Here is a 72,089-nt window from a genome sequence, read left to right as displayed (position 1 = left end):
AGTGAAAAATCGAGAAATTCTCCCTAGAACTTCATTTTTCCTCCTTCATTGCTGTTGATATTCCTTTATCTTACAGCTGTGCAGAAGGCTTTAAGAGGAAACGTGAATCAGAGCTCTGCTTATGGTCTCACTGTCTTGTTCATCTCCTCAACTTGCTGAGCTGGGCTTCGGGGGGTGGGTGTGGAGTGGAAAAGATAGGAGAGGTGAGGAGAGACAGAGACAGAAACGGAAATAGAGAAGCACAGAGAGAAAGAAAGAGAAGACAGATGGAAAGGGAATAAATGAATAAAGGAGTAACATGGAAGCCAAAAGGGGCAGAAATCAGGCATTAAAACTTTTATTTCATCTTATATCTACTTACTAGAATATAAGCACAGAGATTAGGTGCTTTTAATGGGGATGTGAGCATGCTTTTTTCACCCAGGATAGAGAAGTCCTTGGAGCGCTTAGCAGCAGGCTAAACAAATTGTCTTAACTGCCTTGAATGCTCTGAGCAAACTTGCCATTTTTATTCATGGGCCTCTGATCCATGGCTCCCAATGGATCCATGAAGATTAAATAAATTATGTCTCCAATCATTAGTGAGCCCCCCCTCTCTTTTTCATGACAAAGGTGGAGCTTGCAGAAATGCTGCAGATGAAATATCAGCTTTATATTGGGCAAGAAAAGATTTTTGTCTTCACCTTTATTTTCATGCCAGGGGGCTATGCAGAGGATTGAAGACCGTGCCTGAGCCCAGCTCAGCCCATCCTGCGGATGGGGTTTGGCCAAGGCATGGAAAAGGGGTGAGGGGCCATCTTGCCAGCCGGGGCCCCATGCTGAAAGGGTGACGTCAAGCAGTAATGCTCATTCTCTCCCAGCAGTGAGGCTGTGCTTCACCTGCAGAAGGAGAGAGAGGTGGAGGGGAGCCCTTCTGTGTCCCTCATGGAACATGCTTTCCTATAAGATAAAAACAAAGCTTTGCTTAATGCCATCAGGAAAGATGTCCCTCCCCTGCGAGGACCCAAAGTGCCTTTCCTTGCAGGGACGTGCAGCTTCATTATATCACCCAGAGGAAGGTCCTCCATGCACCTGCCTCATCCCTGCAGTCTGGCGATGACCTCAAGCTGGACCAACAATCAGGGTCAGCGGGGAAATGGGAAATCTATCCTGAAAATTGCCGCTTTCCTTTGCTTTCTCCCCCCACCTCTGTCCTCCTCCCAAAGGTTGGTTCTCCTGTTAGATGTCAAGTTGATGATTTTAAATCCCAGATGTGTCATGCTCAGTTAGTGAATAACAGACTGTCAAATAGAGCAATAAATCTTGCTCAGTGACTGCTGTGCCGAGCGCTATGCCCTAGCACTCACATACCCACTAATTCTGTGTGATGAGTGAGGCTGGCGGCAGCCCCGTGTTCTCCAGAGACTGGTATCAAGGTGCAAACATATTGAGAGGGGATGATTGCTGGATCAGTCCCGCTTTCCTGGCCCCTCGGTTCATGACTAGAAATCCAAAGGCAATCTGCCATGGGAGCACCGCTAATTATGTTGGCTCAATGCCTCTTTGGAATCTCTCTCCTCCCTGAGCTTCTGACAACTTTTTTCAGAGAATACCACGGTCCTGGCAAACTGATGTTTGAATTGTGTGAGGTTGTTTCTTGATGCTGGATTCCTTCATTTTTTTTCATTAGGTGATAAGGGGTGGAGTTTTTCTATATCTCCTTCTCTAGGAATGTACCATCTGGAACCCCGGGAACTTCTCTTCTCCCGGGTTTGCTCTCTTAGCTATTCTTCTGGAGAAAAAGCACTGAGTTGGCTTTCGTGAGGACCAAGGAAAGAAATCGAAGGGTTTCATGGGATCCCGCCAAAAATGTTGCTAGCTTCATAGCCCTTCTAGACAATTGTATTTCTTCCTTATTCTAGGTTAGATTGTCTCCAGGGAAGAGAAAGAAAAGCCACCTATTGCCATATTTACCACTAAATAACTGTGACCCAAATTGGTTACAGGATGGGAATTCTGTGCCTGTCTGTGCTGTAAGAAATATTTAGAGCTCTTACTTTAATATCCCCAAGAGTATGATATCTTTCACTCAATAGCTAAGAGCAGAAATTCTAAACAAACTGCTAAGGTCTGAATCCCGCCTTTACTATCCGACCCTGAGTATGTTCCGTAAATACTCCATGCCTCGATTCGCACAGCACAATGTTGGCACTTCCTGTGCTGATCCAGCAGCACGCCAAATGACGAATGCCTGGGGGGCTTAGCGTTGTGTCTGTACCTCGCAAGTGTTTAGAATGTGATAGGAATTCTTAGTGTAATAACACAGGTGATCAGGATTTCAGCAATGTTCGTTGTTGTTCTCACTTATTATTTTACCTGTGACGATCCTTTACTAGCTCTCCCTGTGTGTTGTGTGATGTTTATAAAATCAGCATTTCTATCAGAGTTATGAGGTGTGAAACTGGGGTTTGACTCCGCTCACTTTTGGAAAAGTTCAATGACCTTAGACATTCTGTGTGTCTGGCATTGTTTCGTTGGAGGCAAATATGGAGAAATCCCTTTATATCCTCCTAGTCTCTTTGTCATTTTGTTTTTTCTCCAACACCTAGAATAAGAGACTTGTATCATGAGAAGGATGTAGAGGCAGAGATATTTAGAAGTAGCACTGATATTTATCTGCTCTGCTAAGGTGAAAGTTTTGGTGTAGATAGGGAAAGGAATACCCAAGTACAGGCTTTGCAAGTAATGAATCATGGAACTTTACATCAAAAACTAGGGATGTACTGTATGGTGACTAACATAATATAATAAAAAATATTATTATTTTTTAAAAAAAAGAACGTCATGGGTAACAAGCGTATCCTAAAAGTTTCCAGAGAAGGGGAAAAATCAGAAGTTCGGATGTCCTCTTGACTTCTCAGTAGTGGTGCTGGAATTAATAAAACAGTGGAGAAACGCTTTTAAAATGGGAGGGAAAACTATTTTTACCCAATTTTCTATACCCAGCTGAATTCTCAATCGAGTGTGAAAATAAAAAAGACAGTTTCAAATTTAAAAAAAACCTAATTTATTTGGGTTCCACAGAAACTACTGCCAATGAAGCTTTAACCTTCTCACTTTGACTTCCTGGCAAATCCTTGGTGATTCACCATGTAACTGGATCCGGAATTTGTCCTCTTTAGGTAAAAATCTTCAGTTTTCACACAAGATCTATTCGATTGCCAATGTATCCCCAGGTCCAGCGCAAGTATTACGTGTGATGCTTTTAAAACCAGAGACTATTTGCTCCATGCAAAATTTTATTTGTCCCCATTAACTCTTTCATAGTTAATAATTCAGAATATACCTTTTTAATATTTCAGGGTAAACTGATTACTGGAAGGAACTAGTTAAATGTAAAATATCAAAAATGTCATCTACTTTGTACTTTTTCTTGAAAGCCTAAATTCTCTCCTAGCTTTTGATTTTCTCTTATGACAGTTTATGGAAAAGCAGTTTTTTAAAAAGATGATTATCTCAGGCCACATCGTCTCTATCTGCCAAAAGGAATCCAATGCTGGTGCTTTTTGCATGGGTATCTTGTGATCACAGAATTAAATAATTCTTACACCAAAAGAGCTATCAGTGTGGCTTCTTTTAGAGAAGGTCTGAAGTAGTGACAGAAAAGGATTCTGACTCTTTCATTGTGTGACCCTGGGAAGTCACTTAAATTCTCTGAATCTGTTTCCTGAGCTAATGTGCATAACTTCTGGACACATAGTAGTAACTCAACATACAATTGCTATTATAAGGCTAATTGCTAATATTGCTATTATTCAGTGATCAAGTTACTTCAGGGACAGAGAAAAAGTTATGTCAAGACAATGCCCTAGTAATAACGAAACAATTTATTCATTTAGTTATTCAGTGTTCAGGTAAACATGTGTGGGCTGCTAATTTAATGAGCTTACAAGGTCTATATTGAATAGACCCTGGCTTGAACATACTTGATCAGAGTGAAAAGACATTAAAAAAATGTTTCACTTTGGGGGCACCTGGGTGGCTCAGTCAGTTAAGCAAACCAACTCTTGATTTTGGCTCGGGTCATAATCTCGGAGTCCTGAGATCGAGCCCAACTATTCTATTTGCTTTCATTCTTGTTCTTTCCTCCTGTCTTGATTCTGGCATGTTTTCAGGTTTGCCAGTTTCAGTGAAGACAGATTTGGGTTTTGCTTTTGACTGTGGGCGTCACTCATAGATGCGACCTGAGCCCTTACTCGTCATTGGAGACTTTTCTTTTCCTTGTCCCCCTAGGTCAGGGCTCTTGGCTGCCACCTCCAGGGCCATAGAAGTCAAAGATTCCCCAGGCTTCCCCACAGCCCTTGCCCACAGATCTCTACTAGACCAGTAACAATCCGTATCAAAGAAGTCTGTGAGTGGGATGTTTCCTGGAGAAGGATTCCAAAGAGAGAAGCTACTGATATGAGAGGGGAACACTGAGATCAACTTACGAGTTATTTGTAAAGAACACAAGTTAGAAAAAAAAAGATAATTGCTCCATGTCCTCACAGATCAGACCTGCTTAACTTCTACCTTCTGCTCTTAGGAGACGCTTGGGGATGAAAGGATAGAACTGACAAAGGAAAGTGGACCACCTTTGAATCAGAGAGACAATCAGAGGCTAGAGAAAAGTCCATTTCAAAGCCATTTAGTGCTAAGCTAACTGGAGCTCTGAGGCCAAAGATGAATCGTGAATATAAAATAAAGGTTTCACAGTGAATTATTGTTACAGATTATACTCAAGAAGGGATTTTTTTTTTAAAACCAAGATAAAATTGTACCTAGGAATCTTTACACACTGTAAATTCTACTCTCAATTGTGTTATCTTTTAGAACACTTTAATTGGTCATTAATACATCTTTATACACAGATGCTTAAATAAAAATTTCTATTGACCAGAACAAACTTCCCAACTCTATGTCTGACAATTAATTGCTACAGTAATGAATAATTTAGCTGTTCAGTCCATAAGGACATAATCAAGGTGCAATGTGTGCCTGGTAGTAGCTTGCCCAAATTATATACCAGCCTCATCAGCACTGCTACTCTTATAAATTAAAACCAGTAGAGAAATTATCAGAAACCTTCAATGACTCTCTTTAGAACAGAGGCTGAGGAGCAAATGCCAGCCATTGGGAGTCATGAAACTACCTTGACCCTCTCTGTCGTCTGGAGTTATGGCCTGGCTAGCCAGTCTTAAATTGTCTGTTCTTAACTAAAATAGTGTTTGCTTTATTTTGATATTTTCAGAAGACACAGCAAATGCTCAGTATATGTAGTTTGAAAAAAATTAAGCAACCTATTTTTAGCTTGATGCTCTCTCTCTTGGGCTCTGGCTTGACTCTTCCTCTTTTTACTAGCCCCAGCCCCTGTGATTCTCACCCATACGGCTTTCAGTCTTCACTGGGAGCCCCTCAGCATGTGCTGGCAGTTCTTTGCAGCCCATCTTTTTCATTCTTTTTTTTTCCTATTATTTGTTTGACAGAGAGAGCGCACATGCGCAAGCAGGGGGGAGTGGGAGAGGGAGAAGCAGGCTCCCTGCTGAGCAGGAAACCCAAGCCAGTGCTCGATCCCAGGACCCCGGGATCATAACCAGAGCCGAAGGCAGAGGCTTAACCAACTAAGCCACCCGGGAGCCCCTTTCATTCTACTTTTTAAAGAGTTAAATGTTTATGTGTCAGTATCTTCCTCTAGCCCTGGAATCCAGGACGCAGTGAGAATTCAGGGAGTGATGGACGAACTCAGACCCTGGTGAGCGTGAGCTGTGACCATCATCTTGACAACTTTATTTTTTTTTTTTTTAAGATTTTATTTATTTATTTGTCAGAGAGACAGGGCACAAGCAGGGGGAGCAGCAGGCAGAGAGAGAAGCAGGCTCCCCGCTAAGCAAGCAGGCTGACACAGGGCTCGATCCCAGAACCCTGGGATCATGACCCGAGCTGAAGGCAGACACTCAACCCACTGAGCCACCCAGGCACCCCCATCTCAACAACTTCAATTAATTTTTAAAGTGAGACCCATTTCTGAACCTTTGTTTTGTCATATATCTTAGAATAAGTTAGTTAAATTCCAGTTAAGGTTTTAAGCTCTCCTTTTTCTCTGGGCTGTGTATGAATCCCAGGTTACTTACGGGATGCTAAATTGGTAAGGGACAATCGATCCCTGGTATTATCGCTATTCACATCCTTCTTTGCATCTGCTGCAAAGGAATGGAGAGATTTCAGGGGGCAATGGGGGAGGGGAATAGATCAGGCTTGCTAATAGGTTTATATGAAGGGTTAAGAGGAAGAATACAGGATGATTCCTAGGTAGGTAGCGTAAACACCTGGGTGTGTGATGCTGTCATTTGTCGTGATGGGGAAAAAAGAAGAAAAGAAAAATAAGGCATTTAATTCTGGACCAGTTAAATGAGCAATGTTTATGTGACAGCCGGTGAAGCTATTCAGTAGGTGGCCCGAGCTACACAGCTGGAGTCTGGGACCAAAGAAGAGATACAGGTGGGAAAAGGAGGCGTGTACACGAGAGAATAAACAACGAAGTCAACAGTCACAAGTGCGATCGTTCGATGGATTTTAAAAAGAAATACTAGTGTGAGTTTTCAAATCATCTAATGCAAGAGACCCTATTAAGGTGTCGCTCTGATTTGTCTTACGCTGCTCGCTGGCAGCGCTCGGCCCAGTGTCTGATTTAGGCCTTTCGTTTGCTCCAAAGGTAAGGTGCGGCCACCATGGAGTGTGGCAGCGAGCCCCGCCTCCATTCATGTGGTTCCTGCCTCTCAACCCAAACTGCATCCTCACGTCAACGATACGCGCTGACAGGTGCTCTGACACCGACATCCAATAAAAGTATACATCAGTATGATTTCTAAATGCCAGATTACTAAAATCTGTTTTACCACGCCCACGGCAGTGATAAGCCAGGAAACATCTTCCACGCGTATTCTCTGAAGGGCAGGGCAAGACAAAAATGAAGGAATCTGTCTAACCCCCAAGGCCAGGATCCCCTCAAAATTACACTCGGAGAAGCCCGTCTGAGAGCCCATAGACGAAGGCAGAGAACTTTCCACCTCTCACTTCGGTGGCTCAGGAAAGTGGGCTGCTTGTGCACAAGCTGGGGAAGTTGGGGGTATTAGGGGTTGCCTAAGATTCTCTGCATTGTGAGACACCCAGTCTTCAAAGTCTTACGCCCTTTCGCAGGCCATGTGCCTCCCAGCATTGTTCTAAAAGAAGGGTTTTAATGGACATACTGGGGACAGGAGAGTAACCAAGTTTTGTCCCTGGAAAGTATTCTTACGAATGGAATCCTCCGGCCGAGAGTACACGAGTAGACACTTGTCTTCTATTTTTCTCCCACTCGATCAACTCAGGACGGGAATTATAATAAATGGAAGACAAAATACATCGGTTTACAGTCAATTCGGATGCAATCTGCTAGTATAAATAATGGCAAAAACGTGGTGGGAAAGCCATCTGTCATTTTAAGGCAAACATACAGTTACTTTTAAGAAAAGAAGTTCCAGAGGAATAAATATATCCCAAGGATCTGATGCTTAGAATGCGTTTAAAGAAGAGTGGTTGGGTTTTGCTTTCCCAGAGGATAAATCATGTTGTCATGATTCCAGGTTTTTGTTTCGTTTAGTTTTTCTATTGCTCAGGCTGGTTCTGTTTAGGGCTCGGACCCTTGTGAATCTTCCGACGCCACCCAGATGTATGAGCGAGTATCGTCCTTAGTGAGGCCGCACATGGCCGGGTGCTGTGTTTGCTGTTATATGCTGATGCACATGTGTGTTTGCCGTATGTAACACACACACACGCACACGCACACACAAGCACGCATGCACGCACATCTTTTTGGTTCTAAATCCAAACCCTCTTTGTCAATTAAGTGAGCCTAGAGAGCTGGAAACACAACAGCAGCAAAAGGCTGGAGCTCGCAGCCACTGCGTCAAGCTGCATATGACATAAAACTGGATTATAATGTCATTCGCTAACTGACAGATCATTTAGTGTCTTGGAAGAGGCTGTTTTCACACTGCTGAAGCTCTCACAGGGGAATTCCGTGTGGGTTCCTTATTGTCAGAGCTATTTTTCACCCAATTTGTTTCCAAATGATGTCTAACCTGAGGTCTTCCCACTGAGAGAGGTTTAAGCCATGATTAATGAGGAGCGTTTGGCCAGGCCCACCTGGGAGATGGCCCATCTGCAAACTCAGGTAAGACGGGGAGGCCTACAAGGCATCAGCTTGTGAGCGGCAGGCAGCTCCTGGCGGCTCGAGCTTTCTCGCAGCGGGGGCAAGGTGTTGGGTATGAGCCGCATCGTGTTTCAGGAGGCGCTGGAGAGAAGTGTCACTCTTGCTGGGTTTTTTTCCTGAGATGTTCATGGGGGAAGTGCTCTCAGTCTTGGTATTAAAAAAAAAAAATCCTGTCCCTCAAATTCATTTATTCTCCTCAAAGCTTTCACACATATGTATGGCACTAGAACCAAATAGCCATGTACACTGAGACGTGGCTTTGTCTCCAAGGTCGGGATGACTGAGCCAACGGGAGTTAGCTGTGTCATACGGTAGCCTCTTGGGATGTGGTCCATCTGATCTTTTTTTAATGTCCTGTGCCTAAAATAATCTGCTTTCTGTTATGTTCAGATGTACCTGGTGTTTCTTTTTAAATGAATCGCTTTCTCTGTGAATTAAATACTGGAACAGACTTGGTTTTCACCAGGTCACTGGGTGGTATCAATCCTCTAATAATTTGAATAATTTAGAATCTTCGGAAAGGGAGATCATTTCACTAAAGAAATAGAATGATAAAAATTTGCAGAATGTAAAACCACGTTTGTTCTAAGACAAAATCATACGAGCGCAAACTGCTAAGGCGTTCCAGGTCCTTTAAAAATAGCTAGCTGAAAAAATGCGTTGAGGGGGTCGGGACATAGTCATTCTTCATAACCAAGCTCATGCCTTCTGTCCTTTAACACCCACGTTCTAGGTGCTTCTCTCTAGGCTGTCATGAAATATGACATCCCACAATTCCGTCTGTCAGGACTAAAATCTAACAGATCCGACCGTCTCCAAGTAAAACAGATTGTTTGCTAGGACCATTTATGACCCATAAAGAGTGAGAGTTTACCCTGGCAAAACATTCCTTCTTGTAAACAACCAACATTCCCTGAATCTCACCAGCTGACTTGTATCCATGGATTTCGCACTTGGCGTTTGGCTTCCTCCACAGCCTTCTTTGATGGCATTTTGTCCCCAACTGTTGTGCAAGAGACACTTTCCGCTGAATTGGTTCTACATTCAGACACCAAAACAATCCCACCCTTTCTTTAACTACTTCTGTTGCCAGCAACATGTTTACCATGATTTAGATGTCTATTATACGCATGAATGACTTGTCTACTTAATTTCATCAAAAAAATGAACCCTCATAAGTGGCACAGATGCTGGTATGATGGTAATCAAATTAGTTTTTGGACAGGTTTATGACCACTTGCTGTCAGTGAAGCTCTCTTTGGCTATCTTCACTCCTAATACAGTTTTGATGGTGATTAATGGCTCCATTAATACACAGTTTGTGTTATGATAGACCTAACATTATGGTCTCATTTGCTGACCACAGATGACAATACATTTGGTAAGATTCAGGTCCACAACATATTAGCTATACAGTTAATGCCAGAGTCTTCCTTTCTTGGGCCTAGTGTATATATATTTAGGACCAAACAGTGTAGATAGCACTCTATTCGTGTCAAAACTTTTTTTTTAAGTTAATATTCCTTTCGATGGCCTTTCTCTTTCCCTGTCTTTGTTACAAGGATGTTGTTCCCCTAAATTATTCTCGCTAACCCCATGTTCCATCCATGTCTCTTTTACCCCTTGTCTTACTTGTTTCCACTTTTAAACTCTTTAGTCTTTCTGTATACAACCATTTTAATATTTTTACTTAAAAATTTTCACTTTTGCGACTGCTTGAACAATTTTCAAAAAACCTCTCATGGTATCTCCTGAGAATCATTGTCTGTAAATTTTTTTCCCAGATAGCGCACGTCATCCCATTCATGGCTTTTCCATCCTATTTCTTCTATTTTCCTAAGAGTAAATTTTAAATTGAAGTCTCTTGTGAGCAGCATGCGTTTATTTGCATTTGTTCAACTGGGCTGCTAATAGGATGAGGACAAAATGGGAGCCTTGTAGGCTAAACTACGGTAAACACATTAGGATTGTTTACACAGCTTTTTTATGTTTAAACAAACATGGTTTTTTATAATGAAATTGAGTTTCCTCCTGCCCATATTTGATTTTTATGTTCATCTGTGCACTTGCCTAAACTCCACCCACTTGCTGCTATGCAAATACAGATTATGCAAATTTTTGTTTTGAATTGGGTGAGCGGAGCAGATGCCCGTTTTAGCATAAACAGTCTTCAGAAAAACGGCTTGAATAGACGAGTATCATTGTAAAACTACCTAAACGGACATAAAGATTAATGTTTCTTTTCACACAGACAAAAATGTGAAGGGTGTCTCCTTTATTCTTATGAGGAAAATCTGAGGTCATTTTATAACAAGGCTCAAGGCTGGAATTCAACCCCTCATCCACTAGCAAGACTCCAGACCAGGCCCCATCTACTACGGTGGATCTTTGAACCTATTAATTTGTTGTGATCCGCCTTCACTTAAGTTAATATGATCCCAGCTGTCTAGTAAATTGCCTTTATCACTGGCATCTCTGCTGGCCGCTTGTTTGGACGGGTGGATTTTTGGTTGTCGCCACATAAATTTACCGGTACAAAATGGTTTCATCTGTGTTTATTGATTTATTTATCTATTTATTTTTTGAACCACTACGCTGAGGTACGATTGACAAAAAGCTGTACATATTTAATATAGACAAATCGATGGATTTGGAAATAGGTAAACACCTACAAAACCGTCACCTCAAACTAGGCCATCAACTTATCCACCAACCCTAAAAGTTTCCTCCTGCCCTTTTATTTATGATTATTCTTTTTGCATGAAAAGAAAATTTAATGCAGGATCTACCGTCTCAACAAGCGTTTTAAGTGCACAATACAGGATTGTTGACATCCGTCTTGTATAACTGCAATTCTGTCCCCTTTGACTACTGCTTCCCTACATTCTGTGCTTATTGAATATAAACCCTGAAAAAGGCTTTGAAAGATGAAATGTCTCATTTATTCTGTTTCAGACTAAAACTGATATCAATGGTAGTTATGGGTTCATTTGTATCCATCTGGTTGGAAACAACATTGAGACTTTTTCAAGTAAAAGAAAATGGATAAAGGAATAATGGGGCAAAGGGAAGCTTTGCAAATAGTTTAGGAGACCTAAGAAATACATAGGAGAGAAATACTCCCGCATGGAAATGAAACTCTACATTGAGTTACCATTTGTTCCAAATTTTGAGGAAGGCATCTGACTGAGGTCATGTCTTTGCAGACCACTGAGCCATCTCTCTGAGAAGCAGATTCAACATCGCCAGCTTGGTAGCTGCAAGAGGATTAAGACCAACAGCGCCCAGCCAGAGTAAGGAACAAACAGCAGATGCTGCCGATGGCGTTGGACTTTATAAGCAACCATGGCTCTTTTTTGCTTTTCCCATTTACTAAAGCCAGTAATAAATTTTGGAAAAACCCAGAACAGGGGTGCCTGGGTGGCTCAGTCAGTTAAGCATCTGACTCTTAATTTCAGCTCAGGTCATGATCTCAGGATTGTGAGATCGAGCCCTGAGTCAGGCACTATGCTGAGCGTGGAGCCTGCTTGAGATTCTCTCTCTCTCTTCCTCTCATGTGTGCTATGAGAGGAAGTCAGCTAGTCAGGCACTATGCTGAGCATGGAGCCTGCTTGAGATTCTCTCTCTCTCTTCCTCTCATGTGTGCTATCTCTCGCTTTTTAAAAATAAATAAGTAAATATATAAATAATAAAATTAAATTAAATTAAATTTTTGAAAAGTTTGAAAAATCCTAGAACAATGATGCTTTTGGAAACTCCCTGATATAGGTCCCTTTGGATGGCTCCGTGATAATGGATTAGTACGTCTTGTGTTTCCATACACAGTAATGGACCACAGTTAGATACTCAATGAATGTGCTGGAGGTAGTTCTCTAAAAGGACATTTCAGAAAACACATTTGGTGTACGAGACAGTCTTTAGTGGGTGTAGGGTCCAGGAGTCCATACCACTGGCAGCAATAAATGTTGGCAGGCCAAAGATCGTTAGGTTGTCAACGTCACAAATGGGGTGTGGCATCAGTCTTTGCTCACTGTCACTCAGGTGCCACTGAGATTTTCACGGCTGCCTCAGGGTAGTCAGTCAGCCACATACACTTTCGGGGCCCCTTTGGTCTGGAATCAATCTCTAAAAGTTCTTCTCCATGGTGACCTGGGCCTTGTTTAAGAGCTTAATCATTTACCAAGTGAATCCGAATCTGGTTTCCTGAAGATCCCGATAAACACAGCTTCAGTCTCTTGTTCATTCTTCCAATAAGTCATCCATTTGGGGCTCCTAGGTGGCTCAGTCATTAAGCATCTCCCTTCGACTCAGGGTGTGATCCTGGCGTTCTGGGATCGAGCCCCACATCGGGCTTCTCTGCTGGGAGACTGCTTCTTCCTCTCCCACTCCCCCTGCTTGGGTTCCGTCTCTGGCTGGCTGTCTCTCTCTCTCTCTGTCAAATAAATAAATAAATAAATAAATAAATAAATAAATAAATAAAATCTTTAAAAAAAAATCATCCATTTAACTAATAGTTAACTAAGTATCAGGGACTGAGTTATGGTCTGGGAATTTTAAAAGGAATAGAAAACTGTCCCTGTCCTACGATGATTCAGTATTGGGACAAGCAAGAAAACCCTCCCAGTAGGGTCAATGTGAGACTAGAATTGGGCTAGACCCAACTCTTCTTAGAGAATTTTTCCTGGTACTTTTCCTGGGTATGGTACCTTTGAAGGAGAGTGAGTAGGAGTTTCTCAGTGAGAAAGCCTAGAAAGGGTATACCCATTCCTCATCACCCCTTCCCACCCAAACACCTTTGAAAATTCCAGTTCATCCAGTAAAGAGTTGGAGGTCATTGGTAAGTGAAGTACTTGATCCAATATTATCATGCATTCTTTACATTATACAAAATGGCCAAACTGACTTTTTACAGACTTTGGGGGTATAAGCTGAGGCTTCCCACCGCGATAGCAGTGCAGGAAAATGGGCCAGGGAAGTGCTTGTCTTACTGGCTTACTGTCCTACCAAGAACCAGGTAACAACTTAAGGGTGGGGACTGCAGCCTCTATGTCTCATTTACTTTACAATGCCTTATAGGGACTGTTGATTTGATCTAGAATTTCCGGTGCTCCATGATGATAATAAACCTATTAAAAGAACTGAACAACAGTTTGCTAATTGATATTTTAGTGGCCTAAAATTGATATTGCATTTTTCCAATTTTTTTCTTTTAAATTGCACAGAAGGCAGAAGTAAATTAAGCCTAGTGAGAATATATTGAGAAGTGAAGTGAGAAGTTTCTTTCCATTTTAAAAGTCTATTTACCGAAAGCGCTATAGCTGCAAAAAAGTTAGGTTATAGATCATAAGGTTATGAAGAAAACTGCTGCTTCCTTTCTGAATAAAAGGAGAAAGGTCATAACTGGTCATTTATGTGTATGAACTCAGCATTTTCACCACAAGGTGCCATCTTGAGGATTACGATGATACACCGCATCTTCCCCCCCACCTCACTCTGCATGCACATACTGGGGGCATGATGACACCTATCTTCATGTCTACACTTCGTGCCCCTCTAAGAAGAAAATAGGTGTTCTGAAGTCTTATTAATAAGTATTTATTCATTGGTATACCATCAGGGCAACAAAAGGGTGTTTTCTGTGCTATTAATTATTTGCCATTTGAGCAATTGGTGGTTGTTTCTCAACTTAATTTTATCATGTTGTTGCTCCCTTCATTTGCCCTCCTGGGAGAATGATTTATTTATTTTTTAATTTAATTTAATTTTTTCTAGGTTCAAAACTTAATTTTTTTTATTATGTTATGTTAGTCACCATACGGTACATCATTAGTTTTTGATGGAGTGTTCCATGATTCATTGTTTGCGTATAACACCCAATGTTCCACGCAATACATGTCCTCCTTAATACCCATCACCTGGCTCTCCCATCCTCCCACCTCCCTCCCCTCTAAAACCCTCAGTCTGTTTGGGAGAATGATTTATATGTAGAGTAGTTGGAAGTTAGCCCGGGTACCACACTGAATTCTTGTTAAAATCTACAGTGCAGTGGGAGAACCTATCAAGAAGTCCATAATGGACTTTAAGTCAATTATTCTCAGGTAAGCTGAGCAAGGGTCAGTACCAAGTGAGAATAGGAAAATCTTGCCATCCTACGATAGACACGGTCACTGATTCCTAAAGCTCTGTTGAGATAGCTCCGCTATGAAGTGTTGAGGAGCTTCTGCTACTGGAGAGCAATCTAATGTCTCACTTTAGCTAAAAGGCAATGGTAAATAATAGACTAGATCATTAGAAGCACCATGCACAGTGCTCTTGTGTCTGGCTGACTGTGTCTACAGGCGCGGTGCAAATGGGATGAAACTGATCTCACGGTGACTTGAAAAGTGAACCAACTCAGCGAGTCTTCCAGGACTTCCTGTAAGAATAATAAGCAATCATCTAAAGATAGGTGTCCAGCCTTAAGGTAGACAAAAGCTACGAAGAAGTCCTCCAGCCCCTAAGAGAAACAAATAGCATTTCAATATCCCTCAAGTCCTGAGGGGCCCTGTGATGACAGAGCATTTGCGACATCATTATGATTTAAGATCATGGGACACTGATGAGGGGATTTGCTTATCATGGAGGAAGAGAGGGAGAGTGCATGAGGAGAGGAAGCCCCTCAGAGATGAAGCCCCTCAGAAGTTCCCTGTAGCTCTTCAGACCTGTGGTGGTGCACCCATATCTTAAAAACTATGGAACCACCCAATAAGGCAACCTAACTGGAGTCAGTTAAATGCTTAACTCATTATACTCCTTATGAGTTATATCAATGTCCCCTCCTTCACTATGGAGTAGTTCTAACATGCTTACAACGACTCCATTTTAAAGCTACCAGGATCATTATCTTTGCTAGAAGAGTAATAGAAGATTGGACATGGCCACCCCAAGATGGTCGTATTCCTGTACCATGAATGGCAGTTCAGCTCAGCCGAGAGTTTGCTCCTAAGTCACAAGACAAGAAAGAACGTGCAGACACAGGACTTACTATCCAGGGGCACCCAGACATCGCAGAGAAAGAACACTAATATCTTGACAGTTGAGAAGAATTTAGAATAAACAGCAGCAAAAGCTTTTCAATGAAAAGATTCATTTCTGCCACGTGGCACCACATGTCTCCTGGGAGCAGTGGGTCTACTTTAGTGTTAGTGAGTCCTGTGTCTTGATCCTTAGTCCTCTGCCCTTCTCCCTATGTCCACTCACCATCTCCGAACAGCCCTCTTCTTCCATCATTCTTCTTATTAGCGGGGCCCTCCACATTCCCCTGTCTATTAAATCGATCCCTCCATTCAAGACCAAATCAAAATCCCATCTATTCTATAAGGCCTCCCTTGGCCTCTCTCACCTGACCACTCATTTTTCAGAAATCCAATGGCAGGTTTTTTCTGTGTCTTCACTTGGCATTCATTATACATTCCTTGACCATTTTTATAATTTCTTGTTGTGTAAATTTTATGTTTAATCTCCCCAATGATATGGTGAATTATCTGAAGTCAAGACTAAGTCTTCTTTGGCACCCTTCCTCCCCTGAGCAATAATTAGCCCCCACTGAACTTCCATCCCTGGCCAAACTACATGTTGATTGGCATATACTGTGGCCACATGTGTATAGTTTAACTTCCAAAAGCATTTAATACCATTAGTACGTTGGTCTCTGGCAGCTTTTAAGGAAATTTGGCTACCCAGAGAGATTGACTCAGATCCTAAACGTGTTCCTCCACGATGTGCCAATTGTGTCAGAATTGATGTTCTCTCTAATTCATTCTCTGTCACCAAAAAATTACTTCTGGCCTATGGATTAGGTTTAGTTTTATTAAATTTACCTTACGAAGCCAGGCTCTAGGATGCAACAAGGGATCTGGAAACCATTGTTGAATTCCTCCAGGAAAATATTCCAATGTGACACTCTATGAATGTCATTCACGTCCCTGAAATAGGTGGGTTCCTGGATTCTTTAAAGATGCAGTCAAGAAATCACGTTAGAGATTGCAGGAAATTTTAGACCCATCACAGTTATGAGCTGGTGATCAACCTTAAGGAATCAGTCTGCAATCAGGGAAACCTTTATTCAGTAAAAGTTTTCCCTTGAAATACAAAAGCGAAACCTGTTACTTTGGCAGTACCCTACTAAACAATGGCAGTATTGATCAAGAAGTAAGAGATAAAATTCATAATCAGGTCATTCTGTCTGGTCAACTGTCATAGCAACAATGGAGCAGCCAGCAACAATGTGAACCAAAGGTATCTCAAGCTATGACTTCCGTCCTTTGTAGAGACCATGTCTTGGACCTACCAAAATGTCATGCACAACCAAAATTTGCAGTGTGAAGGTCCTACAATATGGTTAACTTGGACCAACAAGTGATGGCTATTGACATTCTCTGCTAACCTCAATGTGTCTAAGTAGTATCAGGGACCCCAAAGAACTACTTTCTGAGGCACTTGAATGAGAAGAGGACAAATAGGGAGAGTCCCTAAACAAGCACTGTTCCACCATCCCTACTGCAATTGATAAAATTTGCAATTGATAAGATTTTGATGATTACAAAAGATCTGAGTTTCCCTGGGAAAACAGGCTCCAGCCAAGCTTGAGTGTTAGTTGGAAAGACCATCTTCAAAAGAGAAGCCAAAGGTCAAACACCCAACAATCAAGGGAAAATGTCTTTCTGGAAGAGTCTTACAGAGAAAGATTAGGAACGAGGCCAACAGTATACCAAGCAGAAATATCAAGGAAAGCAAGGGCTAATGAGTGGATAGCCTGAGTCTCTAGAATGTAGACACAGCATATTTTTTTGTGGGAACCCAGTGATCACTTAGGGATGAGAAGAAAATTATTACAGGTGCTGAGTCAACATGGACAAAAGTATTGATTTTGCCTTTTGACCTGTTTTTAATTCTCTGCTCCTATCCCTTCTTTTTCTTCTGCAGAAAATTCAAGTTCAAAGACTCATTTGGACCCCAGTTCTTTCTGTCACCTTATTAAAAGTAAATCCTCCTTTATCTTCTTCTAGATGCTGCCAAGAAAATTCTCTCATTGTTTGGTCTTTGGAAAAAAGACGTTTTCTTCCAACTTACCAATTTTATTTATTTATTTTTTAAATACATGACTATTACTTCATTCATCCACTCTTTTCAAAGCACTTATTAAGTATTCTCTAGTCCCTGCATTTGCAGAGAAAAGCATTTTAGAAGATCTGAAATGGCCCTTTGACCTATTATAGTTTAGGATGTATACGCCTGTATTTTGCAGGACATTTTGTTAGTCTTAATCCTGAAATTTCCTCCTTTAAAATTAAAATTTAATTTAAAAATTAAAATTATGGTATATGCCACATGAAAAGTTACCCCTCACTTACTCGATTATAGTTTTCTTTACTATTGCTAAAATCTGTGTTCTTGATCATACAATTTAAACATGGCGCCCAATTATCATTGCATATAAATAACTCTTTAAAAACTTTTTAAAAAACTGTTTTTTTAGAACATGAATTATCTGAGTTTTCATGATCTAATCCATAACTCGTTCTAATTTTTTTGAAGTATCTTTTGCTTTTAAATTCCTCTTTTTATTCTTTCTTCAAATTAGAAATAATATTTAATTCTATGATCTGTCCATGGTAATTTGCCTCAAAAGCATTAGTAATAACATTATATATATATGTGTGTGCGTGTGTGTGTGTATACAGGACTACATTTAAAACAGGTAACTCATTTGAAAAGTGCTCTTATTTCAGATTTGCTTTTAATCAAAATATTAAACACTTTGCTGACATTATGTTTTAGATTGAGGACTTACCCATTTTTATTTACATTCATTAATCAGAAAAAAATTATGTTAATTTTAAACACTATTTGCTTAAAAGATTTTTTTCAAGCTTCATATTTCTTGAATTACTTGCTTTAACTTGAAGACACAAAAACTGTGCCATTTCTTTTCTAAATGATTTCAAAAGGTATCATTGGAACATCTATTGTCCTCAAAGAGACCATGGAAGTGCCTGCTGGCCTTTTAAATATGTTTTTGCTTTCCGTGGAGTACTGTAACCATCACCTGATTATTATTTGGGAATCTGAGTTCTTTCCAGGGTCAGAAAGAGTCATTATGCACTATTGTGAAATTCTGTGAGCACACGCATGTTCTGTCAAAGTAAATCTACTCACAGTGTAAGTGGTCCTCAGATCTTGATGTTGGTTCAGGAATGGGAGCTGGCTGCTGGCAGGGAATTCCTGAGCCAGGTGTGATGGAAAGGGGAGCAGCCTCCATTGCTCCGATCTCCCCCCACCCCGGACTAGCCACAAACCTCTAAAGCCAGGCTGCCAGGCTGGCTGGGGCTTGCTGGCTTAGAACAGGAGGGGAAGAAATGAGGAACATGGCAGGAGAAGAAAAGTCTTCCAAGGCTTTTGGTGCCTCTTTGTTTGACTGTTGGGGAGATCTATAAAAGACATTTTCATTCATCTTTGGCAAGGTTTGATGTGTCCTATGATCTCCATATTTAGGTTGCAGGTTTTAAATTTTGTCTTTTAACCAAGCATCCCTTCTAAATACTTGAATAATTATGATGTTAAAATAAAAAAAAAAAAAACTTTTCTGCATCCTCTACCTGGTTTCTTCTTAGTTTTAAAGTACGTGTCAAATAGTAAAGAAAGTTCTTCTTCAACTAGCTAACAAGGTCCCATGTCAATTACTATCCTTTATTTTTTTCTTGAAACTGTAGTTAAATATTATGTAAATCATGAGTGGCAGTTGAAATTATCCATTCATATTTTAAGAGGCTAATGGTAAGAGAAATTCATGTTTTCAGGCTTGGGTCCTTACCGGCTCCTAGAGTTGCCTCTTTGTCCTCACACGATGATTTGCGAGGAACCAGATTTTAAAGTATATTTTGACATCGCGTTAATGCCCAGATCTGTTTATAACCCTATGAAACAAAACATTTGGTAAAGTCCAGGAAAACCCCTCTCGAATTGCACTTGACAACAAAAGCTTTAACTTTTGGCACCCCAAAGATTACTTTTTGCCTCTTCCATTGTTGGCCCCAGTGATTTCATCTGTAATATGTATAGTGATTGTTTGCAGCCTGGCAACAGCTCGAAGGAGTGAGGGGGGCTGGAAAACTATAGCCCCTTGTTAGTTGCAGTCCAAACTTCAAAGGCTTTGGGAACATTGAACAGACAGGTTTCAGCAGCCGATAAAGCAGCCATGCAAACAAAAGGCAGCTTCCCTCTCACCGAGGTGTCTCCAGATCCAGGGTGATTTTCAACCCACTTTTTTCTTTTATTTGTAATGAAACTCCTGGCAATGAGAAAGACTCATTCTGCCCACGGTTGTGTGCCCCCTTGATTCAGCATCAGAGGGAGAGATGGGCATTTATGGCACCATAAATCAAGGGATAAACCATACATGAGCAGCTGGCACATGTGCTAATAACTATAATTATTAATCATGTCAATTTCACACCCTTCAAATTTATGCTATGTGCTTTCTGTAGGAAAGCCATCCCTGGCGCCTTGAGCTGTTTATGGTATGAAAATATGATGTGCTGATGGTCTTTGATAATTGTCTTATGACAGTATTGATCTGCCTACAATTGGGTTTGTGGGGCATCGAAGCCCTGCAAAGTGGTTGTCCTTGTCTCCTGGTATATATCATTGTCACACATCCCCCATTGTTAGTGAGTGGCGTGAATTACTTTCAGCATTTGGCCAAGTCTCTGGCTGCTAGGTCACCATTATTCTATCCTTATGTCACTGTGAGGACATTTACTTTGATGTTTCCTTTGTACCTCGTCGAAGGCAAAATCCTTTAACTTCAGAATGGTAGCCTGCCGCAGGGTTTCAAAGAGAAAACAACACTACAGGTTTGGGGCGGGTGGAGGCCAAAAATTATAGAAAAATGTGCTCCCCCAAAGAGCGGCCGTTTTTGCTTTCCTTTCCTTGCCCCTCTCAAGGCTTGTCTGCCACAGAGGAAGTGTGGCGAATGGGGAACGGGAGACTCCAATCAATCGCCAAGTCTTGTGCTCATTAAATAGACCCTTTCAGGACACCCCAAAGTTGCCGCCACACACGGAATTATGAATCTCCGCACAGATGGCCAAGCTAAGACATCAGGCTGGCCCTGAGTGAGCAGTTACCTGGGGCAAAAGTGGCCAGTTAACTCCAAGGGATTCATCCACTCTGAAACCATAACGTATCTTAAAAACAAACCCCTCCAAGACCAAGAGCAAAGCAGCACCTTGCTGGTTGGCCTGCATATTAATTTGACCTTGCAGCCAATCATCTCTGAGAGGCCGCCAAGAGTGCACAGAGCATGGGACTCTGCCCACTTGTCTGGAACTCTCCACGGCCCTCATTGGGCAGTGTCAAAATCACTCCTGCTGTCTCTACAGCTGCTCTGTTCCAATGACCCCCGGAAGGTTCTGGGGATTGTTAGAAGAGATTTCTATTAATCAACTACAAACCGACTGTTACAATTTCACACTTTTTTTCCCATCATTTCACACATTTAATGAATTTGGTGTCTTTTAAATTCAAAACATTTACAATTGGGCCAAAAAAAAAAAAAAAAAAAAACCCACAGCTCCCCTCCCCCCCAAAAAAACCTCTTTAACACAATAGGCAGCCACAAGACAGCAAAGGCCCCTTCCAGACCGAGTTGCTGAAACTGGCCATTTAACTAAGAGTGGCCGCCATTCTGTGAGGCTTTCTGAAATTGTTCCCAGGCAGGAGCAGCCCGGGCAGCCCTTGATGAAATCACCAGTGAGCAAACACTGAAGTCCTCTGAAGTTTCCGTTTGTTGTTCCCGGGATGATTTCAGGAAGTCCTTTTCGGGGCCAGGCTGGAGTTCAAAACTGTATCTTTCCTTTTTCAAAAACAGGCTCAAAGAAAACATGACATTCCCCCCTTCCCGGGCCCTCTGAGACTCCACGTCTCTTGCAGAGAAGGGCTTCAGGCTCCCTTAAGAGACCAGAGGCAGTCAAACCCCTCCTGCTCCCTCTCCTTCAGGGTCCCCAGGTCATGAAGAAATGCAGATTACTGGGGCTCTACAAACTAAAGTCCGTGGATGGCTCACAAAGATCCAGAACCTTCAAAACAAGAACCACCACTTACAATTGGTTTGCTTTTAAATTGCTAAGCCCGGCCTGGCTCATTTCTCCACCATGTACGAAACTTCTTGTGTTGTGTGGGGGGGGCTTCGGGGCCCTGGACTACCAACCGTGGCTTTAGTGTTCTCGAAGGCTTACCTCTCTCGGCTTGTTCATAACCTCTGCGTGGAGACATAGGGGCCTGGATTGTTCTCTAGCAACCCCTGCTGGTTAGCACTGAATGCCAGAGACTAATCCAGAGGTGTTCCTACGATTGCCCCCAGAAGGCAAATAAAGAATTCTAGGGTTGCTGGAGAGCCGGGAGCACAGGACAAGGTGGGTGATACAGCAGGGCAGGAGCATTTAGTTATTTTAAATTAAAAAAAAAGTCATGGTGAGCACTGAGCAATGTATAGAATTGTCGAATCAATATGTGGTACATCTGAAACTAATATGACATTATATGTCAATTATATTTCAATAAAAAAGCATCAAAGTTGATTAATGTCAATATTCGGCATGACGGGAATGATAGTCTACCAGTCCGGGGAAATCTAAGCATTTTTTCAGTAAAAGTTCATTAATTTCATTGTTGGGTATAAATTACTAAATACAATACTTTGTTTAAAAGTTCGCTAATTTTGTTTTCCTTCATTTGTACATTCTCTCTGTTTTTAAAGTCTGGCTCCTCTTCAGGGCCATATTATTACTTTCGTGGCCCCTGGGCCCTTACTTTTGTCTTTGTGAACTCCTCCCATGAAAATAATATCAATATTTTTTTCTGTTTTTAAAGATTTTATTTATTTATTCAACAGAGATAGAGACAGCCAGCGAGAGAAGGAACACAGGCAGGGGGAGTGGGAGAGGAAGAAGCAGGCTCATAGCAGAGGAGCCTGATGTGGGGCTCGATCCCATAATGCCGGGATCACGCCCTGAGCTGAAGGCAGACGCTTAACCGCTGTGCCACCCAGGCGCCCCAAAATAATATCAATATGTTATTACATTAATGTAAATATGTCAACTTTCTTTTTTCCTTTTCAAGTAAAATGAAATAGATTTTTGTAGGTCCCAAAAGTGGCGTGGACGCTGTGCGCTCTAACGGAGAAGACAGTTCTGCCTCTCTGGCAAACATCCCCCCAAGGGTGCTGGGGCACTTTTCTTCAAATTGCCTTTGTGTCTAAAGATGTTTTGGCTCTGCTTTACCTGTTAACGAGAATACCCGGTTCTTACTTATATCTTTATAACCATCTCCTCCAACACCACAGTGTATATTTTTAAGCAAACATTGGTTACGAGTCAGGAAACCACTGTAGGAGAGGAAAAAGTTTTCTTCCACCCTCTTAGGGTCCCTGGCTGGCTGTGAAAATTAAACTGGTGAAGATAGGATAACAGGAGAAATGCATCCAAATTTATTGAATGTAAGTTTTGTGTGACATGGGAGCTTTCATGAAGACCCAAAGAAACAGACCTGCGTATTTTTTTGCTCTGTCTGAAGAGTGGACAATCACAGAGCAACATGGTAGGTCAAGGAGTCTGAGGTAAGAGTAGTAAACTGGGAAAGACCTATTTGACTTCTTCCTTGTCTTTGGAGAGAAGGATGCTTTGTCCCTCTGGGTACTCAGAGAAGTCATGTCTCTCACATGAGCGTTTTGCGACCTGCTTCAGGGGAGAAGGGAGGCAGAAGATCCAGGGCACCTCCTCCTTCTGTTATTTTCTCAAACTCCTTCAGTTTAAACTACTCACTATGCCAGGGTGTCACATTTTGAGGATAGCATGAACCCCATAACCACCCAAACAGCTACGTTCACAGGCTCTGGATTTCGTCTGGCTCTGGGATCAAAGATCTAGCTGTAAGTCCCTGAGAGCATTTCACCTACCTGTAGACATGGGACAAAGGCACAAATGAGCGTACTTGTCCATACACACCCACTTGCACCCATAATTTGTTCTAGAAACACACACACACACACCCCTAGTTTCTATTCTTTTAATTAAATTGCCACATCCAGAATTTAAGGAATGAACCCAGGAATTTGCTTTCATAGGAAATTTTTCCAGAGGCAAATCAAAAAAACCTCATGTCAGTCATCTGAGCTGCTGATGTTCTATGATGAAGGCAAGCCTGTTGGGGAGAAATGTTGCCAAGGAACTGCATTCCCGGGAGTCCGGACTAGGTGTTTGCACAGCCATTCAGCAAAAGGCAGGCTAAGGAGATGTGAGGGCAGAACCATTTTGCCACTAGAAATGAGACATCCAAATTCAACAGGGACTTTCTTCTTTTTCTTCTTGTCCTTGTCCTTGTCGTTCTCCTTCTCCTTCTCCTTCTCCTTCTCCTTCTCCTTCTTCTTCTTCTTCTGCTTCTGCTTCTGCTTCTGCTTCTGCTTCTTCTGCTTCTTCTGCTTCTTCTTCTTTCCCCCTTCTCCTTTGGAGGGTGGTGCTCCCTAACAAGGAATATCAGAGAAAAGTACAGCCTCCTTCAGCTGTCACTTTCTGTGGGGTTTCCCATACAAAACCATGTCCAGGGTGCTGCTTTGCACTTTGTTATTATGACTGGAAAAAATGAATTTCTAATGTGCTACCTCTACCAGCTGCGAGAAGCTTGTGGATCTTGTCACAAGACACCCAGGGTCATGAGTCTGAGTTGGAGTGGACGGCCAGGGCACGTAACATCCTGGTAGGTTAAAAATTACATATATATATTTTGCAATCAACACGGAGATGTTCTTAAGAACAAAGGGAAATTTGCAAACACACATTGGATGGAAAGGTGTCTGTACCGAGGTCCCTTATTGAGGACCTAACTGTCACCCAGGTTATTTCATTAGTTCTCAGAACACTCTCAGATCGTGTTAGTCCCCTATTTACATACCAAGAAACTGTAGGTCAGAGAGACCAAGTATGCTGCCCAAGTTAGCAAGTTAGTAAGGACGGTTAGTAAGCAGCTGAGCTCCAGCATTTCCCACCCTGACACCCTGTATTTTAAACATGTGTTGCATTGTAATGAGCAGAAGTTGGTTGTTCTCTACCCGGCCGTGTTGCAGGAATGGGTCTGTCCGTGCTTCTGACAGCATTCGCTGTGTTACGAACACCCACTGAGCTCATGTGTGTGAGTCGGCTCGGGGTTTGAGTTTGTTTAGTCCTCTCCAGAATTTTCAAGCCATGCAGGCGAGCAGCTACTCATGTCACGGAAGACTGCCACAAGGAGCGCAGAGAGGTCTGCGAGGTCATGTGGGTCCAGTCTGAGTCTTATCTCTGGGACACCTTTGTGCAGACCTTCAGCTTTTCACCTTTGGATGGGTGTGACACTTCTCTGCTGGTGATTCAGTCTGACTCTGGGCTCCTGTGACACTCACGTGAAAAGTGTTAAACCTGATTCTGACCATCTCAGGCTCCTTGTTTGTTTACCAATAATTCTACCAGAGTGTTTAGCATCTGTGACAGCTTGCTCTTTGCCTCTCAATTCTGTCCTTTCCTTCCTCCTGGATACATCCGCTCTACTCCAATCTCAGTTGGAGATCACGTTTCTTAGCCTCCCTTGTGACCCAGTGGTCATGGGACTAAATTCTTACCAATGGAATAAGCTGGATTAATTAAGTGATAAATAAACTTAATGAAAAGAAAACTGCTCCTCTGGCTTTTCTCTCTTTCTGTGTCCCAATGAGCTGAAGCGTGGAGATGGCCAGGGCCCAGCTGAAAAAGTGCATGCCAAGTCAGTGCCCCCACGGTGGCAGAGCGACAAAAGAAAGCAACACCATCTCCGGCCTACTGCCGTTTTCCTCAAGGCTGTTCCCGAATTAGAAATAATTTCTGCCTTGGGGCACCTGGGGTGGCTCAGTCGGTTGAGCATCTGACTCTCGATTTCAGCTCAGGTCAAGATCTCAGGGTCGTGGAATCCAGTCCTGAGTCAGGCTCCGTGCTCAGCAGGGAGTCTGCTTGTCTCTCTCCCTCTGCCCCTCCCCCCACTTGTGTGCGTGAGCTCTCTCTCTCTCTCTCAAATAAATAAATAAATAAAATCTTAAAAAGAAATAATTTCTGCCTTATTTAATCCACTACAGCTTTGGGGCTGTTTGTTCCAGCAGCTTAGCGTTACCTTAACTAATGAAGCATGACCCTTCTCAATGGGCTTCCTGCCCCCCTTTAAATATCATCCGTGGCCAAACCTTCAAATGCTTTCTACACTCCAAATACAAATTATAAATATTCCAAGTATATGATAAAACCATACATAAAAACACTTTTCAGCACCTTTACAGAGGATGTTGTTAACTGCCTACCCATCCCACCTCCCCCTTTCCTGGCAATAATATTTTGATGTCACCTTTGAAAAAACTAACTCTCCCTCATTCTTAGCCATGTGATTAGGATAGGATTGGCCCACTTCCAGTTTTAAGGATGGTTCTTGATTGGCTGAAGCCATTGTTCCTTTCCGTCAGCTACATGGTAAATTAGGAGATGAGTATGTAACCCAGTCAGGTCTAATGAGCAAAAATGAATCTCAAGACTTTTGCCAGATTCTTCTAGATAATGGAGGGTGCAGATATACAGTCTGGAACTGTTTTGTCATTTTGCTTCCATGAGCAGACCCAGCCTGATGACAAAGAAATGCAGAGCTGAGAGAGTCACAGAAAGATGGAGCCAGAATCCTGATAACTGTCTTTGAGCCCTAGATCAAACTATACCTGAAGATAGACCTACTCATCATCTGATTCAAGCCAATTTGCATTGAGTAGTCTGTGACCTTTTAACATAATGTATTCTAATATACTTTGGCAATGACCTTCCTTTGGACCAGTTTGTTCTGAACACCCTTCCCTGTTGGCAAAACTCCTATTCATTCTTCAAGACTTAAGATCTCTTTCACTTTCTCTGTGAAAACTTCTTTGACTCTCCACCAACCCTATATCTTTTGACCAGAGTTAGTTGCTTCTCCCAAAACTCCTGAAATGTTTCACATCAATTTTGTTATTTTTATCATGTGTTGCAATTATTCACTGAAGAGTACATCTCCTCCAAAAGACCTAATGACTGTGAAGTCATGTCATTAGACATTGGGGTTGAAGATCATGTCTATTTTTGCTATAAATTCTAATCTAGAAGAATGCTTGGAATAAAGCACTCAACACATTTGTTATTCTTTATTATTGGGCGAAGGAAACAAAGTTTATTTTAAGTAGTGGCAAGAAAACAATGACTTGACAGATTTTTTTCACAATCAGAATTTGGTTGCTTTGTGAGGTAGTGAGCTGCCCAACATTGGAGGGGAGAAGCAGAACCCGAGTAATAGTAAGTAACTATAAGTCCTGCTTACTATTATAGAAAATTCAAGGCATGGGTATCCTTTCAGTTCTAAGATTTTCTGAGTGGTGTCTCATTTCAATCCACTCGATTTTGTCTGTATGGTGATTGGAATAAAGTCAGAGTGACCACAAAATAGGAAACCCAAAAGGTCAGATGAAAGTTTGGTTTAAGCCGTTACATGTTGAAAATGTTCCACATCACTTAGTTCTACCATAAAATCATACTCCTTCCCACTCATTTATTTTCTGCTTATGTGAAAGTATCTGGCTCTCTGCATAAACTTTGAAATTTTTACACATTTCCAAATAATTAATATCTCTCATCTAGGATCATTTAAGAACAGTGCATCTTGAAGATGGATGCTGGACACAATGACGTCAGAGGTTTTATTCCTTCAGTCCTGGGTTTCATGATTACATCACCAAAAGGTGTGGGATGTTGTAACACTTTGGTGCAATCAGTCTCAAAGCAGGCTGGCACTTTGTCAGTCTCAAGGCCTGGGAGCAGGTGGGGACAGATCAGAGCCTAGTCCTGGGAAGAACAGTTGGGTATGTCTAGGTGCAATTGCTCAAGAGGGTTCAGTCTCTACTGGGAGGTCCAATGCCTAACCCAGCACAGCAGAGGAAAACTAAGACAGGTGATGCATTCACAAGCCGAACCGCCCCCGCAGTTCCCTGGGAAGTGATGCATCTTCAGTGAGAAGACAAGATGCAGACACTGGGAAGACGGAGGCAAGAACTAGACCTCAACCAGGTGTGTTGGGGTTCAGGGTAGGGCATTCAGACCTGTGGCGAAGACTGGGGAGGTCATGGAGTGAGACCCCCACAGGGAAGCCCAAGAATGAAGGTTGGACCAACCTGAAAATTGAGTGATGCAACTTGGGAACAATTGGGCCTCACCTCCAGGAAACTGGATTGCCCAGTTGGTGCCGAAAAAGTCTCAGACCTAGGCAGATCAGTAAACTTGGGTCTAGTGAATATAACTTCGGATTCCTGTGGACTCTGGAGTGAAGGCTGCTATATGTGTTTCAGTCTTTCAGGACTGACTTTAAATATAGGGTGGCTTGATTCCGCGTGGGGCATATAACAGTAGATACAGATTTAAGGAGCCAGGTTAAGATCAAGGTAAAGCAGAGCTGAAAAGATTAATAAGGACATCAATTAATAGAGACATCAGCAGTCCACTGAATTCCCCCTATGGCTACCATGATCATGGTTCACCCTGATGCTGGCAATGATTTTAAGTTTAGTGTTAAGTCTCTATCTTAGGACTGCGTTTCAATATGCCATGTCCAAAGTGTTCATATATTGAACTTAAGTAAATATGCGGATTTCTCCCCTATGCTTGCCCTTCGGTGTTGAGCTAGCTGTACGTTTTGCACTCAATTCTCCGTGGAATAAAAGAGCTGTGATAAATCAGGCTCTGTTTAAATGTTGCTAAAATAGAATTCAAGCTTGTTTAGAACCTTTTGTTTTCTTATAAGAATCTCTCATATTCGTTCTTGTACTTTTCTCTTTCTGAGACCGGATAGTCACTTCCTCATCAGAACACAAACTCTTTGAGGGCAGAAGTTTGCTCACCAGTTGTTCCCAGAATTTAGAACTTGGTGTTTGATACACTGCCCTTGTTCAAAAAATATCTGTTGAATGAATTTCAGCATTGGCAACTGGGAAGTGGATGAGATTTTTTTTCTCTCCGGTCTCTTATATTTTCTTCTATCCTCGATCTCTTGTTTGTTAAGGCCCCTAGAATGTATCTCTGAGATTTTAAAGACCTATTCTGACTTAAAAATGATGTAGAGAATCTGCCATTAATTAAAAAAGAAAATGAAACCCCTGCTATGGGCAAGATATCAGTCACTGTGAGAACTACAAGTAGGAAAAAGATGAGGACCCTGTCTTTTAAGTGTTTATTGTCCAAGAAAGGAGATAGGAATGTTCATAAGTTACTTAATGTGGGATATTATGAGATATGTCGTTGAAAAAGAGGCATATAATCCATATTGTGATCTACATGTGGTTTTAGTGATGTGTACGTACGCAAAAAATCATGGCACTATAGCCTTAAGATCACAAACTTTATTTTACATTGAGGTATAATTGATATCCCTCAATTTCAAAAAGGGTTCAGAGAAAGAGAGTTTATGACGAAGAGACAGGTTTAACTCATTAGTACCTTATCTAATTAACTAATTGACAGCATTTTGCCTGGATTTGCTTGACATTACAGTGTCAACACTAAAATAAACACGCATTAAAAAAATGTCTGCTTTTGCCATGCATGAGAAGTCCCTGCCATGTTTGCCCGAACTGCCCAATATTTGACTTTAAGTAATGACCCATCCATTTTAGGTAAATACAGAGCAAATCTCACCTTTGATTGGCCTGACCCTGACCGGTTGTCATGAAGGTGAGCAAAATCAGCAATATCTTTAGTAATTCTAAAGATAAAGAGCTTCCCCAAACTCACAGGTCTGAGCAAAGAAGAGTCAGTGGCTAATACCTTCAGAACCCAGAGCATAGCCCCCACCGGGGACTGATGGCCAGCTGTCAGGCCTGAGTGACTGACTGACCATTGGCTGGGTCCCCGCAGGTGGTGGTGACATTGATGGAGGATGATGGATGACTCCCACACAGCCCCACCCCACCCACTTGTCCATATGCATGACAGAAGGGTTCCAGCCTAGATACCCTGGCTGACAAAGCCTCCAAGTGGGCATTCAGATGTGTAAAAACAAAGCATTCAGATCCAGCAGTGCTTGGCTACAAACATGGAGACATTTAATGAGTTGCTAATGTGAAAATAATGTTCTTTTCTGACTCTTGAATTGTAGGAATAAAGATAGAGGGAAGCCATACAACTGGTAATGACTCTGTTGGAAAAAAAAAGAAAGTTGCTTTCAGGAAATGTAAAAAAGGTGGACCCATCCTGTCAGAGGTTGATAGGAGCTTCTTGAAACATTTCTCCTTTACTTTCTTCTGCTTCCTCTCTCCACTCACTCCAAGCCCCCCTGCTTTGTGCATTTCTCCATCGCTCCTTCCATTCCTCATTCCTTCCCTTGCTTCCCCACTACCCACCGCTCTTCTCCATCCTTTCCTTATCCCTTACCACCCCTCCCCAGTTCCCCCTCCCCCACAAGATTTTTTTCCTTCCTGATTTCTTCTTCATCTCTCATCATCATGTTTGCAAGGGTTTCAGGGCAAGTGTGTCTTTAGAAATAAAAACCAGGAACATTGTAGAATAAAAAGAGCAAGGACACTAAGAAAGGATTTTTCAAATTTAAAAGCCATCTTGGGAAATGAGAGGGTAGATGATTAGTGACTCAGGATTCTCCTGTCTATCTGGGAGGCCTGGTGGGAGAAGCCTCTCCAGACAGATCAGCTATTCAGGTGGCATGAATGATGCGGCACTGTGTGTACTGACATCATTAGGTTCACAGCCAGCCTCACTCCCAAGAATTCATGTTCTGGAAAGTTCTGGCTAAATGAGGGAAGAGTGAATTATAAAGCACTTTTGAAGAAACAAACTTTTGCAGGTACACACAGTAACAGAACAAGCATCTTCTTTAGTGGTCGCGTCTAGGAGACTAGTTATTGACTCGAGGCCAACGTTAGCAACAGATAAAATCTAATTGTGACACATGAGTTACACATAAATTAGCATTTCTGATAAGGTGGTTTGAGAACTATTTCCTTCCATCATTAACTGAAAAATACTCCCTTCAGTTTTGCTTATGCTATTAATGCATGTGGCAAACATTCCTCTTAGGGAAAATACTGGTTAAACTTTATCCCAGGCACCATTTCAGACAATCACAAACCCTAATATTGAGAGGCCCATATTTATAAGTATTTGTCATCTTTAAATAACCTTGGCTGCAAACACTTACAGACCAGAAATATCGGTTGAACATATCTGTAATTGCTTTCTGGCTCTAAGTTGCTAAGAAGTGAATGGAACCACATGTTACAAATATTATATGAGAACCAGCACCATACCTTTGAACTGCCAGATTATGGTCCACTTAACAGCCTCTTTGAATGTTTGCTCTGCACAACATACGACGTAGGCAATACTTCCAGAAAAACTAACAAAGCAGCAGCAGGACACCCAGGAACCTAGGCTTTTGTCTGAGTATTGGACATCCGCTCTAGCGCTGGACCAAGGGATTTATGTCCCCAGCCCTCACCTCCAGCTTACTCGAGCAAGTCATTGGGCTTCTGAAAGAACTAGAGTACCTGGGTAGAAATCCACTGCCTAATTAGGCCACTGTCCGGGGAAGATGTTGACATCGCCAGAAAAATCTCTCTTGGGGCCCTTGTAGGCTAGTTTTGAAGCCCCTGCCTCTTCGTAGAAGATGGAAGGACACAGCAAAGATGTGGCATAAGTGAGCAGGAGAACCTCAGGGTAGCTCTTGTTTCATAACCTCCAAAAGCTCTAGAATGGATCACAGAAGTTATTCTTTATTTCAGTGGTGACTGGCTGCTGGGGGTCTCCCTGGCTTGGTCTACATGGATCTGCAGTACATAGAGGCCATTGGTGAAATTTAAACTATTGGAGGATTCCAACTGGGGCATCAGCATAAAAGTATAATTTCGGAAGCTGGCCAGTGGCAAATCCTAGGTTTATATCTGAGCTGTACGACTTACTTGCTATGCTGCCTTGGACGAGTTACTTAGCCTCCACGTGCCTTAGTTTCCTCCTCTTTAAAATGGAGCTAGGATAGATAAATGATATGATACCTGAGATTTGATTCAGAAATTGGGGATACGCTAGTGGTAAATAGGTAAATCAGAATTAGCCATAAACGGGCAATTGTTGAGTTGGGTTGTAGATATATGAAAGTTTATAATACTAGTCTCGCTACTTTAAGTTTTCCATGACAAAAAGCTTGAAATTTTCCATAAAAAATGTTTTTAAAAGTAACAATAATCATTGTATCTAATCATTGTAACACAAGGTTGTGTTAAGAATTAAGGTGAGGCTGCGTGGAGCCCTTCAGGCAGGGTGCTGCCCACAGGAAACACTGCAGAAGTGTCAGGTGTTAGCATGCTTCGTGTTATTGTCACCAGCCGACACCAGCTTTTCACTTCGCACCCAGAGAGCCATGCGGTAACTTGAAGAATATCAGAACTGGCTCATCTCCACTGTCCCATTCTTTTCTCACTGTTTTGACTACCAATATTAGTTCAGGACCTGTTTTTCTCTTTCCCACAAATTTCCAAAAGCCTCCAAACTACTTCCCTGCCTCCTGTCTCGCCCTCCACCACTTTCAACTCAGCCAAGTGCAGGACAGAGGTTGCAAGGGCACCAGGAGGTAGGAACTTCAGGGAATAGGCATGGCTGGAGCTTCGGACGCAGGTAGGGAAGCAAAGCTGCTGAGGTCACACGATGGGCTGGATGGGGTGGGCAAATGAAGCCAATCTGGAAGTTAGAGTAGTACTCTAGAAGAGAGCTGATGTGAAGCTGAACCAGGCCAGTGGCAGTGAGAAGGAAGAGAAGGTGACAGGAGAGACAGAGACAGAGAAAGAGAAAGGCTTCTGGAGATAGGCTGAAAAAAGGGCTGAGAAAAGAGACAGAGGTACAAGATGACCTCAGAGCTTTAGGTCTAGATAAATAGGACAATGGTCATGGCCACAGTGGGACTGCAAGTGTCATAGACAGAACTAGGAAGGCTTGGGGAAAGAGGGTGGGTTTGGTTCCATGGGGAAGGAAAGAAGTTTTCCTTGACCATGTTAAGGTCCCAGGCTGGGTCTGAAAAGTAAATTGGCATAGCACATTAACAGGAGAAAAGCATCCAAATTTATTTGGTATGTTTTACGTGACATGGGGGCCTGCATCAGGATGTGAAGCCCATAAGAAATGGTTAAACCCGAGTGTTTTTATTTGGAATGTTGAAGAGGGGACAGTCGTGGAGGAATGCGACAAGTTAAAGAGCAGGAGGTAAGTGTAGCAGTAAATGAGGAAGCTTGGCAATGCCTGTTTGTTGGGACTCTTTGTCTTGGAGATAGTGTCCCTCGGTCTTGGAGATAAGGATGCTTTTCCTCCTGGTCCAGGGAGGGTAACTCTCGTAGCAGGATCTTACACCTGCTTCAGGGGCAAGAATAGAGGAAGAACAGAGAGACCGCCAGCTTCTGTTGTTCTCAGATTTCCTCAGTTTAAAATATTCATTCTGCCAACATGCCACATTTTGGGGCAGCAGTTCTAGAACTGAATCCCAGCAGTTCTAGAACTACGTTTGTTGTACCTCAGAATGTCTACAGATAATTGTCAGGAAAACCAATAGAAATGAGAATCTGGTTCATCACCAAAGTTCCCCCCCCTTCTTTTTCCTTTTTGACACATAAATGTGTTAAAAATATATAAGCTTCTTAAAGTTGAGGGTAATTAGAATAAATAAAATGGGAGAAAAATAAAAGACCTAATTAAGAAAGTTCCTGATATATCAATGCTGAATACAATTCAATCAAGAAAGAAATTAAATTCCAGGAAATAGGCTTAAAGATGACATTGAATTGTGTGCGTAAGCATGTGATAGACACATCCAGATTCTCTCCTTTGCCTCCTGTCTCTGTAGCCCACCCCCTGTACTCCTCCCCCCCCCCACCTGTTTTCCCCATTCATCAACGTAGCAGAAAGAAACCGTGGTGCTGGGGAAGGAGTAGATGATCACACCCAGCCTCCCGGTTTGATTAATAAGTGACAGAATCGTGTTCCTGTTTTCAGGGAGCTTTCCTATCATGGCTGTAATCTCTGGAGAGCCCAAGCCTACAAAGCGATAACATCTGGTGCCCATTATTTCCCCAGATCTGTTGTGATTAGTCCATATGATAAGCCTGGCCAATTGCTATGGGCAAGGGATTGCTACATTCCCCCCATCAGGGTACTGGAACTGTCACTTCTGGTTTGTGGCCCCTGCTAATTTGCCACCATAATTTCCAATATCTGCTAGAATTCCACAAGGAAATCTCAATGCCTTGCAGGGGCAATAGGCTGTGAGGCTGTAGACAGAAGGCTAGCACCGATAATAAAAAGGAGAGGTTTATCAATTAACTCAAGCAGCGCTGTGTAGACAGTGACCGGCTGCCCACTCCCACTTCCGTGTGCCTTGCTGGTGAAACGGTCTGGGAAAAGTTCAGATGTGCTGCTGACAGAAACGATGAAGCATCTGAAAGTTAGAAGGGGAAAAAAAGGATCAGAATAAATTTGAAAATGTATTTTATTTGTTCTTCTTGATATTTAAGAAAAAGAATTCTCTGGCTTTCCAAACACTTTTCATTATCCCCCCTTCCATGTCCCTCACAAGCAACGGGGCACAAGAATAATCATTGCAGGCCATCCAGGTGGCAGGACGGCTTGTCGTTTCAGATGGCAGAAGAAGGTTCAAGACCCTAGAAGAGCAATTACCCTGTTTGATGGAACTCATTAGTATCAGAGCTGACGACTGAATTATGGGTCCCCTTAAAAACTTTCCCACAAGTTTTGCAAATTTATTAGGAGCAATTATGTTGTGATTGCAGAAAGTGAAAAAAAATGCAGTTAAATAATGGTAATCTTTACAGAATCCTAATGATAACTGAATACCTTTTTCTCCAAAATGAATGTTAATTTTGTCATTAAATGAGTTCTACAGATGCAATTAGGAACATTTCACCCAACTGAGATATGAAGGTACAGAGATTAAGCTAGCTCTTTCTATATTTTTTTGTGATTGTAGTAATCATTTAAAATTATTTGGTTCAAAAAACATTTTTAGAAGCATAGGCTTGTTTTGATGCCTTTGAAAGTAGTATCAATTAATAATTGAGAATTTGAAATTAAATTGTAAAATATAACAACTTGCTACCACTTATTCAGTAGAACCTATAGTTCCTAACTAATTACATACCAAGTGTTGTGGCTAAATGTTGTTACAAATAACTTAAGTTCATATGTCACTTAGAGAAAGTAACACTGTCAATTAATCAGGTGTGACAGGTGCTCAGATTTCTGCTCTGCTATCTAGGTGTTTTGCCATCGTGCAGACATGCACCTAAGGTCTAGAGAGGAAAAAGGCAGCCTTGGAATTAACATCAAAGATGTTAGGAACAACTAATTGCCAGATACTTAATATTGTAACCAACAGTCTGCTTTATGTAGCCTGAATCCAGTCAATGTAAAGGTGGGTGAAATCAAACAGTGGTGGAAAGACAGGGAAAAGTTTGGCTTGAATTATCAAATAATATGGTTTTGTTTTCTTTTGTTTCTCCATCAGCATCGGTATCCAGAAAGAAAAATTCAATGTTGATTTAAAGCAAAATACAAACAGCCCTTCAATCTTACTTTGAGTCCAGAGAGCCATTTTCCCTTTTCTTTTTTTAATTAACCCAGTTCTGGTCTTGCTCTTGCTGCCATAGCCCCTTTAACTCAGGACTGCTGGCCTGACCTTGGTGATCATTCATTCCCCTCTCCCTGCTTCCCATTACTTTCCCCTGCCCACTCCCAACCTCTGGCCATTCTTTGGGGCTCAGAGAGCCCCTCCCCTCCAATAACCAGGTCTACCTAGTAAGGTCAAGTAACCTCAGTGATAAAGCACTAATTCTCAGAGCTGTGGAACCTAATCATCTGGGCCCTAACTGGATTTGGAGAGACCTGAATGTTATTGATTAGTTGTGTGCAAACATTTCCCCAGTAATTAACTCCTCCACTTCACTTCGAATGCTGTTCATTTAATGAAGGGGTAACCTATAGGCAACTAACCGAAGGGGATAGAACGAAAAATCTGTCATAAACGAAGTTGCCTCCTGATATAGATCTAAGAAAGCGGATCCTGGCTGGCCCAAGTCACAGCTGAGCATGTAATCCCGGGCCATTAATACGGGCAGTACAGGCTCCAAGGTCTTGCTTCAATCATGACCCTCTTTCCATTGTTTCTGAATTACATATTAATGTATCGTTTCCCTCAAAGAGAAACTATCTTTAAAAAAAAAGTTTTTGCTGTTAACATGAGTAAATCAAAATGTAAAACTGATCTGCAGAATTAAGTAAATGATATAAAAATACTAGAATCAAAATGTAAAATTTTATTTCCATTGTGTTTCTTTAAAATGGAAAATCAGCGCTTCAATATCGTGGTTTGTCTATGCAGGAATAGTTATATTTTGTCTTTTTAGAATAGTATCCATCCATCATATAAAATTGATGATCCCAGTACAAAGTTAAAATCCAGGAATCAGAATTTTTTGTGAGCTTTCATATACACAAACAGATTCTGGTCACAGGCTATTTACCAAAAATAGAAGATAATGCAATTTTTTACATATTATCAGGTTTTGGTTTCTTTTCTTTCTTTCTTTCTTTTTTTTTTTTTACAGAATCCCTTCTTTTTTCTTCAATAAATTTCTTTTATTACCCAATTTTCCCTTCTGTTAAAGGTAAATAATTAGTTCAGTAAAATTAAACGTAATAAAAAATAAAGAAGACCCAGGAGTTGTTTTCACAGTGACTCCAAATCACTTTGCCCCTTTTTCCAGCAAATGTGTTTTGCCAAACTGTCACTTGCTGCTACTGATCCATCAGTCAAAAAAGCAAATGCCAAAATTCAGAGCAAAAAGTAAAGAATAAACTTGATTGCTGTTAGCACCAACACAGTTTTGAGTGTCTGTGTAGCTTTGGTGTGATGAAAACACAGTCATCCCGCTGATTTAAAATATTTTAAATTAATAAACAGACTATTTGCCATAGTTAGTTTTTAGAGAATCATGGCTATCTGGGTATGTTCAGGTGCTTACTTATCCAACTTTGCTAAAATGACACTCTGCAAGTTGAAAGTGGAATGACTCTTGCTTTTTGCATTTAGTGCAAACTAGTGTAGAGTAAAACCTTCTGGGGTAGAGACACGGTCTCCCAGTCCTAGCACAACCCGGTGGTTCCACTTGACTAGGCTTACAGAGCAGCCGAAGGAGGTCAGACCCTCTCCATTGACACTAATGGACCGTTTTATGCAAAACTGTTCATTTTCCGGAAGGAACCATGTTTGACTGGTGGAGTGATTCACAAAAATCACTTCATTAAACAAATACTCTTCATGCGTGGCCTTATTCCCTTTAGTGGGGTGGAAACGGCAAGCCATGCATGGGTACCCAAGGAGGGGGAGCTCATCCCTGCAACGTGAATCCAACCTCAAGTTCCAGTTTCTGTGTTCAGACAATGACGTCCTGGGGCCGGCACACAGCGAAGGCCAGCCTTGTGACTCCATTTGTCCCCCCCCCCCCCATGCCTAACTGAGCACAGAATTGGCTTCGGGGAAGCCAATCTCACAGGACAGTCCCTGAGAGTCCCCAGTGTCTACAACAGCCCTCGTTTTATTCTTCCCCCTAATTCTCCACATAGCAGCAAATGACGCTGTTCACCTTGGGTGTGGCCAGTGGGGACTCCAGTTTGACTCCCTCTGGACAGGTGCTGGAAAGCTCTAGTCCCCGTACACCTGGGAAACCAGTGCAAGCTGATTATGCTCTCTACTCCTGAAACAACACTCGCCCCCAGAAATGCCCTCACAGTCTCCAGCAACGTGGCAAGTCCAAGGACATGAGACTATCAGAGGAGGAAGGCGCTTAATTTGGAAAAGGAGAAGGAACAGGACCTACTGAGGTTTGGAAGGCAAAACAGAAATAAAAAGATGAGAAGCGGAGAGGTTGGTGAGGGAATGACGAACACGCTAGAAGAGTCAGGCCCAAATTTACCTAAACCTTTTGAAGTTCAGAAGACCAATAATCTTTACCCTTGGGTCACTCTGTTCTCCCCAAATGGCCTGGCTCAGTCCAAGTCAGGGCTTCTAGCTGCAAAATGCCCGAGCTTCTCATCCGTCGGAACGGCGATTCCACTTCTCTGATTAGGGAGACTCTCGTGTCACTTTTCAACTTCTGCACTGGGTTTGGTAATACTAGATTTTATTTAATGTGCAGATTCTAATCGCTTTGACCTTTCAAAATACTAAAAATGGGTCCTTTGCCTTTAAGAGCGCGATGGCCAGTGGTCTGTGAAAGGTCCGTTTTGCTGGGATTTGCACAGCCCAGGACTTCTCCGAGCTCAGCTGCACCAGGCTAATTTCCATAAGCATCATGTGGTGTTACAGAAACCACATTTTGCCAAGCTGTCAACTATACAGCCTTCTCTTTGCTAAACAGACTCCCATTAAAACTGTCTGCACAATTTGTCAGTTAAATGAGGTACAAGAGGGACGCTCTATTTGCCCCTAATTAGCTGCGCAGACTACCTTTGTCTGTTTGATTAAGCATTCACATTATCAATTTTGTTTAATCTGATTCATTTCACACACCTCCCCTGGGACAAAGCCCATACGGTTAACTAATCTCTGATATCATCTCTCATATCAGGCAGCTCTCATCTCCCCCAGAATACATTCTACCCACAGGCACCACGATCATCAAGCCCTGAAGAGGGGAGCTGGTCTGATGAGGGCAGAAATTTAGCTTAGGAACTGGAGCTGAACCCCGACATGCTTAACTTAGAGCCTACAGCAGATTCTCCCTCGGTGCCATCTGTCCGCCACCATCCACCCATTCATTTATTCGAATTCACTAATTCATTCATTCGGCAGTAAACATATTGTCCGCCTACTATGCACCAGGGGCTGTGCTGGGAGCTGGGAGGGAAACAAGGATGCAGAAGATAAGGTTCCTGCTCTCCGATTGCATATTTTCTCAGCCCTGGAGAGCACTGTGAAAACAGTCGACTAGCCCTGAAAGCACACTTGCTCCCTGAGGCCAGTCCTCCTCACGCCTGTCACACATGCCCTGTTCCCTCAGCTACCAAGCAGCTCTCCCAAGAAAGATTTCAGATAAGCGCATTAAAAAAAGTGGCTTTTCATGGCTTCCTGAAATAATCTCCCTTCCCACTCCCGTTTGGAAAAATAGTTGGCCGTGGAGAAGAAGGAGTTTTAGGAATTAGGATGAACAAATCACTTGATCATAAATAGTTCTGAAATTTCATTGCATGGAATACCTTCACTGAAGTTATCGCTTAGTGAAGCCGAACTCATTGCTTTCAATCTGACATCGTCCGTAGATTGACGGAAAGAGCACATCCTAAGCCTGGTCAGCACAAATGGAAGTGTTGAGAGAAAAGGTGATGGGCTTAATTTAGGGGGAAGTAGACAACTGTTCCGGCAGTGGGAGTCGTTGAAAAACATACAGTTATTCGTGGCTCCTGAAACCCTTGTATTCCTGAGGAAGGTATCCAAACCTTAGGCTGATTAAGCTTGCAGTCTCTGAAACATATTTCCCTGAAGGTTGTTGGGTGCTGGCAGATGAAAAGCACTTGAAAATGAAGATTAGAACCTCAGAGTTGTCTAATGCAATCCTCTACTCCGGGAATCTCCCGGATGACGCGCCCAGGTAAAGGGGTGGTGGAATTCTGCCCAAGAGCGTCTGCACATAAGTTCTCTTGTCCCGCGAAGCTGCCCTCCCCTGGGGAGCTAGTCCTGACTCGAAGACGTGTAGTCACGCTGAGCCGAAATCTACACCATGAAATTCCCGCTCAAGGAGGGATACGGGGCCACGCAGGTAAGTCCACTTCCTTCTCAACAATTTGGAAGACAGCTTCGTGCTCCCACCCAGACTTTCTTTCTCTAAGCACAACTTTTCCTTTTGTTTAGCACTTCTTTATCGGGTGGTTTCTAGTTTATCCACCCTCTCCACCCCCTCTTCCAGATGCTTTTTGGTTCATTGCCCTTTCCTCTCAAAGTGTGGTCCCCAGAACTAAGAACCGTCTCCAAGAATGTCTGACACCTGCAGCTGGAGTGGGACGCCCCCTGACTCTGGACCACAAGTGGTCCAATTCCCCGCATAACAGCCTTGGGGCTCTGTGGACTCATACCCGCCTAAAACCCTTCGGGTTTGCTTACACGTTGCCTTTCTTCACTTCTCGCCGCTCTGGACCTGCCCGGTTCCTCAATTTTATGTTAATCCTTGTTACACATTATCTCGTTAACATCGGTTCATTTTAGTTTAGTTTAGCTGATCTGATTTTGTCCCCCTCAACTTTGTGCGGGCGCTCCATTTGACAAGGAGGACATGACTGTTTCATCCAAGTTATTGATCAAAACCTAAAAAGAAGAAGGAAAAAAGTGAATAACAGAAAGTCACTGAAGTTTCCGGAACAAAAAAAGCAACTACTACCAGGTACTGAGTCATTACACATGCCAGACGGTAAACTAAGTATCTTATCTGCCTTCTGCTACCCAGTATTCAGAAAATTGTATTTTTAGTATCGTTAGCAGTGGGTTGGTTATAAGATGAGAAAATTGAGGCTAGGAACCTAATAAAGTAACTTGCCCTAAAGAAGGTAGTTAAAATTACGTGGAGCTAGAACTTCACCCCCAAACTGACTGATGCTGAGCCTGACTTATCACGCACTTCACCGTATTCACTACCTCATAGCTAAGAACAAGGAATCAGGCCACAGGCAAAGACAGTGACAGCAGCGAGAAAGTAAAATGCCATCAACACTTGTCATTTGTCTTGTTTGTTAGTTTACCGTGCATCCTCCTCGGGTGTGAAGAGTTGAAGTCATCGTACTCCCCTCTCTCAAGTCACATCATCACCCTCGTAGGGCTTTAGTTCATGTCTTACTGATTTGTTCTTTTAATCCCATTTTCACTTCCATTCAAAAGATTTCAACCACTGGGGCAGCTGGATGGCTCAGTTAGTTGAGCCTCCGACCCTTGGTTTTGGCTCAGGTCATGATCTCAGGGTCATGAGATCGAGCCCCACATCAGGCTGGGGTCTGCTTGAGATTCTCTCTCTCCCTGCCTTCAGCCCCTCTCCTGGCTTGCACATGTTCTCTCTCCATCTAAAATAAATAAATAAAATCCTTTAAAATTTCAACCTCCAATTCTAACGTAATGACCTTTAAATATATAATCATCCCTTAGCTTTCTACCTAGATAGACTTTGGGCTCCAGAAATGCAGTGTGTCTTACACTTGTTATTTCTACCCTATTGTCCATCCTCCTGCATTCTGGGTATGTGACTTAGTGACATTGCCATCTACCCAGCTGGCCAAACGAGAAATATCAGATTTGGTTGGCCAGTGCTTTTCCTTGATTCACCACAATCACTCGCAACATTGTGCCAATCCTACCTCGGAAGTATATCTCCTACCTCTCACTGCCTCTCCCTGTCTGATACCTTACACCAGGGCTCATGAGACATTGTCCCCGCTTTCAAAGAGGCCTCCAAACTGCTCTGTCTCCATCTGCCTCTACTTCACAGCATCGCTACGCTGCCATCGACGTTCATTACACAAAACCAGTGTGCAAGTTTCAGTTTCAACGTGCGAAGATGAGGAGGTTCCGGAGACGGATGGTGGTGCTGGTGCCCAGGAATATGAGAGTATGTAACGTCACTGAACTTTTCTTTTTTAAAAGGGTTGAAGCAATATATTTATGTTATGCATATTTTATCACAATTTGAAAAAATATATATGGTCTTGTCATTCCCAAGCTTACAAGCCTCCTTTGTAATCGTGATTGGTTTCTCACTGCCTGCTAGGGAAGGAAGTCCAAGTGTCTTTGCAATCTGACGCCACCCTCCTCAACAGGCCGTCTGGGCCGTTGCACTCCATGGTAAAGCACACTCTCCGGTCCTCAGATATGCTTCAATTTTACACATTTTTCCCAATAAGTCATTCTGCCTTTATGTCTTCTCTTTATTTATCTACAATAAAACTTAAAGTATAACTTTAAGTTCATACTTAAAACTTGTTAAAATATACAGTTCAATCTCTTAACAAAATATAGTCAAGATATAGAACATTTCCATCCCCCCAAATAGTTTCTCGTGCCCCTTTGCAGTCTACCCCACCCCCTCACCCCGACCTCCTGGCAATTACTGTGATCTGTTTTCTGTCCCTGTAGTTTATCTATAGAAATTCTTATAGATGAAGGATAAAGTATAAAATCTTTGTGTCTGGCTTCTTTCACTTAACACAATGCTCTGCAGATATTTTTTACTGCTTTGTTGCTGAGTAGTTTTCCATTTTATGGATATACATATATACATAATTTGTTTATATATTCACTACTTAATATACATTTTTGTTTCCAAACTGCTATTAACATGTGCATACTAGTATTTGTATAGACGTATGTTTTATGTAAATTGGGTAAATATCAGGGGCACCTGGGTGGCTCAGTCGATTAAGCGTCCGACTCTTCATTTCAGCTCAAGTCATGATGTCAGGGTACTGGGATTGAGCCCCACATCGGGCTCTCCCCTCAGTGGGGAGTCTGCTTGTCTCCCTCTCCCTCAGCTCATCTCCCTATTCGCCGTGCTCTCTCTCTCTCTCTTTCTCAAAGAAATAAATAAATCTTCAAAAATAAATAAATAAATAAATAAAGTGAATATGTCAGAATGAAATTGCTGAGTCATAGAGCAAATATATATTTAACATTATAAGAAAGTACCAAACTGTTTTCCAGTGGTTGTACTATTTTGTATTTCTGCAAGCAATTATATAAAAATTCCAGTTGCTTCACATCCTCACCAAGATTAAAATATTGTTAGAGTTTTAAATTTTAGCCATTCTAACAGGTGTGTAGCAGTATCTCCTGGTAGTTTCAACGTACCTAAAAATTAATTACATTGAGCATTTTTTTCATGTAGTCAATCATATTCTTTGCTAAAATGTCTATTCAAATTTTTGCCCATTTAAAAATTCGGTTGTCTTCTTGTGATAGATTAGTAACAATTCTTTATATATTATGGAAACTAGTCCTTTTTCAGATATGCATTTCTATACTATTTCTCCCAGTGTTGGTTTATCTTTTCATTTTCTTAATTGCATCCTTAGGAGTTTATAACAGTTTTCTACAAAATAGTTATAATTATAAAAATATCCTCTTGATTCTTATGGCTAGGGTAGACTCAATTCTTTATACTCATTATATTGTAAATTTTATTTATTTTTTGATGCCTGGATATCTAAAAACCTGAAAACACGATTCTTGCATCCCATCACATTTCAGCTGTTCATCTTTCTGAGGAAAACCAGAGACATTAATGATGTAAAATTAAATGTTTGGGTGGTTCTAATGTTCTGGAAATTAATATTTTATAGCAAATAGGGAAGTAATATGATGAGATCTTAAGTAAAGTTGTGTCCAAAAGTTTCCAACATTTTATTTTGCCCTTTTTTCCCCCCTGGATACTTCTTGCTTGCAAAAGGTTGAAGCAGTATCTCCCTGTTAAACTTCTTTCTTCTAGCTCACATTCTCATGAACATGCACGCTTTTTTTTTTTAAGTAAATAAATATGTCACTTTCTCATGGACTGTTGGCTGTAATCAGAGCCCGTTTATGTCAATAGAATTTTAAAGCAAGATTTAGCATAGATAAACCAAATTAGGTCAAATAGTCAGGAGTTGACTATAGCTTTCTAGTCCGTTATATACGTTTTATTTCAGGGTAAATAAAAATAACTTATAACAAAGATAGCAGTTCATACTTTTAGGAATATATACTCCATAAACAGATTGAAAAGAAGGGTGATATGACTATAATATCCCTCACTTCATTGGTGCACAGTGGGTGTTTCAGGTTAGCTGCCTAGCTACAGCTCTGTGCTTAGTTTAAAAAGTTAATTTTCCCAAATTGGGAAAAGGGATAGCAGTTTTAAGTCTAGAATATATAGTACTCATTTTTCCTCACTCAGAAAAAAACTCTCTTTAGTATTTCTTGAAGTACGGGTCTACAAATGACCAATTTCCTCATTTTTTTCCTCAAAAATGTTATTTTTCTTCTTTTGTGTATGTCTGGAGGGCGTTTTTGTTTGTTTGTTTGTTTGTTTATTTCATTCATCTACTTGTTTGTTTTACTTAAAATAACAAACGTGATTGAACTTTCTGTGAATCAGAAATACAAGAGTGGGGTAGTCTGGCTCATAAGTTGCGATCCAGCATCAGGCAAGGCTGCAGTCATCCAAAGCCTTGACTGGATGTAGAAGGTCCTCTTCCACCTCACTTTACATGACTGTCAGAAGAAGGCCTCAGTCGCTTACTGCTGCTGGCCGGAGGCTTCCATTCTTTTCTACATGGGCCTCTTCATAAGAAGATTGTAGTGTACTTGGGGCGCCTGGGTGGCACAGCGGGTAAGCGTCTGCCTTCAGCTCAGGGCGTGATCCCAGCGTTCTAGGATCGAGCCCCACATCAGGCTCCTCTGCTAGGAGCCTGCTTCTTCCTCTCCCACTCCCCCTGCTTGTGTTCCCTCTCTCGCTGGCTGTCTCTATCTCTGTCAAATTAATACATAAAAAATCTTTAAAAAAAAAAAAGATTGGAGTGTACTCATGACATAGCAGCTAGCTTGTTCCAATGCAAGTGATCAAAACTGATATTTTCCTTCTTTCTTAAAAGATATTTTTGTTTGAATAAAATTCCTCGATGGTATGGTTGTTGGTTTTTTCCTGTCAGTACTTTAAAGAAGGCTTTCCATTGTCTTCTACCATTTCAGAGTTCTTGATGAAGAGTCTGCTGTAAGTCTTATCTTGCATCTTCGAAGGTCACATCTTGATTTTCTGTCTGTTTTCAAGATTTTCTCTCTGACCATGATATGGGTGTGGGTGTGTGTGTGTGTGGTTTTCTTTGAATTCATTGTGCTTGATGGTAAGCTGTTTTACATATGTGTATTCAATTATTTCATTAATTTTGGAGCCTTCTTGTTTTTCTTCAACTATTATTTTGGTTCCATTTTCTTTCTTTTTCCCTACTGGAACTTCAAGTACACATGGTAGATATTTTTAACATCTCTAATATTTCTCACACTCTATTTTGTTTTGTTAATTCTTTTTTTCTCCCTTTCCATGCTTTAGTTGAACCATTTCTGTTAACTGTCTTTTAATGTTTTCAGTTCTCTGCTTTCTCCCACCTACTGTTAAACAATGAGGTCTTAATTATAGATATTATATTTTAAGTTCTGAAATATTCATTTGATTTTTAATATATTTTAATTTTCTGTCAAAATCCTTTAACTTGTATTTATTTTGTCTATATTTAACTCTACTTTAAAAAGTAACTATATCAATCATAGATATTTTGCTGTCTTTCTCTGGTAACTCCAGTGTGTTGATCATCTCTACGTCTACTTCTATTGGTTATTTCATGTCTTCAATAATGGTAAAATCTTCTGTTTCTTTGCATTCTTGTATTTTTAAAATTGTATGCCAGACAATTTGGATGATATGTTGTAGACACTCTAGATTATTTTATCTTCCTCTGAGGATTATTCATTCTGTTGGTTTTATTCTGACAGGTAATTAAATTATTGCTTATTACCTTGACCGCCAGATCTTTTTGTTAGACTTTATGAAGTTGAGTCTATCTTAGTTTTGTTCTCTTTCATAGGATGTAGCCCTTACTCTTAGTACAGACTGTCCATCTAGTTGTCTGTGTTTTGACTGAGCCCAAACTCCATCTCCCTGCAACTCTGAAGTCCCCAAAATTTCTGCAAAGCACTCTAGTTTCCCATAGTTATGATCTGCTAAGTATGCTAGAATCTTACTCTGGGCATGTGTATTGAGGAGTCAGCCAGGGAAATTTTTTAATGCATACTCCGGGACTTCTGATCTGTAGCTTCCCTCCTCTAAGGTAATCTGCCCCTAAATCCTAACAGTCTTGCAACCCTGAATTCTGCTCTCTGTCTCCTCCACCCAGTGGAGTTTTCACTCTCTGCTTGGACTCTGAACCCTGCACCACAGTTTAGAAAATACTCTTATGGAGAAAGCCAGGGTAAATGCTATGCTACCCACAACTGTTTTCTTTCTCCAAGATTAAAGCCCTGAGTTAGTTGCTGACCAGTCCTTGCAAACTATCTATATGAAAGAATTGTGAAATAATTTGTGTTATCTTTAAGAAAACCTGACTTTAGGGGGGCATCTGGGTGGCTCAGTTGGTTAAGTGGCTGCTTTGGTTCAGGTCATGATTCCAGGGTCCTGGGATGGAGCCCCACATGGGGTTTCCTCCTCAGTGGGGGGCCTGCTTCTCCCTCTCCCTCTGCTGCTCCATGTGCTTGTGTTCTCTCTCAATCTATCTCTGTCAAATAAATAAATAAATCTTAGAAAGAAAGAAAGAAAGAAAGAAAGAAAGAAAGAAAGAAAGAAAGAAAAAGGAAGGAAGGAAGGAAGGAAGGAAGGAAGGAAGGAAGGAAGGAAACCAACCTGACTTTAGGAGTGCCTGGATGGCTTTGTTGGTTAAGCATCTGACTCTTGGTTTTGGCTCAGGTCATGATCTCAGGGTTGTGGGATTGAGCCCCATGTGGGGCTCTGTGCTCAGTGCAGAGTCTGCTTGTCCCTCTCCCTCTGCTACTCCCCCCACTCTCTTTCTCTCTCACACAAATAAATAAATAAAATCTTAAAAAAAAGTAAACCTGACTTAGTAGAGATAATTGACTATGATCAAGAAGTGAACATTACCAAAATGCAAATATATTTAACATTACAACATATTTACAATAAAAGAGTAAAAAAGAAAATAGTATAATTATTTTCATAAATGTGGGGAAGATCATTTGATGAAATTTAACATCTATGTATAATTTTTTTAAAAAGCAAAAATTTTTCTTGATGGTGAAATATTTAAAGCATTTAAAATCAGCAATAAGACAATAATGTCTGATATCACCATTTCCATTTAACATTGAACCTAAGGTCATAGATAATATAAGAAAAAATATATAAGTTAAAAGATTGGTGAGGGGGGTGCCTGGGTGGCACAGTGGTTAATCGTCTGCCTTCAGCTCAGGGCGTGATCCCAGCGTTGTGGGATCAAGCCCCACATCAGGCTCCTCTGCTATGAGCCTGCTTCTTCCTCTCCCACCCCCCCTGCTTGTGTTCCCTCTCTTGCTGGTGTCTCTCTCTCTGTCGAATAAATAAATAAAATCTTTAAAAAAAAAAAAAAAAGATTGGTGAGGAAAAGTTGAGATTATCTTAATTCACAGAATTCTATACTAATAAAGCAATGTAATCTATACACAAATTATAAAAATTAACAGGTTAGCTTAATATGAGGACTATAAAATCAATATACAAAAATTAATTACATTTTTATAATCAGCAAAAAAAAATTAAAAACGAAATTTTACAAATAGTAATAAAGCATGTTATGAAATAGTACATGTAAAATGACCCTGTTCAAATATTTTGTATACATTTTGTGCATTGAAGTTTGGGAAAATACTTGTCAAAATGTTAATCACTGTTTCCTTCAGAATCCTGCCTCATCTTTTTGCTTTCATTAAAATGATTTCTGTATAGCTTTATTTTCCAAATAGATTAACTTCATATCCAGTACATCAAGAATACTATACATAATCAATTTTTAAAATCACAGTTTTACTTCAGCTATTTAGAGCTGAAGAGTGAAATGTGAACATGTATTTAGGGGTTAATGTTAAAGTCTACTACATTGCCGAAGCCTCTAATTGGTGAAAAAAAAATGGTCAGAATGAGTATTTAATGTTATAAACTCAAACTTTTGGTTCATTGATTTTTTAAAAAAGATTTATTTATTTATTTGAGAGATAGAGAGAGCTCAAGAGTCGGGGGAGGGACAGAGGAAGAGGAAGAGAGAGAGAAGCAGACTCCCCTCTGAGCATGGATCCCAACTCAGGGCTCACTCTCACTATGCTGAGATCATGACCTGAGCTGAAATCAAGAGTTGGATGCTTAACCAACTGAGCCACCCAGGCGCCCCTGTTGGTTCGTTGATCTAATATTTAACTTTAAACAGCTTTTCAGAGGATCATCTAGTTATCCAACAAATATTTGCTGAAAATCTCAATAACTTAAACAAAGATAGACTTTTCCATTCCTTGGTTGAAATGACTAAAAGATAAGACAGGTTTAGTTAAAGGATTTAAGCTAGCAGTTGCTTAGAAAGTGTGTTTTGAGATCACTTAAAGGTACCAAGTGGAGTTTTATTCCCATATTTACTTTCTTCTCAGTGTTTCCCTAACATCTACTTATATGTTTTAATTTTTAATTTAAGTATTCTGAGATCTCTTATTTCCCAATAAACAAACTGACTGATTTACATTTAAGACTAGCATTAATTCAAAACTCCAACCTCAAGAATAACTAGATTGTTCTTCCTGGTATTAAACTTCTGTGAATAAACATAACTTGGAATGTTTATAAGCAGCCAAGAACATCTGGCTTACATTCCTAATAAAAAAAAAAACATAAGTTAAGAAAAAAATTTTTGTGTTTCCCCGGAAAAATTTAACTTCATATGGGTTCATTTTTCATTGCACTTATTTAAAAAATGAAATAATTACAGGTAGAAAATTAAACTATTTTTTTCAATTAATTACAAAAATACCATATTTATTGTGAAAAATATGAGAAGTTAGATTAATGTAAGTGGATCATTCTAAACTTCATAACAATGGCTTAAATTAATCAGTTCCTCATTTACACAGATAAGTTTTTAAATAGCTCTATATGCTCTACTCTGGGAATCATTCTGACTCATTAGTTTCTTTCATTTGACGCTATTAAGTATCAATACTTATGCTCTTTGGCATTGCCATCAGTTTTATATCAATCTAATTAGTATCCCTATATGTAGTAATGTTAATTAAGGAGGATATCAAATCTCAAAGATGGAAGTTTTATTCTCCTTCACAGCATTTGGTCAAAGAATTACAAATAATTATGGATAAGTACAAGAATATAAATTCATTCTGCAAAGAGAAGCAAATATTGACGGACAGTTTCCCTCCTCCTTTTTAAGGAAAGTTGTCTTGTGGAAGGGGCTTTACTGTGTTCTATGATTGAGATACAGAAATTGAGGGAAATTGTAGTTATTTATTTATTTTATTTCATTTTTTAAAATTTTAATCCAATACAATGGATTAACCAAACTACATAGTCCCAGCTCTAATGTAAAAAGCCCTATGATTTTAAATCCCAAATTATATATGGTGCATATTTTTTAATGAAATCAATTAATTGATTTCTGGATCTTACCCACTTGTTTTTTGTGTTTTTTTTTTCCATTCATTATTTAATTCATTCATTCATTAGCAGATTATTGGTTGATTGATTCATTCATTCATTTGATGAGTAAATACATAATAAATACTTACCAAAGAGAATGTACTTTGAAATGGTTGAGAACATGCTCCTTTGAGCCAGATGGCTTGGGTTTATATATTTTTTTTTTAAGATTTTATTTATTTATTTGACAGAGAGAGACAGCCAGAGAGAGAGGGAACACAAGCAGGGGGAGTGGGAGAGGAAGAAGCAGGCTCCCAGCGGAGGAGCCTGATGTGGGGCTTGATCCCAGAACGCTGGGATCACGCCCTGAGCCGAAGGCAGACGCTCAACAACCGAGCGCTCCTTGGGTTTATATTTTGCCTCTACAAATTAATAGCTTTGTGCCTTGATTTCCTCATCTGTAAAATGAGGAAAATAATGGGAAAAAATAATTGTACCATTACGGATGAATTAATATATGTTAAGTATTTAGCCAGCCATAGCCTATCATTGTCATCTGTCATATTATAATTTATTAAATATTAGCTATTATTACATGTGTAAAATACTGTGGAATCAAACAGTATTTAGTACCCAGTATAAAATAATATAAATTTCAAACTTTAAAAGCTATTTTTAAGTCACCTTCCATATGGTAAGCTCTATAAATATTTCACTACCACTATTAATCATTCTCATGTTGTATTTCCCACATAAATTTCTCTGTATGCACCAATACGCATGGATTTGTTTTACATGATACTTTTGTTCATTATTCTCTGTTCAATTATTTTTGAGTTATGAGGTAAGTCCCTCAATCTTCTCTGATTTAAATGGGGAAACCAAAAACAATTTGCCAGGCCACAAGCTTAGGCTGCTGCACGTTTGGACCTCCTGAAAGAGTGGAGCTTCTTTATCACAACAAAGGTATGAGGAGGGTGGAGGGATGCCCCTTGCCTCAAAAGTAAGCAAGGTTTGTCTTGCTATATTGTGTGTAATTCATGAACTTACAAGCTATGAATATAAATATATGAGTGGTTCATTGAAATAGTAATTGGGAGATTGCTTAGATAGCTCTTTGAATAAGAGAGCAACCATAATCCAAGAGACCATTTAAAAAAATCACCCGAGGGGCTCCTGGGTGGCTCAGTTGGTTAAGCTTCCAACTGTTGATTTCAGCTCAGGTCATGATCTCAGGGTCTTGGGATCCAGCCCCGTGTGGACCCCTAAGTGGAGCACCACCTCGGGCTCTGCACTCACCAGTCTGCTGGAGATTCTCTGTCTCCCTCCCCCTCTGCCCTTTCCCCACCCATCCCCCCCACATGCACTTGTTCTCTCTCTCTAAAATAAGTAAATAAATCTTTAAAAACATCACCCAAGGAATTTGTCAGCATATCTCCAATTTTGTTCTCTTTTATTTCCTATTTTCTTTCACCATGGTGTTCAAACATCTAGGTCATATTTTAGTGTATTTAGCATAAGCAGATTTCATTTTAAAAACATTTCCTAATTTAAGAATAAAATTAAGAAAATTTATGTCACTCAGTTGTATACCCAAGGGCATGCTTTGAATCACAGAGCAAACCAAAAACACTTATATATGAGGACATCTAAGCACCCAGGTAAAACTAGACTTGATACCATAATAGTTTGTTCTATTTATGTTATATATCTAAAATACAGTTATATTTGCCCAAAGTTTTATACGTTGGTGAGTTTTACTTTAGAGGGAATTCATGTGAAACTTTCCAATATTCTTATTAAAATATTGGTAGAGAAACTCTGAGTATTAATGAACATCATGTTGAGATATTCATTACTATTTTTATGGAGTTACTCCATGATTCTGCCATAAACATTCAGTAACCCAACTAAACATAATGTTAATTTTGGCTGACTAAAGAGTTATACTTTTTGAAGAATAGTTTAAGAATAGTAGGTAAAATAGTATCTAAACATTAGCAAATATTTAAGCTTTCAGGTAAAGAGCCATTTACTAGGACATCAGATACCACGTAAATTTTTATTTTTTTCTTAATATTCTGATGGGAAAGATAGGCTAAACTGATCATTTATTTTGGAAATTCATACATAGAATATTAGAAAATGATTGAAGAATTATTTTTAAAAAGGGAATGTATTTTCAAATACATACTTTGAGAAGATAATTCTTGCAATTGGGAGGTGAATCAATGAAGGGACCGATCCTAGAGACAAACCAATTAGAAGACTCTTGAAGATAACTCAGGCAAGAAATGTTTGGATCGTCATTTAAGGCGAGGTTTAGCAAAGTTTTCTGTAAAGGGTCAGGTAGTAAATACTTTGGTCCTTGTAGGCCATATGGTCTCTGTTGCAACTACTCAACTCTGCCAATGAAACAGCATTGAAATGAATGAGGATGGCTGTGTTTCAATAAATCTGTATTTGTGGACCCTTAAATTTGGATCTCATATGATTTTAATGTGTCACAAAATATTATTCTGAAATTATATGGAATTATTTGGAATAGACTTTTAAAAATCAATTTTTTAACCACTTAAATGTGAAAACCATTCTTAGCGTTCAGGCCACATAAGAATAAACAGTGGGCCAGATCTGGCTCATAACTACAGTTCCCCCCAATCTAAGATAGTAGCAGTGGTATTAAAGAAGAGATGAAGTGTTTATTGATATTTAGAAGATAGAATTTATAGGATTAATGACTAGCTTAATGCTGGAGGCAGAGGGAGAGGGAATGGTCTTGGATGCGTCTAGCATTCTGGTTTGGTTAAATGGTCTGATTCACTAAAGGAGAGATCTAGAAATAAGCTAGACAGGAAGGAGCTAGAAATTGAGATTTAAACTTGCTACATTAATATCTCAGTGGGATACACAAAGGGAAACATTTGGGATTCTTTGGTTTTGGGGCATTGTTAGTGAAGTAAAAGAGAAGTGAAGTCTCAGGAAAGAGACCTTAAATTGTGCATTATTTTATTAGAATGAGTCACAAATATGTAAACATAATCAAGATTTTCAAAAATCACTCAAACTTCATCATCACAAATTAAACATTTTTATTCAAGCTGAATAAAATGCTAATAACTTAATCATGGCATTTGAAAGCAAAAAACAAATAATACTAAATAGCAAATAATACATCAACCCATCAGGAAAGAACTAGAGAACAGAGAAAAAGAGGACAAGAATGGTGCCCAAAGGAGAGAGACAAGACTGGTTGACTGTGGTTGCCCAACAAGCCTTTGCTGAATAACCAAGAGAATTAGCTGGAGGTGTGTTAAGCAAAAAAATAAGCCCTGTTAATAGCTGGCTTCTCATTTGCTCCAACGGAGAGGTAGAGCGGATGTCAGTTAGCTGACTGCTTTTTGAGTTAAACCATCTTTGTATGCCTGGGAAGAATCCAAATTGCTTATTTATATAAAACAATGGACACCATACTTATATCTAAATGAAATTTACAATATGTATTATAAACAAATATTCATATATAACCACCATTTTAATATCACTTTAATATCTGTGATTAAGTTGGAAATATATATATGTATTTTACAAATTATATATTACGTATTTTAAATCAAATATAAATAAATATAAATGAATTATAAATTGTATTTTATAAATATATATTATGTTATATTATATATGTCAATAAATTTAGTTTGCTAGTATTTCACTTAGGATTTTGCATTTGAATTTATAAGTGGGGTAAACCTGCAATTTTTCTTTCTAAGGCTGTTCTTGTCTGGTTTTGTTTTCAGGGTTCATCTCTCTCATAGAATAGTTTGGGGAAACTTACCTTTCACTCTGTTATTTGGCAGAATTTATACAATTGGAATTAGATAATTTGAATATTTGGAACAATTCACCAGTAAAAGCATTCTGACTGAACTATTTTTGTGAGTATACTTAAACTATTGATTGAAATTGTTTAAAGATTGTGAGGCTAGTTATTTATAGTGCTTGAGTAAGTTTTGGTAATTTACATTTTCTGCAAAATTATGCATTTTATCTGAGTTTTCATGTTTATTATCATAATATTCTACATTATTCTTATATTGTGTTTTAATCTCATGCTCTGTTGGATTCTTTTTTACTAATTCCTAATATTAGGAATTCTTTCTAACATTTTGGAAATCCTTTCCAAATTTCCTCTGAATTTTATCTATCTCTGAATTTTTCCTTTTTATAAGAACAGCAATCTTATTGGATTAGGTCCCACCTTACTCCAGTATGGCCTCATCTTAACTGATTACTTATGTGATGTCCTTATTTCCAAATAAAATCACATTCTGAGGCACTGATTAGGATTCCAACATACGAAGCTTGGGGGGACACAATTCAATGTATAACAAAGCCTCAAGCCTATGGTTGTTATTTTTTCTCAGTACATTTGCTGAATAATGAGGCTGCATTAAGAAAGGTGCTAAAATTCTAAACCTCTTAAAATCAGAGCAAAGTTTTTCTGTATCTTGTGAACCAAAGATTAGAATTGGGTTCTTGCCAGGATGTGGGGTCACATAGAATACACCAGCCGTGGGGTGCCTGGGTGGCACAGCGGTTAAGCGTCTGCCTTCAGCTCAGGGCGTGATCCCGGCGTTATGGGATCGAGTCCCACATCAGGCTCCTCCGCTATGAGCCTGCTTCTTCCTCTCCCACTCCCCCTGCTTGTGTTCCCTCTCTCGCTGGCTGTCTCTATCTCTGTCAAATAAATAAATAAATAAATCTTAAAAAAAAAAAAAAAGAATACACCAGCCTCCTACCTGAAAGTTAGGAAAGTTAAGGTTAACCGGACTTAGACTGTGTCTTTCTAGAGCTGAAATCCAGTCTTGAATCACCTTGATTAAATTAAAGTGGCCAGCAAGCAATCTATCTGCCCTGTGAAAAGAATAGTGAACTGTTCTTTCCTTTTCTAGAGGAAAATTTCATCAAATGGAGCCTCTGCAATTATTTCATATACAAAAATTACTAGAATCCTCCCAAGATAAGGCCATGTGACTAAAATCAAAAAGGTAATAAAACAAATAATAGAAACAACCTAGAAATAGTCCAGGTGTAAAATTTAGATGTCAAGAACCTTAAAATAATTATGATAAATATATTCAAAAAGATAAATCAAAAGATGGGAAAATAGGGGCACCTGGGTAGCGCAGTTGTTAAGCGTCTGCCTTTGGCTCAGGGCGTGATCCCGGCGTTCTGGGATCGAGTCCCACATCGGGCTCCTCCGCTGGGAGCCTGCTTCTTCCTCTCCCATTCCCCTGCTGTGTTCCCTCTCTCGCTGGCTGTCTCTCTGTCACATAAGTAAATAAAAAAATCTTTAAAAAAAAAAAAAAGATAGGAAAATAAACAAAAAGAGACCATGAGTCTCACCAGAGTTTTGGAGTCTATAAAATCTGAAAAGCTGAAAAACTGAAAATCAACAACTCATTTCAGATTAAATCCCTCTGAGAAATGAAGTCACAGGGCAAATTGTCACTTGGAAAACTGGAGAGGTAAATAAAGAGAATCATAGCTTACCTGAAGCAGAAGCTCTTGGACCCAGTAACTGGTAAAAACACTAAAGAATAATTGATGAATTAATGGAGGCTGAGTATAGACAAGCTTGAGAGTTAAAACTACTGATGGCTCAGTGCTAGGGGGAACCCATACTTTCATGAGTTTTATCTCAAGGAGCCCAAATAGGTTCCTACAGTAAAGAACAGAGAAAGATTTTCTACATGCATTATTCAAGGGGAAAAAAATAAATAGGCATTTTGAAATATCCCCAAAGGGCCACCCTCAAGGGAAACTGCCTTACCAGAGACTGACCCAGGGAGAATGGCAATTTGCCAATCCAACCTCCTCTAGCCTTCCTGTCTCCATAGAGGAGAGAAAAGGCTAAGCAACTCTTCGGATGGTCACATCCCATTACAATACTGAGCCAATTTAAAAACTTGGAGACTTAATAATAAGAATATAGAATGCTTCCCCATTCTTAATACTTTATTATACTTAATACTTCTTAATACTTCCCCGTACTTAATACTAAGTCCTATTCTTAGTAGGACTCCAGTATTAAACAGTGTATTACAGAGAGCTGTAAAATATAGACTCTATTTAAGAAGAAGTTTTAGGGAAACATTGGAAACAATGTAAGCTAGACGACATTTATGAAATAAAGAGTTGGAGGGAAACTATCAGATGAGTCCAAACAACTGGAAAAAGGTAGAAAAAAGAAAAAAATAGGTAGAGCAAATAAACAAATTACAAGGTGTTAGATATAAGTAGAACCATATAAAAATCATATTTAATATGAATAGCCTACACATTCCAATCAAAAGGCAGAGATTGTCAAGTGGAATTTTTTAAAAACTACAAAAAACTCACTTTTAATAATAAGACACAAGTAGGCTAATAGTAAAAAGATAGAAAAATATGTAAATACATACTAATCATAATTATAATGATACATACATAATATGAATATGAATTAAAAGAAAGACAGAATGGTTATCTTAATTTCAAACAAAGTGTATTTCAGAACAGAGAGTATTCCCAGGGTTAAAAAGAGTTATCTCATAATGACAATGGGGCTGATTAGTCAAGAAGACGTAACAATTCTAAATGTTTATGCTTCAAAATACAAGAAAGAAAATAGAAGAAAAAAACACATATACAATTATAGATGGAGATTTCAACAGACCTCTTTTAATTATCAAATGATAGAAAATAGTAAAAATATATAATACTTGAACAATACAATTAACCAACTTGACCTAGTTGACATTTATAGAATTTTCCACCCAACAACAGCAAAATCCATGTGTACTCAGAACATTAACCGTAGATCTGGAACACAAAGCAAATATATAGCTTTATAAAGTTGTTTTCTATAGGCCCACTGACTAAAGAAGGAAAGTTTTTAGACCTGAGATTACAAAGGAGTCTGTACCATTTACTAACCACCACTGGAAGTGGACTGCTGGAACACCATGATTTTCATCAGTTGCTATTTAAGAACAGTAGGCAAGGGGAATCTTCTGGGTGGGAAGAATCAAAATTATTTGATCTAGATATCAGTGAAAGATGAGCAATAATACTCTTTTTCTTAACTACTGCCTTATGATTTTACCAAGCACTTGGGATTTGGACAGAAAATATTAGACAATTCATGACAACATTTGAGGAAGGGGGTAAGGGAATAGACCTCTCAGAAACAGAACGGTGTGCCATTTGAATGCTCACCCAAACTACTAAAGAAGGCTCTCAACAATAAAAGATGACTTGTTCCATGCATGTCACTCAGTCTCTTCTCCAGCCATTCCAAGAATGTGCTAAATGGGCTCGTGAACAAAACTGTCACCGTAACAGGGATGGAGACCATGCATCTACTCAACACAAACACTTGGCCTCACCAAGACTGATCTGGATAAGAATATGCTGTGTACTCACATGGTCACCAGAAGTCAACACTGAGTCCCGTACACAGCGCCATGCTCCAGATGTATTACCCTCAATCTGAAGCCAGACTGAATACACTGGACCCCTTGCACATGAAGGAGTTATTTTCCTGCCTGGAAGAGATACTTAATGTGAATATCTGCTTTCCTTTCCTTCCACCCAGGATGCTGCCAATAACACTACATGCAGGACTTACTACATGGTCTTTTTTTTTTTTTTAAGCCGTAACTGTGTCTCTTTCAATATTGCTTCTAAATAAGAAAATGATCTTACTGAAAAAGATGTGGGGAAATGTGCTAATACCCACGGGCCTTATTAATAATGACATGCACCCCATTACTTAGAAGCAGCTGGCTTTAGGGAACAACGTATTGTCCTATTGAAGATTGAGTATTAGTACCATCTGAGACAACACGTAGCAAAGTTGGAGTACCGTTTGCTTACGGATGCAGTATACGCTCTGAATGAATAAACAATAGACAGTGTTGTCTTTCACAGAGACGAACTTCATCGATTGTGGGGGAGAATATTTCACCAAGAGGTAAAAATGAGAGTGGCTTTCTCACTATGACACCCAATGACTCACTCACTTTTGCAACCTATCCTCCTATTTTGGGGCACTGCATATTACTAAATCTTAGATCCTAAAGAAATATTTTCACTCAGAATGTTTCCACTGAATTAGAAGTTTGGTATTTTATTTTATTTTTAATTATTATTACTTTCAAATATTTTATTTGTTTATTTATTTATTTGACAGAGAGAGAGAAAGCACGAGCAGGGGGAGCAGCAGAGGGTGAGGGAGAAGCAGGCTCTCCACTGAGCAGGGAGACAAGTGCAGGGCTCCATCCCAGGACCCTGGGATCATGACCTGAGCCAAAGGCAAACACTTAACTGGCTGAGCCACCCAGGTGCCCAGAAGTTGAGTATTTTAAATACTCATACTATTGGACCAATAGTTTTAAAAAGGGAGAGAGAGTTCCTGAGATAGCTATGGTAATTAATTCAGGTTCTCAAGAGTAAATAGAATTGCTGCTCAATAGTACATCCAAAAGGAGAACGTCTGGAGCTCAGACATGCTCTTGATGATAAAAATTAACAGAAAATTCTAGCACCATGCTGGAAAAACCATTCTGAGGGAAGATGCCTCAGGAATGAAGGCTTGCATCAGCACACCAGGTACCAAATCTTTCCTAGGTAAGGTGTTTACTGTGTAGAAAAATCATGGAATGGGGACACTCCGCCAGTAAGTGGAAACAAGTATACAAAATAAGGTAAGGATTCATGGATAAAATCATATCTACCCACAAGGGGTAAAGGGAGGTAAAGCTGAGCAGCATTCTTCGGAGTGTGTTCTCCAGACTCATGCAGACCTACGAACTCTTGTTACCAGTTTACACAAGAAAAGTATGGAAATTGAGGGTTAGTGTGGAGAAAATTTTGTGGCAACTTGAAGTAGCTTACTGTTGAACTTAAAAAAAAAAAAAAAACAATTGGAGGAAAAAAACCATAAACAGGGTAGTTGAAGAAGAACCATGACCTTTGATCTTCTGTAGAAATGAGGACTATGGGATCTTTTTTTCTTGTGTCATGGATATGTATTTATTAATCTGTATGTAGATTCATTAATTTTCCTTTTCTTTTTCCTTCACTTTTTACTCTTTTATTTCTTCATATGTTAGCATTCATGAAATGTGTGGAAGTACATTTTTGCACAGGTAGACATTTGAGAACCTCTGAGCGTGTCTTACAACTAATAGCATGTTATGGTTTAATGACAGTGTTTTTTCTTTTTTAAATTTTAAGTGGAATGCATTGATAAGGATGAACCGTGCAGATGATAAATGTCTTAGATTTGTTCAAATTCATTGGCAGTGGTTAACTTTAAAATCTAGTATTTAAAACCAAGATGGGATTGTGACTGTAATGGAGAGGAATAAACATCATCCCAAAACACTGAAACCAGTCAGTAAATAATGACATGGAATCGTACTCTTTTGAAGAGAATGTGAGGGTATTTTCATGTTTGAGGGATAGTTGTGTTATGTTAGGCTGGAGTGTGCAGTCGATGCTGTAATTGTTTGGGAGGCTGAATACAGAGAAAGGATACACGTTGGACAATCAACAAACGGACTGGACCTACCCCTTGCAGTAGCTGCCTTCAGCTAATAAATGCCTAGAAAAGCCTGTGAGATTCCATACTCCCAGCTTCTGTGGTGTTGATGCTAAACTTAGCATTGTAGTTATACAATGTAGTTGAAGTACAAAGTGAACAGAATGCCTTTCTAGAATAGGTCAGAACAAAATACAAAGATGCATCCATTAATTAATTTCTGCCCCCAACTGCTTTTATTCAACGAAAGTATGGCCCCAAACACACAAAATCTTTGACACTTCTGTTGACAGCTGAGGTCTGTATCTTATTCTCTCATATCTTTTTTTTTTTTTTTTTTAAAGATTTTATTTATTTATTCAACAGAGATAGAGACAGCCAGCGAGAGAGGGAACACAAGCAGGGGGAGTGGGAGAGGAAGAAGCAGGCTCATAGCAGAAGAGCCTGATGTGGGGCTCGATCCCAGATCGCCGGGATCACGCCCTGAGCCGAAGGCAGACGCTTAACCGCTGTGCCACCCAGGCGCCCCTTATTCTCTCATATCTAAGTGGGTTGTGTCACTGCACTGACCAATAGAATACAGTAGAAGTGGCAGTTCTGGGCCCTGACCTTAAGAGACTGAAAGCTTTCATTCCTCTCTCAAAACACTTGCTCTTGGTCCCCCTTGGCCACATGAGCCCCCAGGTAAGAAGTTCTAGTATGTACTGAAGAAACTACACGGCAGTAGAAGAGGGACCCAACTGAACCGGTCTCCTCAGCCTTTTTTGCCAAGATTCCAGGTATGATAATGAACCTGTCTTTGACCCTCCAGACCAGACCTCCAGACTTGGCCATCAGCCAAGTACCACTGAAAAACCCCAGTCAATGTCACATGGAACAGAAGGGCCCGACCATGTTCTGCCCCAATGCCTGATACGCAGAATCATGATATAATTAAATGGTTGTTATTTCAAGCCACCAGGTTTTTGGATAGTTTGTTATCCCGTAATAGATAATCTGAAAGAGAAGTATGTCTGAGAAGCTGCGTGTAAGGACTATTTTTATAAATCTGCCATAAATTTCTCCCTAAGTTACTTCATAATTTAGAGGTACCTTCTGTTCTTTTTGGTGCGTGCTTTAACTTTAAGAATTGTTATCCCTTAAGTCCCTCTCTTAAGGGACGAATGACCTGTAAACATAAGCTTATGGGAGTTTCATACCTGAAGCGATAAAATGAATAATTTTTTATTAAAAATAATATAAAGCACAAATCTTCCTCTTCCCTCGGTTCTCACTCCTATTTTAGCTCCTAAGTAAAGCATGGGAGCAAAGCGTTTGCATTCCTATGTTTTATAGTTACTCAGACACGTATTATTGTGCACATTTTTTTAAAAAACAGCGGGGTAACGCTCCCTGCGATGGCTTTGTTCCAAGTTTGCTCCACCTAACGCCTACGGGCGGAGTGGGTGAAGCTATTTGCCAATCCGTAAAGCATTTGGGATCCTCCTGGGTAAAATGTGGTGTTGAAATTATAAGACGATTATCATTAACAATTGGCAGGAGGCGCCTCTCATTTCTCCTGGAGAGATTACAGGGGTTGAAGGATGTTTCCCTTAATCACCACACTGACCTCACCTGACAGAGGCTAGCTCTACTTGAAATCGAGCCCACTGCCTGGGTCCCTGAGCTCCAGGCATCCCCCGCTCCGAGCAGCAGGGACACAGTCTGGGGTAAGGAAATGAAATTCCTGTGCCAGACAAAACGGTTATGGCAGTTGGTGGTCATTACTCAGAATATGGCTTCCGGGGGAATTCGATGTGAGAAATGTCACAGAAGGAGGAAGAGATACATTTAGGACGGCTTCAGTCATCAGCCTCATCGATCTGTGCACCCAGTCCAGGCCCTCTGGTACAACATCTCCAGCCCACACTTGAGTTGACATAGACAGCTACACGGTATAAACCAGTGTTAGTTACTGAGTAAAATACTAGTAACTATCATTACGGAATACCTATCATGTGCTCGGCACACTATCTACCTTTTCTCATTTAGTCATAATAGTAGTTCTATAAGTTGGAAGTGCTTTTCATTATATAGATGAGCCCACTGAGGCTGTGAGAAATTTAGTAACCTACCCAGGATTTTACCGCTAAGAAATGGCATAAACGGGATTCAGCCACTTTCCGATACAAAAGTTGTTGCTCTTCCACTTTCATACACTAAACTGATAACACGGCCTTAGGATTTAGATTTATCTGCTTTAAAAAAATCAAACAAGAAAATAAGCAATAACTAGAAAGGCAAGAGCATTGGAAGAAAGATATTTTGTTATGGTGAGGATTCTAGAAGTGTTATCTACCAATAAGGAAATAGTGAAGTAAATTCTTGACAAACACAAAAACAGTAAAGAGAGAGCTTACTATTGTCTAAGTATTGCTCAAAGTACTTCTGTGCTAACTTGTCAGATCTTCCACAATGACCCTATCAGATAGCTACCATCTTACATGGTATTAATAGCCCCATCTTACAAATGAGGAAATTGAGGCATTCGGAGGTTAAGTCATGGCCAGTGGGTTAGCCAAGCCAGGTTTCGAATCAGGATCTTAACCCTGGAGTCTAGTCTCCTAATTGCCAATGCATTGGCCAAGACTGGAATGTTAGTTCTGCCTCTTTCTAGTTCTGTTCCTTAACCTCCCAGAGTCATGCTTTCCTCATCTCTGCAATGGGAATGATGGTACCCAACCCAGGAAATTGCTGGGAGGGTTACACATTTGGCAGTCAATGGCACATCAACCAGCACCATACTTGGCCCATCATCTTGTCTTCCAAATTCCTAGCTAGTTCCCCACTTGTTTCTCCCTTCCTTTTTCTCTCCCTCGTGCTCTTTCCTCTCCCCTCGCTCTCTCCCACACTGGTTCATTAGCGCCGACCTTGCATTAGAGTAGGCGTCCTGCCTTCCAGCGGGGGACGGGGCTCAGACCCTGTTCCACATGCTGTTCTTCCTCCCCCTTCATCCGAGCTCATGCCACTAACGGTCATTTGTGTATAAAGTCTGATTGAAGCCCCAGGGTGAGAAAATATCTGTTGCTCTAAGGATCAAAACTCCCCCAATAGAGAGTTCCAGCAAGTCCCTGCAGGAAGTGCTGGTACCAGAACTGGGGTTGCTCGAACAGCATTTATGTGGTGACAACACCATTGTCACAAAGTCTGCTTTTGGATTTATCTGCATCAGGCCCATAGAACCAGAGCTGAGGAAACATCAGCTGGGCTGGCACGGTCCTTATTCCTTTCATGTCCCCCCTGTCAACAGTTTGAAAGTGAGATGGCTAATTTTGTGCCTGACAAGAAAGGACGGATCATTTTCTCGGATGCTGTTATCAGCAGAGTCAGAGCTGGTACACTCTCTGAGGGAGTCCCTGAACCACAGGTTACTGGCAGGCAGACAAACACTCGCTGACAGCCATTTGTGACCAACTATGAAACACCATCTGCTGTGGCTGGGGGAGGAACGGCTCCAGCAAGTGAGAGCCACCGTAGAGCCTTTCCCTGTGTTAACTCAGGGCGGCCTTTAGGCAGCCCTAGAGGAAAACCTGTTTTGTATTCCTGGAGAGTATGTCTCATCCAGATTCGTACATACATAAATTATAGAATATTGATATTTTTTTCTAGGATGAAAAAATTTGAATCTCTCTTAAAATGCAAACATAACAATGCTGAATACAGCAAAACAGTATTGTGAAACAAACACAATCCAGAACTGGGTAAACTTCCTTTGGAGATTTGAGCCAGCTTGTGCATGGACACCATCAGAAGGACAGCAATGACTGGATTGATAGGTCTTTGAGGTTTGAGTTTGGGAGTAAAAAAAAAAAAAAATCTGATCATTCCTGCATTTTGTGGGAGGAGACGGGGCTGACGATTTCTGGAAGGAGTTTTACTTTATAAATCAAGACGTACGTCAAGAAAAGTAGTTATTTATAATGAGTGACAGGAACATTATTCAGAAGAAAAAGAGACTTTTCTGAGAGGAAAGATTGCGGATCTTGAAGATATTCAGGAAAAGGAAGTATTTTTTGCTCATTAACTTGAATGAGGCACACAGCCAGTGACATATGCCAACCCTCTCCCTCTCTGGTTGGAAGTCTGGGTTTTCATTTTTAGGAGTCTTAATAGTCTTGTGTCTCATGATTAAGTAATGAGACCTGGCATCAAAGTATATGAAGTTTAGCTGATCTTGCATTATCCCCATAGGCCAAGGAAGACTGTAAAAAAAAAAATGTTTTAAAGCCAAATGTGCAAGCAAATACAGATGAATAGACAGAAAGATGGGTAGATAGGTGGATGGATAGATAGATAGATGATAGATGATAGATAGATAGATAGATAGATAGATAGATAGATAGATAGATAGAGACACACACAGAATGCCAGTTCTTTCTGACTCTCTGCTTGAACTCAGGGACATTGGCGGGGGTTACAATGTTTGATGGTAGAAAATACTTCCCACGGATTAAAATATCTGAGTTCTGCATTCTAGCTCCCAACTGAAAAGCCAATCCATTCCTGAATTATTCTGGTTAAACCTATCAGAATGTCCATGCTTATGTCCTTCCGAAGTTCTTAAGATGGAAGAGATCAGGGATATGTGTCCTTGCATTTTAATCTCCTAGAAGAGAAGAGGAGCTTCTGTTCCAAAGCTGAAATCCAATAACCTCAAGAGAAGAATCCAGCTCATCCCTGAAATCTGTGCCTCAGAGGGGGGGGAGGGGGGGTGGCAGTCCAGGCCTTTATGAATCCCATTACACCAAAGCGTGGGTATGACCTACTCATGGGAACAGAACACAGCGGTGATGGAGGAGAGGGAAAAAAAGATTTAAATGTGCTTTCACTTATGGCCGTGCAATATGAAAAACAAATCTAAACATTTGTCTGTAGAATCAGGTGATGATTGGCTGTCTGCTGTCTCAAGGGGGGCAGGAAAATGGTCCATGCACCTGCCACCTAATTCAGTTTAAAACCTGACACATTTACCAAGAGTGGGCTGGCATAATGAAGTTCATTCAGGCTGTCAGTGGAGTCAATAACTTATCCCCAACTGCTTTTGTTTCAGCAGCGGCAGTCCCTCTGATCGGCTGAGGTACTTATTCAAGTAAAATTTATTTTCAATTGCCGGCCATAATGCCACGGGCACAAGCCTGGCTTTGACAGAACCTTTTGCTCAAGGCTACGCTATTGTTAAAGTTTGTGTCCATTGTCTGGGGTCTTTGATCTGTCAAAGCTGCTTAACAAGCTGGTTAAAAACTGTTTCAGATAACAGGTGTGTCCTTTGAGGGCACAGGGACATTTTTCAGCTCCTTTAAGAGACTGGTTTGAGGATTGACTAAAATTTACAAGCTGGTTGGTGGTGATATATGTAAAGCACTTTTAAAACAAGAAACTGAGATTTAATGTCTACTTCCTTGGATTTCTGCAACAAGCAATCTTTTTAAACAAGAGATTTAAGAGACATGTTGTTGTTGTTGTTGTTTAAGCAAATCAAGTGTTAAATTGTTTGTATGTAGATTTGTATAGAATTAAGGCCAAAGTTCAATGTGCACTAGAGGTGTGAGGGGGTCTACAGTGCCCACGCAAAGGCCCCGTGGTCGCCGACAGCCAACCAACTACTTCCTGAAAATCTGAAAGTCCTCTAACTTCAGAAAGGGCAATTTGACAGCGCAGGGGGATAGGCATGCCCTAGAGAGTGTAGAAAACTTACTTCTTTTCCTAACTCTTGTGCCACAACAAAACAAAATTAGATATCAAAAGGCTTTTGGGGAAGCCAAATGATTTCTCCCTATCAGTTTCAGAAGCCCCCTCATATTTTTCTGAGGGCGAATATACTGTCAGCTGCCTCTTTTCAAGTCTATCATAAACCCTCCTACTCCCTCCTCCTTTATGGCAGTAATTTTGTTTTGGCTGAAGATTAATGGGGCTAAAAAGATGCGGAGCCTGAACCAGGGGCACAATTGGGTCATTTACACTATTCATCTGCATAAAGCTGCTTCAAGTTCACCCAACCTTCTTTGGGAAAGAGTAAAAATTAAAGTGAGTCTTAACTCTGTGTGGAAACTTTGGCAAAATACCCTCCACTACACCCTTAACATTCTAGATATTTCTAAATTGGGTCAGAAAGAGGAAATTTAAAATTCGAGAACCCAACCATAGCTCTTTCATCTAAAAATTATCCCTGAAGAAGCAAATCCACAACATTTGCCTAAAATAATTGTGAGCATTTTTTTTTCTTTCTAAAGTAGTTAAGTCTGGATCCAGCTATTATACCTGAAAGAAGTTTCTTTAAAGGTCTCCGAGAAAGGAGGTTAAAAAAGGAAACAAGTAGAAAATTTTTATTTAAAAAAAAGTCTTTTAAACTTGTTTCTTATTCCCCAAAACAGAGCAAAACAAAGTAAAACAAAGCAGAAGGAGCATAGCTAATGTGCTTAGTACAGATAAAAAAGCCCTTACCATATGCAGGAAAACCTTTACTACATATAAATGTGTCATGTGTTGTAGAGACAGCCTCAATAATGGGAAAGAGGAGGGAGAGTTAATAAATCACTTGAGGAAGTGTGGTTAGTTATCAAAGGAGAAAAATCAATTCTGGTTCTCACCCTGCTTCCTGCTTTGAAATAATTCCCAGGTGGAGACACTGTAGTTCACATTTGAGTGGAAGCTGGAGTTTAAATTTGAGCAAGATATTAGCTTCTCTGAACCTCCTCCATAAATCGCTGCTCATTCATAAAATGAGGACAATTATTTGAGCTACCTCAAGAGAGTGTTTGGGGATTAAATATAATAACTTTGAATAAGGAAGTTTGGCCCCCTGGGTATTACTAGCTGTTATTATTGACTCACATCATATAATCACTAATACAAAGATCGATTATTACCTATTTTGGGGTATGGAAGGTCTTGCTAAAGCATAAAAAATAATAAAAAATAAGGAGATTCGTGGCTATAACAACATGGATCTATAAATTCTCTAGGAATTAAAAAAAAAAGTAGCCAAAAGAAGTTAAATACAAGAAAAAAATTCAAGAACAAAAATGAAAAGGAAAACAAAAAAAATTAAAAATAAGTAAATAAACAACAACAAAGTCACCAAAATTAAAAGGCAGATGACAATCCAGAAAAGACATTTTAAAGAAAAGATTAACTACCTTCTATATAACAGTGAAATACTAAACTGTCCACAGATAATTTGGTAATAAACCATAAATAGACACTTTCCATGGAAGGAAATACTATTTTTTGATGATCGTAACACCAGGTTATGAGCTCTGGAAGGCCCAGCAATTTTATCAACATTGTTTACCACAGTATTTCCAGAATCTTGGAAAGAACCTATCACAGGGCCTATGCACGCCTCCCATCTTCATTATGGAAATGGAAAATGGAAAAATGTTCTTCTTTTTTAATCGAAGAAATGCAATTTTAAGCAAGTATGTAAGAAGACAACCCCAGGTAGAAAGAGAGCAGCATACACCCAAATGTTTATTCAAACTGATTTATAATAATGAGACGCCAGAGAACGACTCAGTATACAAATATAGAGGAAAAGCAAGTTTTTATCTTTTTTTTTTTTTTAGATTTTATTTAAACATTCGACAGAGCAGGAGAGAGAGTGAGAGAAAGCTCAAATAGGGGGAGCAGCAGAGGGAGAGGAAGAAGCAGGCTCCCCACTGAGAAGGGATCCCTACAGGGGGCTTGATCCCAGGACCCTGGGATCATAACCTGAGCCGAGGGCAAACACTTAACAGCCTGAGCCACCCAGGTGCCCCAAGTTTTTATCTTATAAAAGGAAAAAAAATAATCTTAATTCTTCTCCTTTCAATGTTCATTTTAAAGAAGAAACAAAAAATTGTTCTGACTTAAACATTGCATTTGAACTTCTATAAATCTAAAGGTATAAAACACTCTGCAGGGGCTGCTTTGCTACTTTTATAAGAATTGGATTTAGGGTAGAACTAATGAGTTGTCAGGGGGGTATTCAATAGCAACCTGTTTTCCTAATCCTTCCCTATTCCGAGAGCAGGTCAGAACGGTAGCTCACATGTGCTCATCTCTAGGGAGTATTAAAGTTTCTTCCTCCCTGTCCATAGCCCTCCCCATGCCCTATTTCAGTTCCAGTCCTCCTTCTGGCATAACGCACCCCACCAAAATTATACACATACCTACAAACATGCATGCACACATCACCTTTTATTCAGATTGAACAGGGCATGTATAATCAGTCCACAGATCTATTAAAGGGTTTCTGCCTAGAACAGAACAGGGCAGCATTCTGAGCTCTCAGGCAGCCATGACCTCCTCACGTTCTTCTCCTGATTTTCCCTCTTGAATTTCATGGTCCATGGGGCAAGACTGGGCCTACCCAGGAGGCTAAATGATGACAGGGTGGGTGTACTGACTGGAATAATGCCCTCTCCAAGATTCATGTCCTCCCAGAACCCAGGAATATGATCCTATTTGGAAATAGGGTCTCTGTAGATGCAGTCAAGTTAAGATGGAGGTCATACTGGAGTAAGGTGGGGCCCCAATTCAATGATGGGTGTCCTTATAAGAAGAGGGAAATTTGGACCCAGAAACACAGATGGAAAGCTGTGTGAAGACAGAAGAGATTGGAGTTATGCAGCCATAAGCCAAGGAACACCTGGGGCCACCAGAAGCTTGAAAACACGAGGAAGGATTCTCCCCTAGCAACACTGGAGGGAACATGCCAACACCTTAGTTTCAGACTTCTTGCCTAAGAGCATGAGAGTATAAATTTCTGTTGTTTTAAGCCCCCAGTTTATGGCACTTTGTCCCAGCAGCCACAGGAAACTAATACAGGAGGTCTCAAGTGAGGCATCGACCAAACCTGCTTAGAATCTGAGTCTTCCATCAAAGGAGCTCGCATGTGGGTGGGAGACCTGGTGGAGACCTGGCCAAAGTCCTGGCTGTGGACAACTCATTGACCTGGATACTCTCTGAACATCACCCTCAGAACCCAGTTGACCTTGCCAGCCGCTGAAGGTCGGGATGGGCGTTTGTGGATCCTAGCAATTCTTCACGTGTTACCTGACCAGTGGCAACCCCCTTCTAGGACTGGATTTCTAAAGTTTGCTGCTCTCATCAGTGGATCAGTAGCTATTCATTCATCCTTATCTGCCTTCCACTTGCTTTCAAGGAATCACAGATGATTAGAAAAGGAAAGAGCCTTAAGAACATTTATTCCAATCCTCTTATTTCACAGAGAAGAAAACAGGCTCAGAAGAGTTAAGTGTGTGAACTAAGGTCACAACGCTCTGCTGGAATAGAACTGGCACCAGAATCTTGTTCTCCTGACTCCAAACATCATTCCCTCAGACAGTAACTATTTGCCAATATCTCTATTGCTCAGGACCCTGATTCTAGGCTTAAGGAGATCCAAAGAAGAATAAAGAGACAGCCTCCGCTCTTAGAATTAAAGTCTTAATTATGTAACCCATTGTTTCATGTCTCTCTCCCCCTCTGTAATGAAGCCTTTTGAGGGCAGAGGTTGAGTCTTTCTTTAGTGATCATCAGGTATCAGTTGGTCTCTCTATATAGATAGAGACAGACATTTATTTTAAGGAATTGGCTCATGTGACTGTGGAGGCTCCTTAGTTTGAAATTTGTAAGGTAGACCAGCAGTCTGGAAACACAGACAGGATTTCTATGCAAAACCTCAGGTTTTGCTTGTATGTCCTTCAACTCATTGGATAGGGCCCACCCACTGTAGAGGGTAATCTCCTTTACATAAAGTCAAATGGTCGTAAATGTTTATCACATCTACAACATAGCTTCGCAGCAACACATAGAATAATGTTTAACCAAACAACTGGACACTGTAGTCTAGTCAAGTGAACACATCAAATTAATCATCACATCTCCACCATCTAACCCATATATGCTGGTTCCCACCACCTGGATTTCTGCAGCCTCAGTTTGTCCTTCAGTTTATAGCTCATGTGTCACCCTGCAGTGAAGCTTTCCCTAACCTACCTAGCTTAATTAATTATTCATTTATTTTAAAGATTTTTTACTTATTTATTTGAGACAGAGAGGAAGGACAAGCGGGGAGGAGGATCAAGGGAGAGGGAGAAGCAGACTTCCTGAAGAGCAGGGAGCCCGACATGGAGCTCGATCCCAGGACCTGGAGATCGTGACCTGAGCCAAAGGCAGATGCTTAACCTACTGAGCCACCCAGGTGCCCCTCCCTAGCTAAAGTTAATTAACCAAGTCACACTCAAAATATTCTATTTGGATTCCTTCATACCTCTTGTTTCTATCTTGTTAATTTATTTGTTGCTTTCCTGCTTATTTGCTGTCTCCTCCATAGAACCAGATTAGGGAGCCTTATCTGTCTTGTTCACCACTTTATCCCAAGAAGGAATTTACTAGAGTTGTTAAGAGCGTGAACACTGGGGATGGGCTGCTTGCGTTTGGATTCCACACCTGCCACTTAATAGTTATGTGTCTTTGGGAAAGTTGCCCGATCTCTCTGGGCCTTAGTTTTCTGACCCTCGAATCCCGAATAATAATAGCATTTAACTAGTTAACTAAGATTACTGCAATGGTTAAATGAGTTAATAGATGTGAAGCATGTAGGAGGGTGTGTGGCCCATAGCAAATGCTGTGTGTGCAACCTATTTACTCTAGTAGTAGAAACTGAGTTAATACGATAGGAAAACGATGAGTGAATGGGTTGCCATGCTTCTTGGTGACTGGCTCCACTTATCCGTGCAGCACCGTACTTTGATTTGCTCTGCCCTAACCCCACTCGCAAAGACGAATTCTGTAATCCAGCTGCACCAAAACGTCTTTCAGATCCCCTCTTCTGCTTCTGGATGTTTTTCTGTTGTTGCCTGTTGCCTCACCTCTACCCCTGCCTAACAGTTCAGCTTGACATACCCCCAGACGGGGTGAAACGCCCATGGGAATTGCTGTTGCGTCCACTATAGGAGTACGTAGCACGCTGTTTTGTCATTTGCTTGATTATTTCCCCACTGGCCTGTAAGCCTTCCGCGTGCCAACACCACATCTTTCTTATTTCCTACTGCTCCCTCAGAACCTAGCACGGTACTCAGAGCAGGACAGGGTTTACTGAATGAGTGAATGACTAAAGAAAAAAGAATTGCCAGGACAACTAATGATTCTCTGGAAATAAGACCTCATTATGGAAACAATGGAAACCACTGGAAGGGATGGACAGGAGAAATCTTATGTAAGTTACCATCAACATGGCCACCAAGAAGAAGGAGAGGAAGAAGCCAAAGAAACAGATCAAAAGGAATTATTCATGTAGATGTAGGACAGCTCTTAGGAGCACCAATTTTTTTAAGACTTTATTTATTTAAAAAAATTTTTTAAAAAATAAAAAAAGACTTTATTTATTTATTTGTTAGAAAGAGAGAGCACAAGCAGGGATAGCAGTAGGCAGCGGGAGTGGCAGGCTCCCTGCTGAGCAGGGAGCCCGATGTGGTCTATCCTAGGACCCCGGGATCATGACCTGAGCTGAAGGCAGACAACCCGACTGAGCCACCCAGGCATCCGTAGGAGCACCAATTTTAAAGTAAGACAGCACAAGTGTTCAAAGTGCAGTCATACCATTTATTGTCTGGGCACCTTTCCAAGTTACTTAACCTAACCCTTGCTCTCCTCATCTGTAGAAAGGAGCTACTAATGCTATCTTCCTGGATTATTGAAAGAATAAATAGAATAGCAGTGCACGTTATTCACTAAAAAGCAACTACTATTAACAAAACACACAGAAAATGGAACAGTCGGGGTAATAAGACAACTCTTCCCTCTTAATTTTATCTGATTAAGTTATAAAGTTGTTTTCCACCCCCAAAAAGTGCCTAGAAGCATATGTAGTAGGAGCCCATATTCCAATGTAGTTAATTTTTAAATCAGAAATAAATGTATCTAAACTTTGTGATTTGGTATCATATGATCATGACATCTCACAGTTGGAAGGGAAACTAAAGGTCATCACACGCAACTGCCCGTCCAAAGCCTGCATTGCCTCTACAACATTTCCAATTCAATTGATTTGCAAAATGTTCTTTACATACCTATGATGCTCCAGGTAGTATGTCGGGTCCTGCCTCATAGGGTTCACTTCTCAGTGGGAGAGAGAGACAAGCAAATGGCTCCAGGGGGTGGATGCTGTGAAGGAGAAGTTCCTGGGGCTCTAGGAACACATGGCAGGGGGAACTACCACTGGCCCTGCCTCCCCAGGGAAGCAAGAGTAAGCCAGGAAGTGAAGATTGGATACGAATAGGCTAGGTAATGGGGGCCTAAAGCGGGGACAAGTGTTCTAGGCAATGGGGGTTAAAAGGCTTCCATTTCGATTTGAATCCATCTGCAAATTGTTCCTTCAGAATGAGCAGGAAGTTTCTTCTTAACAAAAAATTTACTACCTACTGTATAAGACACTGTATAGTCCGGGGGCACCTGGGTGGCACAGCAGTTAAGCGTCTGCCTTCGGCTCAGGGCGTGATCCCGGCGTTGTGGGATCGAGCCCCACATCAGGCTCCTCTGCTATGAGCCTGCTTCTTTCTCTCCCACTCCCCCTGCTTGTGTTCCCTCTCTCGCTGCTGTCTCTATCTCTGTCAAATAAATACATAAAATCTTAAAAAAAAAAAAAGACACTGTATAGTTGGTATATAATAATGTAGAATTATAAAATATAGTAGAAATAATGAGCATTACCTCTGCACCTTTATAAATAAAGGGAAACTTGCTTCTAAGCCAGGACTAATATGGCACTAAACTGTCTCAAATAGGGGACGAGGAAGCAGAAGAATTCCTGCCTATGATTATTAACTTTGAGGTTGAGAAAACAGAGTAAAAAATATAAGATTATTATAATAACTCCAAGAAACCTGCTTATCCATGTATCTCTTCTCCAACCCATACTCCACCATCTAAAGAAACAGGTGATAAAAATCTTGTGCTAACATTAGCACTGAATTTTTAAAAATATCATTATTCCAGTTGACTCAGAGTGTATTCAGTTTGGAATCAAATAAGACCATCCTATTAAAAGTTTATTCTCCCTGGATTGACTTTACTATGTATTAAGACCTATGGGGTGCCTGGCTGGCTCCGTCAGTAGAGCATGTGACTCTTGATCTCAGGGTTGTGAGTTTGAGCCCCACATTGCATGTAGAGTTGACTTAAAAATAAAATCATAAAGGGACTCCTGGGTGGCTCAGTCGGTTGAACATTCAACTCTTGATTTCAGCTCAGGTCATGATCTCGGGAGTCTGCTTGAGATTTTCTTTCTCCCTCTCCCTCTGCCGCTCCCCCTGCTTGTGCTATAAATAAATAAATAAATAAATAAATAAATAAATAAATAAAATCTTTAAAAAATAAAATCTTTAAAAAAAGAAAAATAATACTAAGTCATAGTAATAGCAATATACTGGTAATGGATAGAAACAGACTAATATACCAATGGTATAGAGCAGAGGGTTCAGAAGCAGACCCGTGATATATAGGAACTTGATATAGGGGAAGAGTACCACCAGAAATCAATAGGGGGAAGGACAGATGTGTAGCATACAATGTTGAGAAAATTGGGGTACCATATATGGGGGAAAAAACCCAAAACACAAAATTAAGGTTTTAGTCTGGGAGAATATAGTTGGTATATCCAAAACTTTCAATATCTAAATTATACAAGAAATTCTTGAAAAACAAAGTACACTTTTCTTGATAGAAAAATGAGTAAAAGATATTGGTTACATATCTTGGGAATATGTATGTAATAGATGTATATATATGCAATTCTTGAACAG

This window comes from Ursus arctos, unplaced genomic scaffold, assembly GCF_023065955.2.
Source record: "Ursus arctos isolate Adak ecotype North America unplaced genomic scaffold, UrsArc2.0 scaffold_13, whole genome shotgun sequence".
Classification (NCBI taxonomy): Eukaryota; Metazoa; Chordata; class Mammalia; order Carnivora; family Ursidae; genus Ursus; species Ursus arctos.
Note: the sequence above shows the minus strand (reverse complement) of the source record.